The sequence below is a fragment of the Delphinapterus leucas genome, chromosome 9 (genome assembly GCF_059928025.1).
Source record: "Delphinapterus leucas isolate spDelLeu-1000000601 "Yukka" chromosome 9, BTC_Dleu_Yukka2, whole genome shotgun sequence".
Taxonomy (NCBI): domain Eukaryota; kingdom Metazoa; phylum Chordata; class Mammalia; order Artiodactyla; family Monodontidae; genus Delphinapterus; species Delphinapterus leucas.
The window spans coordinates 101,905,903-101,977,991 of NC_143137.1; positions in this window are offsets into that span (position 1 = coordinate 101,905,903).

Genomic DNA, 72,089 nt, shown 5'->3' on the forward strand with positions numbered 1-72,089 from the left:
TCAGTAATTAGCTGTGTTTTGTTTTTGTTTTTTATTTTCCCTCAATGTCTATTTTTTTTTTCCCTTTTATTTGTGAAAGTCTCTCCCTCTTCTTTCTCTTTACTGAAAAGGATTTTCTCTTTGTTTGTGATATTCTACAACTTCTCTCTGAGGATTTATTTTATTTTTTCTTGTTTGGAATTTAATGTATTTCTTCAATCTGAAGATCATGCATTTTATCAAGTTTGGAAAAATTCAACATTTTTATCCCATTGAATATGACCTCCCCCTTTATCTCCATCCTCTCCTTCTGCTCTCAATTCAATATATGTTAGGACCTCTCATCCTCTTCCCCATTCCTCTTGACTTTCTTTCATACTTTTCATATCTTTATCTCTTTGTGCAATATTCTGAGTAATGTTCTCATATTTATTGTTCAACTTACTGATTATCAGCATTATTGACAGAACCATGATGTAAAAGCCTTTTGATTCATTTTATTTCCTTTGATTTATGTCTTTCCTTATTGACTTCAGTGGCAGGAACTGGGGATAAACACAATTCCTTGTCTATCCCATATTCTTATTACTAGAATATGTAAAGTTTGCTCCTATTTATTTTATTTTATTTTTTTTAAATGTAACAAGCTCCTGTGAACCTAAAATCTAAGTAAAAACTAGGACCATTAAAATATAAAATTTTCCCATAAAATGGTATACTGCAAACCAGCAGCATAATCTCTTTCTTCCCACTCTTCTAAAGTTACTCTTACTCTGTACCCTGTTTTCCTTATTCCTATGAATTCCTTTGTTTTCACCTTCTTTAGGGTTCTTTTAATGAACAAAAGTTATTTCTTTTAATATTGATATAGTAATATGTATCAGTCTTTATTTTTGTTGCAAGTGAATTTTGCATCTTATTTATTAATTGTTTTTAATTTTTTCTGAACATACCTTCTTGTTTAGGTTTAGGAGACACTTAAATTAAAATTCCTTTCCCTCTCTCTTATAGTTAAATAGGTTATCCCCTTTGCAAAATCAGATATACATACAAACACACACCTCATTTGAACCTTTACTTTTGTGACACTCATTTTCTCAAATCCTCCCTTCCTTTGCCAATCACCATTTTGAGTTGTGAAGGCTGAACTGCATTTCTCTCCCAGTTAACTTTGACTCTGCCTAGAGGGAGAGGGTGAATATATCCTTTGTGGTCAAAATAAAACAAAACAAACAAACATATCTCAAGTTTCCTCATTTAACTTCAGGGTAAAGTCTGCAGGAGAAGTTGCAGTTTGCACCAGGATTAAATACATGCTGACTTCATGAATTATCTATATTTTTTTACAATCTGGAGTGATTCCTAGATAGTCATGCTAGAATATTTTTCTAAACCTTGAGTTTCTAAGGGATGGTTTCATATAACTAATATTGAATATCTTATATCAATAAGAGAAGGAGAAGTATAAGGAATCCTCAGTTAGATGTCTCAGTGTTTTTGCCAAGTGAGATTTATAACAAAACAATGAGTTGTGAGTATAATTTGGGATTTTTTTTTTACAATTTCATAAACACTGTAAGTATATTTCTCATCTTGAAGAAAAAAAATCTATAAATGAAATAAATGGTGTTCAAAGAAAATAAACCACTGCCCCCTGAATAATTTTTCTTATGGCAACATTTGTCAGATTTTTTTACTGTTGAATATAATTGGTTGAATTTCATATTCTGATTTTGGAAAACACTTAGGAAAAGTATTAAGTGATATTAAATGTACTTTAGGGAATGGCTACTGTGTAAATCAACAAGATTAAAAAATGTTAGACATTTCTATTCTTATCTGGAAGTAATGCTTTTAGCTGAGTTAAATTTAAATACACATACACAGGCATAAAATCATGAATGTATCAGTTTTATTTTTAGTCTGCATGATAGATATGCAGTGAGGTTGTGTTTGGATTAGAATCCCCGAATTTGCATTAAAAGACAACATGTCTTGCACCTGCATGCTTCCCTAGAGTAATTTAATGTTACAATTTCTGACAGGATAATTCCATCTTCACTGTGGCTGACTGTGCTGTAAGCTGATGGGAGAAAATAAATGTGATTCTTCAGTGGGTTAGGAAAAGTATATATAACTAAGATGAACTTAGCACATAAACCAGAAAACCTCAAACTGGAAAAGAATGACAAGATGAGATATGGTATCAGAATCATAGCTTTGTCTTTCCTTCACTTCCAAAGCCTGTGTTGTGTGTGTCCAGTGTGCCTGTATGTGTGCACAAATTGCTTAGCACACTTTGCAAAAAACATAAATGACTTTGCTGTGGGAAGAATATTCTGTAGCAGAAGGCCAACATTTTAGGGCAAAGAGAAAGTCTGACACAATCTCTTCTGAGAACATTTAGGAATAGTGAATTGAAATGAAGCATTTCTTACTTTGAACAAACTAAAAAGATAAAAGGTTAAACTTCAGCTGCTGAAGAAGAGGAAGCAGAATTTATAGGCAGGCACACTGACTCTCATTTCTGCTCACGTTCTTTCCACCCTTTGAAAATCCATTTTATTTTTCTCTTAGGTGTTTTACATAAATTTCAATGGAGTTCCTAGTCCATCCAGGAAAGCATAAGTCAGAAACTCTTCCCAAAGTTGAACTAACATGTTGTTTTACAAGAGATGGACTTGGGTGACCCAAATGAGCAGTAGAATGATGTCTGACTGTGGAATAACTTATTTTCTGCTGTCAGAGAGCAAAGTATGGTTTGTCTTATCTTTCTACTCTCTCTGACTTTGCCTTAACATATTCATCTCTGTGGCAATGATAATAACATAAGTGAGCAATTTGGGCAAATAATATTTAATTTTTCTTTAAGTGCCCCAATTCTTTTATAGTATACTAGAACTTTCAGTTCTGAAAAAAAGACAAGTTGACTAAATAAAATGAGCTAGCTGAGGAAAATACCATGCTCAAAGGCTCAAATGAGATCCTATCCAGTTTTCTCTATCATGAAGGTTTGCCAACTCAGGTAGGATAAACTGTGTCACATTCAATTTTATTTGAAGAGTCATGAGGATGCCTGTTTGAAATCAACTTAACAACCTATGGTCCACCCTAGAGGAAAAGAATTCTCTAAGACCAGACAGGCTTGAACATCTTCCAGCCTCTCTACAATCCAGAATCGTAGGACTCAACTCTCATCCTTTAAAGGACAGACCATCTGCTGAGGAACGGATACTTTACTTTATATATATATATAGATAGATAGATAGATAGATAGAGAGAGCGAGAGAGAGAGAGAGATACAGATTTCAGCATGTAACTCTCAGAATCACAGAATTATACCTGCTTTGATAGGATGTTTTAATTAACTCATTCAACTTAATCAAAGCTTGAATCCTTTTAGCATCTCTCATTCCTGAGGCACTATATCTCACTACAGGGTATTTCTAATTATTAGACTATTTATATTGTGAGACCCAAGTGCCATGGGAAGGGAGGTTCTAGAAAAAAAGTAAGTTTGATAGAGTAGGTGAATTAGACTTTGGAAGACTTGAGTTTATAATAAATTCTAACAATAAAGATAGCAAAAGAACTGAAATATTCCAGCAAGAACAAAGATGTGGTACACAGAATATAATGCCCATTCTCTGTGGTCCTGTTCATATTCCCAGGACCTGTGAATATTTTGTGTTACATGGCAAAGAAGAACTAAGGTGGATTATCAAGCTGACTTTAAGTGGAGATTCTCCTAAATTAGATTATCTGGGACAGGGGTGGGGGGAGCAGTACAAAGTATGGATCTTTAAAGTGGAAGAGGGGACTGAAGAGGACAGAGCGAAGATGTGACTAGGGAAGAAGTGCCAGAGTGATGCCATGTGGGAGGCTAGACCACCCATCGCTGCCTTTGCCAAAGACTGTGGACATCCTATAGCAGCTGGTCAAGGCAAGGAAGCAGAATGTTCCCTAGAACCTCCAGAAAGAAATGTAGCCCTGCAAGCACCTTTATTTTAACCCAGTGAAACCCACTTCAGACTTCTGTTCTCCAGAACTATAAGAGAATACATTCATGTTGCTTTAAGCCACTAAGTTTGTGATTTGCTATGTATGTCGACTGAAAAAAAAAAGGCACAACCTAAATGTTAAGAATTATGTTTTATTCGGTGAATTTTCTGAGGACTTGAGCCCAGAAGACAGCCTCTTCCCAGGGTTTGCTCCAAAGGGGGATCACTCCAAAGAGGTAAGGGAGGAGCCAGGAGATACAGGAGTTTTGCAACAAAACCCAGGTAGTCGAAACTTCAAGAGTACTGTTAAAAAAAGAAAACCAGTCATCTCAAGGTAATGAATTTAGCATTTTTCTATGTATGGGAAGATGCATGAATCTGGGCTCATTGAAATCATTTCTTTGATACACATCTTAACTACCTAAGGCTAGTATCCTGCTTTTCTCCATCCTGAATGCCCTCAGGGTGCATAGTTGGGGGTGGCTGCAGTGACTGAGGGCTTAATGGCTGCAAAATCCTTTGTTTACTGATATGGAGGGTGACATTTTTCATACACAGCTACAGCAGAAATACACTACTAGAAATACAAATACTAATACAAAAGGATTTTGCAGAAATCAACATACAAGGTGTAATATTTATGATTAATAGAGATAAAGAGAGAAAATTATTTTCTTCTGACAGTCACCCCTTTGGATGGCCCAGATTCATGAACTGAACCAATAGAGATTAAAAAAATAATCCTAGTACTCAGTTGGTCTGAAATGGAGCAATATCAACATGGCCCCTCAAATGTAAATATATTTTATAGTACTTATGATTAGTTTTGCTTACAGAAAATATTATTTCTTTTCCAAACATGGGGCAAAATAAGATTGACATAAATCACAGAGTTTTATTTATCTGAGTATGCCAAACAATTGTTTCCACATCATGGTCAAACAATTAGTGAAGGTTATAGTCAAACCACAAAAGCTAACTAATTTCATCAAAATAGATCACATTCTGAAAAAAAATTGAGGTTCTCTGTAATCAAGAAATAAAAAAAGGACATTATTGTTGACCCATGACATGGTGTGAAGTTCTCCAAAGGAAAGATCCTGTAACTGTCATGTGAAGACTACGTATGTTAATGACATTTGACCTTTGCCATGTCCAGTGACACACCCTTTGGCCTATGGTCAGAAACAGAGAATGGCAACTACCCCAGAGTGGATTTTCATCACTTTGTCATCAGGCAGCAATCATTTACTTCCTGGAATATATAATCTTATAGAACAGGCTAAATATACACATATACCTAAAGAACTGGGAAAAATGATATAACTTTAACGCTCCTTTGAGAGTAATAGGTCCTTAGTAAATTATTGGTGACTGGACAAAATACAGATGTTAATGAATTTAATGCTCTATTCTACATTCTGGCAATGTAAACATGTACTTTGACTTTCCTCCTATTAAGATGTACAATTAACATCTCATCCCTTTGCCACTGGGTGATCTTGTGACAGTTTTGAATAATTGAGAATGATGGAAATGATGCTATGTAACTTTAAGGATAGCTCGTAAAATACCATACAGCTTCCTCTTATTTCTCTGGAAGAGTCTATATAGAATGGAAGAAACCAAGCGACATTGACACTGCTGTGCTTTAGGGTCTATAAATAACCACTTCTCTATGCCTACTCCCAGTGGAGAGCCACGTCTGTGGGCAGCATTGTTTCACTGCCAGATAAATACACCATTTTGATCCAGCCCAGTTGAGCTCAGATGACTGCAGTTCCAGCCTATATCTGACTGAAATTACACAAAAGGTCCCAAACAAGTACTTCCTACCAGAGCCCTGCTCAATTTCATCACTAACAAAACTATGAACAAAGTGAAATGGTTATTTTAAGCCTGTTTTGTATAATTTGTGACACAGTAATAGGGCCTGAAGCGTGTACCTACTCAGGAATTCATTTATTTATATTTGTTATTATGGTTGAGAGAAAAAGAAGAGCTCCAGGTAAGCATACAACTTACATTTTACTGCTTACTAACAGTATAGCTTTGGAGAAAATCCCTTCATCTAGGTCTTCATTTCAATATCTTCCAAAGGGAGTTCATAATAATAGGCAACTCTCCAGATTGTTATAAGAATCAAATAGAATAAAACAAAATAAAACTCTTGGCAGTGCAAACGTGCAACATGGCAGGCTTACACAGAAAGTTAATCAAGGCTCCTGAGCCTCAGCTGTTCTGTGCAACGTGTAGACCAGATGCACAGCGAAGTCAGTGCTCACCATTCAGATGGGTGTCCTTTACCTCTAACATCCCTTCTCGTTCTGAGGGCCTGTGATTCTACATTTTATCGGGGGTAAATGTCTTTGCTCTGCCCTTAGAAACCCTGGAATAAGACATAAATGAAAACTTCAAGGTTATCTATTATCTTCTTGCTTTCATTTGTAGAGTTAATGAAGATGGTTTTGCATTGACAACAACTTTCTCCTTTGCCAGTCAAGACAATCTCTCAGTTAATGGATATGGTCAATATTCTTTATAAACACTTACTGGAAAATCCTGTGCAATCAACTGCAATTATCCATTCCAGACATGTTTTTCTAAAATTTTCATTCAGAAAAAGAAATAGTTATAAAATTAAAAAGAAAAAACCTAAATTACAACAATTTAAATCACACAATAAGAGAGAGAGAATGAATAATCAAAAGAAAAGATAAATCTAATTTATTTAAAGGAATCTTACCACAGTTTTAACCATATTATTCATCAACACTTAAGACAGCATCCATCTTACTTCACTCTAACATAGCTTTTTTTTTTTTTAAGTTAGTAGAAAATAGGTCAGCTGTCAGTTCTTCTGCAACTGCATTTATAACAACACACTGGAGCAGATAATCTCTTTGCTTCCCCTATGATAAGTTATAAGCTAAACCATGCATATAAAACACAGAAGTTACCCTCTAAATAGCTTATAGCATTAGCAAAACAGATTGTTTTTCCCAATGGCATGTTTCAACAAGAAAGGTATTTGCAAAATGTTAGTGTAAAGAACAGAAACTCACTTATATGTGAATTTGTGATGCCAAATGCAAGCTTTTAAAATGTCTCGTATATAACTGTTTATTATCAAGATGAACGCACTAGGAAGGTAACAGTGCACAATCTCTTAGAACCAGATGGTTTAAATTCCTCTTGGGAAATGTAAGGGAGAGAAAGACACAGTGAGCAGAGATTGGTAAAACTTTAACAACCTTGTAAAGAAACATAAACCTCTTCACAGATAAAGGCAATGAAGAAAAAGTCAACTTGCTGTCATTTTATGCTACAAAGCATGAACTTCTTTAATCATCCAAAGTACCCGTAACATGACCCGGTGTTTTGGAAGGTTAAGCATCAATTTGGGCAACAATTCACTCATCTAATTTAAAATCGGTGGTGTGTTGATGAAAATTAAATAAATAGCTGAATTGATATAGGTCTATTTAGAAATTTATCTAAATTAAGATGGCACTTGACATACTTCAAGGTAGTCAAGCGATCACATCAGACCAAAATCCCCAGAGAAATAATATTCATCTTCCAAAATTCAATTCAAATGCCAGCTCCTTTTGGAAGCTTTCCTTACATCTGCAAATGAAACCCCCTGGGCAGTCTTATCATGTCAGTTAAATGCATGATACTTTTTATTTAATGATTATAATTTGTTTTTTCTACTTTAAAAACAGTTTATCATATCTCACTGGTCCATCAGAATTCTGTTTCTCAGACTTCTTTAAAACATGACTTTTCATGGGACTTCCCATGAAAGTGGTTCAGTGGGCACAGTTGTTAAGAATCCGCCTGCCAGTGCAGGGGACACGGGTTTGATCCCTGGTCTGGGAGGATCCCACATACCGCAGAGCAACTAAGCCCGTGCACCATAACTATTGAGCCTGCGCTCTAGAGCTTGCGAGTCACAAATACTGAGACCAGGTGCTGCACCTACTGAAGCCCACGTGCCTAGAGCCTATGCTCTGCAACAAGAGAAACCACTGCAATGGGAAGCTTGCACACCTCAAACAAGAGTAGCCCCCACTTAATGCAACTAGAGAAAGCCCGCATGGAGCAGAGAAGGCCCAATACAGCCAAAAATATAAATAAATAAATAAATAAGGAAATAGGTTTTAAAAAAATAACTTTTCAGTCTCTTTGTTTAAAGCATGACCTCTATAATACAGTTTATTTCATTGTCTTCGAATATCCCCCAGCTAATATTATGTTGAACATATTTTGCCTATAGCTCATAACATAAAAAAAAATTAATTAAAATGATTTGAGGAAGCACATTAATTCTTTTCCATCCAGATATTGTGACATTGCAAACAGATGGAGAAGTGGAGATTCCCTGGATGACTCAGATGAGTATATCAACACACAAAGCCTGGTTGCTACCAGTGAAGAGCAAGATAGCTAGAGAGCCAGATAGACACAGAGGTAGACAGATAGATGGATAGATAATTGATTTAAAATCTTAGTTTATAATTAAAGCAATGTCATAGATCAGTCCACACATATTCTGAAAAAACAAGTTTAATTATTAACACAGGCCCACAGGCCATGATTCAACTATGTTTTAAAAAGATAATTGTTATTTATTTCTAATTACGACGCTCACTTCACTAATAAGAAAAAAATATATATGAGGACATTTTAAAAAACATGGAAAAAGATTAAAGAAGTAAAACAAATCACATTACTTATGACAACAAACAGAAGTGGATTAATCTAAGAGCAGGTCATCAATTACTTACTCCTACAGTACATGCACATAGAAAAAATAAAACAGCAAAGTAAGGTAAAAACAAACAAACAAAAAATGAAATGTTGACAAAAGATATAGTAAGCAAGTACAAAGAATAAGGAATCGTAGATGAACATATTTTAAATATAATTATATAAATATATATATATTATATATTTTAAATATAATTATATATATATAATTATATATATATTTAAATATAATTATAATTTTAAATATAACTATATATTTTAAATATAATATATAATTATATATATAATTAATATATAAATATATATTAAATATAATTATATATATAATAATATATATAAATATAATTAAATATATAATTAAATATAATTATATATTAAATTAAATATAATTTAAATATAATTATATAACATATTTTAAATATAATCTATAATTATATAGATGTTTTAACAAGATAAAGTAATAAATGCTGTGAAATATGAACAGAATAATCTAATTAAATATTTGGGAAGGGATTTTCCTGGTTGTCCGGTGGTTAAGACTTCGTCTTCCAGGGCAGGGGTATGGGTTCAATCCCTGGTCGGGCAGCTAAGGTCACACGTCTGGTGGCCAAATAACCAAAACATAAAAAACAGCAACAATATTGTAACAAATTCAATAAAGACTTAAAAAGAAAAGAAGTTTATCTTAAAAAAAAAAGAAAGCTTAGAAAACCATGTGCTGACTTTCCCCCATGAGTGTCCTCTGTTTGTCTGCATTTTTCCCATATATTTATTTATTTATTTAAAATATTTTTTTGATGTGTATCTTTTTAAAGTCTTTATTGAATTTTGTTACAATATTGCTTCTGTTGTTTATGTTTTGTTTTTTTGGCTGCAAAGCATGTGCGGCCTTAACTCCCTGACCAGGGATCGAACTGGCACCTCCTGCACTGGAAGGTGAAGTTTTAACCACTGGACCACCAGGGAAGTCCCTCTAAGCTTGCTTGCTTGTACAAATTCCAGGTCTTTATTTAATCCCTGCGTGACTCAGGCAAATTATTCAAATTTTCATTGCCTGTTTTTCTCTTCCATCAAATGGAGTTAAAAATATCTCCTGCTTTAGATGATTATTTTGAAGAATAAATAAGTTAAATAAAATATTAAACACAATTCTTATTTAATATTAATTACTTAATAAATGTTTGTTAGTCATACATATGAATATATACGTGTGTGTGTGTGTGTGTGTGTGCGTGCGCATACGCATGTATACTCCCCAAGGATATACCCAAGCCATTTATTTCTTGATGCAGTGCTTATCTCTTAATATTGAGGTTTGACCTTTTGTATTTCTCATGTGTATCTTAATATTTCAATATTTTGTGAAAGTTTTTTTAAAATTATTGTGAACATTTTGAGAAAATGTTTTGAATCCAAAGATTTATCTGTCGTTTCTGATTGTTTTTCTCATGGAGTTACTGTAAGGATTAGAGGAAAAAGCTTCAGAAATGACACATCCTAGGAAGATTATTTACAAAGTTAATTCATTTTTCTCTATTGTTAGAAAGATCAGGTGCACTTGTATAGAACTTTGTACCTTATTTAATTTCCATACTTTAAATTCCAGTACATTTTCTTGCAGGACAGAAACCATTTTGGGGTTAGCCTTTAGGATTTTATAATGGATGTGTCTGGGACTTCATTGTTCCTTGTTACATTTCAGAGTTATTCATCCTTTGCACATACCTTGAAGTTCAAAACTGTGTAAAGTAAGTACATAATTTTTTCCATTAACTTGTTCCTTAGAGCTCTTGAAGCTCTATATATGCACAGATTGCCTGTCTCTACTTTCTGTATTCCACCAAATGTGATTAGAAGTACATGAAGGGCCCAATTGTATTTCCAGGCCAGCCAAACCACCAGGATAAATGAAGTGCATTCTTTGGAAGAAATAGAGGCCAAATGTACTTTTTATTGTAAAATATAGTACAACATTCCAGATGAAACCTGTAGTGAAAATGCCCCAGTTTACCTCATATGCTGCAATCTTATCTATAAATTGAAGTATTTTTAATATTTCAAAAGAAAATTGCTTCAATAATTAATGATAATTTTAGCCCTTAATTTTGCCTGCAAAATAATTATTGTAAAATTGTAGCTAGATTAAAAACTAGAAATATTTTGATACATATAGGAGAAACATGAAATTTTGTACCAATATTTATAAACTTTTAAATAAGTAAGAATAGTAGAGATTATAGTATAATGTTAAATAGCAAAATGATAGAATTATTCACAATTATACTACATTTGTGTTAAATGTAAATAAAATTAAGACTTGAATTAAAGACAGATTGTTAAACTGGATTTTAAAAAAATCATAATAGGGCTTCCCTGGTGGCGCAGTGGTTGGGGGTTCGCCTGCCGATGCAGGGGACACGGGTTCGTGTCCCGGTCTGGGAGGATCCCTCATGCCGTGGAGCGGCTGGGCCCATGAGCCATGGCCGCTGGGCCTGTGCATCCAGAGCCTGTGCTCCACAACGGGAGAGGCCACAACAGTGAGAGGCCCACATACAGAAAAGAAAAAAAAAAATCATAATAACAATTATACAAACACTACTCCAAAGAAAAACAGCCAGATATGTTGAAATTAAAAGAATGGGTGGGTAATACCATGAAGACACCATCCAATAACAGACTTTAAAGCAAAAAGCATTAGTAGAGTAGAAGAGTAATACTTAATGATTAATTCATCAACTTGAGAGAAAGATAAGACAATTCTAAACTTGTGTGCACCAAATAAAATAAAATAGCATAAAATTAAAAATTTAACAATAATAATATAAAAATAAAACATATAACTTAAAATTAACATTTCTGTGATCAAGAGATTACAAAACTAAAGAAGAAATAAACATATTCACACCCATGATAATTAAGTTAGCAGAAAAAGTAAGGAAGTATATTTGAATAACATTCTTTAAGAATTTGACTTAACCAATAAATATATTAGAATTGTACATCCAAAAAGTAGAATAAATATTCTTCTTGAACTCATATGGGTTGTTTAACAAAATATCACATTCTGGTCAAGAAAGCAAGCCTTAGCTAATTTAAAAGTATTAAAATCAGTCTTTATATATTTCTGACCTCTGTGGAATTAAATTAGAAATTAATATAAAAAAGGAAGTAGGGCTTCCCTGGTGGCGCAGTGATTGAGAGTCCGCCTGCCGATGCAGGGGACACGGGTTCGTGCCCCGGTCTGGGAAGATCCCACATGCCGCGGAGCAGCTGGGCCCGTGAGCCGTGGCCACTGAGCCTGCGCGTCCGGAGCCTGTGCTCTGCAACGGGAGAGGCCACAACGGAGAGAGGCTCGCGTACCGCAAAAAAAAAAAAAAAACCAAACAAAAAAAAAAAAAAAAAAAAGGAAGTAAAATTTTCCAAATGTATGAACAATAATCCATACATTTCTCAATAATTTTTGTCTCAGTTAGATTTTTATATTTATTTATTTCATTTATTTATTTTTGGCTGCTTTGGGTCTTCGTTGTTGCACACAGTCTTTCTCTAGTTGCAGTGAGTGGGGGATAATTTTCATTGCAGTGGCTTCTCTTGTTGTGGAGCATGGGCTCTAGGTACATAGGCTTCAGTAGCTATGGCTCATGGGTTCTAGGGCGCAGGTTCAGTAGTTGTGGCACATGGGCTTCGTTGCTCCATGGCATGTGGGATCTTCCCGGACCAGGGCTCGAACCTGTGTCCCCTTCATTGGCAGGTGGGTTCTCAACGACTGCACCACCAGGGAAGCCTGCATCTGTTAGGAAGTCAAAATTGATATCAGATAATATTTTAGATAAATGAAAATGAGACATATCAATATTTGTGAAATATATTTAAGGCAGTGCTTAAAAGGGAAATTATTGTTTTAAGGACATGTATTAAAAAAGAAAAATAACTGAAAATCAATAGTTTAGATTTCACCTCAAAAAGTTAACAAAGGAACAGTAAGAACATGGAAACTCCAAGAACATAGAAAAAAATGAGAACACAATATCAAAATAGTTTCTAGAAATACAGAAAAAGTAGAAAAGAGACATACGGCAAAAAATAATCTAAAAATAAAATAGTTTGATTCTTTGACAAGGTGAATCAAATTGAGAAGCCCCTAGCAATACTGAATGAAATAAGAAAACCCTAATTACCATCACTGTAAATACTAAACATACAAAAAAGATGATAATATGATACTATGGAGAACTTTATGCCAATATTAGATGAAATTGATAAATTCCTTGAAAAACGAAATTTTCCCAAATTGACATGTGATGAATTAGAAAAGTTGAATAATCTTTACAAATATTGAGTCATTAATGAAAAGTATGCTCACCAGTAAAGTTTAGGTCTGATGGCTTCTTTGGTGAATTCTTCCAAGCTTTTAAGAAAGACAGTCTTTCACAATTTTTTCCAGAGAATAAAAATAAATAGTAAATACTCCCACACTTATTTATGAGGCTAGATTAATTTTAAAAGCTGAAAAGGACATCAAAAGAAAGGGACAGGGCTTCCCTAGTGGCGCAGTGGTTGAGAGTCCGCCTGCTGATGCAGGGGACATGGGTTCGTGCACTGGTCCGGGAAGATCCCACATGCTGCAAAGCAGCTAGGCCCGTGAGCTATGGCCGCTGAGCCTGCGCATCCAGAGCCTGTGCTCCGCAATGGGAGAGGCCACAACAGTGAGAGGCCCGCGTACCGCAAAAAAAAAAAAAAAGAAAGAAAGAAAAGGAGAGTATAGGCCAATATCTCTTATAAACTTGATCAAAAAAGTCTGTAAAGATAGCCCATTGAATCAAGGAATATTTGTAAAGTAAAATATTATCCTGTAAGGATGTACCCAGGAATGCAATTTAGTGTAATATACAGAAAACATAATTAAAGCAATTTGCCTTTATAAACAGAGGACAAAAAACTTATGTTCAACTCAAGAAAAATATCATTTGATAAAATTAACAATTAAAAACAAACTCTCAACTAACTATGAATAGATAAACCTTCCATACATTTTTTAGCTATTTATACAAAACCATCTAACATTACTAGTATAACAAATAGCAAAATAGTAAATATCTTCCTCTTGAATTAGGGAAAAGGCAAGATGTCCACTATCATCACTTAAAGTTAATATTGTTTTAATTACTCTAGCTAATTCAAAAAGGCAGGAAAAGGTTAAAAATTGGAGAAGTATAAGCAAGGCAGATATTTTTCACAGATGATAATTGTGCATATAGGAAGTGAAAAAAATGTACATATCTACAAACTAGTGTACATAGTAACCAATTTCACAATTTGCTTGACTTAGAGTCAACACATTAATCCTATGCTAAAAATAATATATTTATCAGGAAGGTGGTCAAGATTGTGGAGCTGGAAGACTCTAAGCTTACCTCCTCCCACAGACCCAACAAAATTATAACTACTTACAAGGCAACTATCTCTGAGGACACCCCGCAGAAAAGATTCTCCACAGCTAAAGACATAAAGAAGAAAACAGAGGAAGAGAGGTGAAGTTGGGGAGAAAGTGTATAGTTAGGAACCACACTCCCTAATCAGCCACCTACAAAAGGGGGAATATCACAGTTGTAGATATTCTCCCCAAGGACCAAGGGGTCAGAACTCCCCAGCCCAGGGATCTTCCAATGGAAAGAAGAGCCCCCAAAATGTCTGGTTTTCAGAATGAACAGGGCTTATGTTCCAGAGAGCTGGAAGGCTATAGGAAATAGTCTCTGCTCTTAAAGGGCAATTACAAAATCTCACATTCTGAGTTCCAGTACATAGTTGTGTGAGAGGAGCCTGGGTAGGATCCAACTGCTGTTCTTGGAGAGTCTCTTGGAGAGGTAGGAGGCAACTGTTATTCACTCAGGGATGGAGAGGCAGGCATTAAACATTTTGTGGAATTTGTCTTACCAACTTAACACTAGTGCTGGCAAGTGCCATGTTGGAATGCTCCCTCCAGCCTATTAGTGCCAGAGACCCAGTCCCGCCCACAAGCAGGCCTACACTGTCTCTGCATCTCTCCAGCCCATGCAGCCAATTGTGTACGTAGCCTACTCTGCCCACCACTGGACCCGTAACCACAGCACAATGTACAGCCTCACAGCCAGTTGGGCAGGAGCCAGCCCCTCCTATCAGCATGCCCACAGTAGTCACAACAGCAGGGCACAAGCAGCCACATGAAGGTCTCCACCAGTGCATATAGTTCTGGTGATCAGAGAGGAGCATGCTGCTTGGTGCCACAGGATGTCTTCACTCTAAGGCTGCTTCTCCAAGATCTGGAAACATAACCAAACTACCTAACACATATAAATAAACATGGAATTGGGTAAAATGAAGGGGCAAAGAAATATGTTCCAAATGAGGGACCAAGGTATAACTTTAGAAAATGAACTGAATGTAGATTAGCAATCCAGCTGATAAAGAGGTCAAAGTAATGATCACAAAGATGTTAAACAAAGTCAGGAGAAGAATGGATAAATGCTGTAAGAAATTAAACAAATCATTAGAAGATATAAAGAAGAACCAAACAGAGCTGAAGAATACTGTAAACCAAAGAAAAAATACACTAGAAGGAATCAACAATTGATTAGATGATATAGAGGAATGGATCAGTGATCTGGAAGACAAAATAGTGAAAATCAACAAGCAGAAAAGAAAAAAATAATTAAAATGAGGATCATTTAAGAGACCTCTGGGACAATAACAGGCACATTAACATTTCCAGTATAGGGGTCCTAGAAGGAGAAGAGAGAGAGAAAGGAGCAGATAACTTATTGGAATAAATAAGAAAACTTTCCTAACCTGTGGAAGGAAACTGACATCCAAGTCCAGGAATCAGAGAGCACCAAACAAGATAGACCCAAAGTCTACACCAAGACATATTACAATTAAAATGGCAACAATTAAAGATAAAGAGAGAATCTTAAAGGCAGCAAGATAAAAACACTACTTATGTACAATAGAACTTCTATAAGAAAATGAGCTGACTTTTCAGCAGAAACTTTGCAGGACAGAGGGAGAAGGGAGTGTCGTGATATATTCAAAGGGAAAAGGAGAAAAAAAAAAAAAAGCCCTACAACCAAGAATACCCTACTCAGTAAGGCTATCATTCAGGTTTGAAAGAAAGATAAAGTGCTTTACAGACAATCAAGAGCTTAAAAAGTCAACACCATTAAACTGGCTTTACAAGAAATGTTCAAATGACTTCTTTTTGACTTCAAAGGACCACAACTAGAAATAAAAGAAAAGAAAAAGAAACAGAAAATTTCACTGATAAAGGCATACAGTAAAGGTAATAGATCAATCACTTATAAAGCTAGCAGAACGGTTAAAGACAAAATTAGTAAAATCATCTATATCTGCAGTAAGTTGTTGAGTTAAGGGATACACAAAAGAGAAGGATGTAAAGTATGACTTCAACAACATGAAATGTAAGGAGGGGAGTAAAAAAATAAGGTGATTAGAATGTGTTCAAACTTAAGAGATTGTTGACTTAAAATAATTACAAATATATAGACTGATAGATATATCCCTCATGGTATTCACAAACCAAAAACCTATAATAGATATACGCACACAAAAAAGAGAAAGAAATGCAAACGTAACACTAAAAATAATTATTGAATCACAAAGGAAGAGAGCAAAAGGAGAGCAAAAAAGAACTACACATACAACCAGAAAACAATAAACAAAATGGCAACACATACATAACTATCAATAATTACTTTAAATGTAACTTGACTAAATGTTCCAATTAAAAGATATACAGTGGATGTGGATGAGTGGATTAAAAAAAAATACATATGCTGCCTACAAGATACTAACTTCAGATCTAAAGACACCCATAGATTGAAAGTGAGAAGTGAGAGGATGGAACAAGATATTTCATGCAAATAAAAATAAAAAGAAACCTGGTATAGCAATAGTTATATAAGACAAAAGAGACATTAAAACAAAGACTGTAATAAGAGACAAAGAAGGACATTATATAACAATAAACAGATCAATCCAAGAAGAAGATATAGCAATTGTAAATATTATATGCATTCAACATAGCAACACCTAAATAAATAAAGCAAATGTTATGAAACATTAAGGGAGAAATTGACAGTAACACAATCATAGATAGTAAGGGACTTAGCACCCCACTTGTATCAATGGACAGATCATCCAGACAGAAAATCAGTAAGGAAAAACGCGTTTCATGACACATCAGCCCAGATAGACCCAATAGATATATATACAAACATCACATCCTGCCCTGCCTCTAGGTTGTTCAGAACCTTTTTTTTTTTTTTTTTTTAGATTCCATATATACATGTTAGCATACAGTATTTGTTTTTTCTCATTCTGACTTACTTCACTCTGTATGACAGACTCTAGGTCCATCCACCTCACTACAAATAAGGACTTGAGGACATGGGCAGGGGGAAGGGTAAGCAGGGACAAAGTGAGAGAGCGGCATTAACATATATACACTACCAAAAGTAAAATAGATAGCTAGTGGGAAGCAGCTGCATAACACAGGGAGATCAGCTCGGTGCTTTGTGACCACCTAGAACTGTGGGATATGGAGGGTGGGAGGGAGACGCAAGAGAGAGGGGATATGGGGATATATGTATATGTATAGCTGATTCACTTTGTTATACAGAAGAAATTAACACAGCATTGTAAAGCAATTATACTCCAATAAAGATATTTAAAAAAAGAAAATGTCATATTTATGCTTTAATGTGGAAAAAAAATCACATCCAAAAATAGTGGAATATACTTTCTTTTCAAGTGCACATGAAACATTTGCCAGGATTGATCTTATGCTAGGCAACAAAGCACGTGTCAATAAATTTAAGAATACTGGAATCATATCAAGTGTCTTTTCTGACCACAATTGTACGGTCACTAGAAATAAACTACAAGAAAAAAAATGCAAAAATCACACATGCAAGTAGAGTCTAAACAACATACTATAAACAATCAATGTGTAACTGAAGAATTCAGAGAAAATCAACAAATACCTGAAGACAAATGACAATGGAAATACAATAATCAAAAATTGGTGGGACACAGCAAAATCAGTTCTAAAGGGGAAGTTTACAACAATGCAAGCCTATCCCAGGAAACAAGAACAATTTAAAATAAACCATGTAACTTTACACCTAAGGAACTAGAATATGAAGAACAGACAAAACCCACCATAAGAAGAAAAGAAATAATAAAAATCAGAGTGGACATAAATAAAATAGAAACTGAAAAATAATAGAGAAGATCAATACAACTAATGGCCAGTCCTTTGAAAAGATGAACAAAAGTGATAAAACTTTAGGCAGACTCATCACAGAAAAAAAGGGGTGGGTCTCAAATAAGTAAAACAGAAATTAAAGATGAGAACTTACAACAGACAACACAGAAATATTGATACAAAGCATCAAAAAAGATTACTACAAATAATTATGTGCTGGGAATTCCCTGGTGGCGCAGTGGTTGAGAGTCTGCCTGCCAATGCAGGGGACACAGGTTTGAGCCCTGGTCTGGGAAGATCCCACGTGCCACGGAGCAACTTGGCCCGTGAGACACAACTACTGAGCCTGCGCATCTGAAGGCTATGCTCCGCAACAAGAGAGGCGACGATAGTGAGAGGCCCGCGCACTACGATGAAGAGTGGCCCCCACTCGCCGCAACTAGAGAAAGTCCTCACATAGAAACGAAGACCAAACACAGCCAAAAATAAATATAAATAAATAAATAAATTTAAAAATAAAAAAATAATAATAATTATGTACCAATAAAATGGAAAACCTAGAAAAAATTAACAAATTCCTAGAAATGTACAGTCTCTCAGAGCTGAATGAGGAAGAAATACAAAATATGAACAGATTGATTACCAGTAATGAAATTGAATCATTAATCAAAAAACTCCCAACAAATAAAAGGCAAGGATAGATGGCTTTACAGGTCAATTCTACAAAACATTTAAAAAAGAGTTAACACCTATTCTTCTCAAACTATTCCAAAATGTGAAGAAAAATGAACACTTATGAACTTATTTTATGAGGCCAACATCACCCTGATACTAAAACCTGACAAAGACATCACAAAAAAATAAAATTATAGGCCAATATCAGTGGTTAATGTAGATGCAAAAATTCTCAACACAATATTAGGAAACCAAATTCAACAATACATTAAAGGATTATACACCTGATCAAGTGGATTTATCCTAAAGATGCAAGGATCGTTCAATATCCACAAATCAATAAACGTAATTATCATATTAGCAAACTGAAGAATAAGAATTATATGATCACCTCAGTAGATGCAGAAAAAACTGTTGGAAAAAGTCAAAACTTATTCACGATAAAGACTCTCCACAAAGTGGGTATAGATTAAACATACCTCAACATAATAAAAGCCATATATGACAAACATACATCAAAAATTTTACTCAATGGTGGAAAGCAGAAAGCATTTCCTCTAAGATCAGGTGTGAGACAAGGGTGCCTACTCTTACCACTTTTAGTCAACATAGTATTTGAAGTCCGACCCACAGCAATCAGACAAGAAAAAGAAATGAGAAATCCAAATTGAAAAGGAAGAAATAAAACTGTCACTGTTTGCAAATGACAGATACTGCATATAGAAAATCCTAAAGATTATACCAAAAAACAATTAGAATATATAAATTAACTACCAGAAAGAAATTAAGAACACAATCCAATTCACAGTTGCATCAAAAAATATCAAGAAATAAATCTAACCAAAGTGATAAAATATTTGCCCTCTGACAACTATAAGACATGCTGAAATAAATTGACAATGACACAAACAAAAGGAAAAAAACTACCATGCTCATGGATAGGAATAATTTATATTGTTAAAATGACCATACAACCAAAGGCAATCTACTATCAAAATACTGATGGAAATTTTCACAGAATTAGAACAAATAATTCTAAAATTTGTATGAAACAAGAAAAAACCTCAAATACCCAAAACAATCTTATGAAAGAAGAACAAAGCTGGAGCTATCACACTCTCTGATTTCAAACTATACTACAAAGCTACATTAATGAAATTGGTATTGTACTGGCACAAAATCAGACACACATATGAATGGAACAGAATAATGAGCCCATAAATGAACCCAGCTTATATGGTCAATTAATCTATAACAGAGAGGGAAGAATATACAAAGAGGATAAGATAGTCTCCATAATAAATGGTGTTGAAAAATTGGACAGCTACAGGTAAAATAATCAAAATGGACTACTTTCTTACACCATATACAAAAATAAACTCAAAATGCACTACAGAGTTAAATGTAAGACCTGAAACCTAAAAACTCCTGGCAGAAAATATGGGCAGTATGTTCTTTGACATTGGACTTAGTGATATATATTTTTGGATATGTCTCTTTAGGCAAGAGAAACAAAAGCAAAAATAAACAAATTATACTACATCAAACTAAAAAGATTTTACACACTGAAGAAAACTATAAATGAAACAAAAAAGCCACCTACTTAATGAAAGAAGGTATTTGCAAATGATATATCTGATAAAGGGCTAATGTCAAAAATATATAAGAAACTCATACAACTAAATAGCAAAAAACAAATCACATCTTTTTTTTTTTTTTTTTTTTTTTTTGAGGTACGCGGGCCTCTCAGTGTTGTGGCCTCACCCGTTGCGGAGCACAGGCTCCGGACGTGCAGGCTCAGCGGCCATGGCTCACGGGTCCAGCCGCTCCACGGCATGTGGGATCTTCCCGGACCGGGGCACAAACCCGTGTCCCCTGCATCAGCAGGCGGGCTCTCAACCACTGCACCACCAGGGAAGCCCCACATCATTATAAAATGGACAAAAACCCTAAATAGACATTTTTTAAAGTCATTCAAATGTAAACAGACATATGGAAAGATGTTAACATTATTAGTCCTCAGGAAAATGTAAATCAAAACCACAGTGAAATATCACCTCACACCTTTCAGAATGGCTATTATAAAAAAGACAAGAAGTAACAAATGTCAAGGATGTGGAGAAAAATGAACCCTCATACACTGTTGGTGAGATTTTAAATTGGTCCAGCCACTTTCGAGAGCTGTATGGTGGTTCCTCAAAAATTGAAAAAGAACTGCTTTATGATCCAGGGATTTCCCTTCTGGGTATTCACCCAAAGAAAAAAAAACACTAATTTGAAAAAATATATATGCACATCAAGGTTCATTGCAGAATTATTTACAACAACCAAGTAATGGAAGCAACCTAATTGTCATTCAGTAGACAAATGGATAAAGAAGATGTGGTCCAAATCTGGACAAAAATCCTTAGTTGAATGCCCTTTTCCTTTAGAACACATATCTCTATCCATAAGTATGTGCAGTTACTATCTAGCTGTTTAAAGTTTGTGTCCCCCACTAGATTATAAACTCTGGGGGAGTAGGGACCAAATCTGTTCACTCATCATCCTCTCTGGTGCCTAGTCCAGGTAATAAATGGGTAGGTGGGTGAATGTGTGGGAGAATCTAACTTGTCAATATTCTGCCTTATTATTAGCACGAATGGGCATTTCAGCCTATTAACATCCTTTGGTCATTTTTTTGTAGATGAATACCACCACCTTTTCAACCTGGCTCTTGTGGAATAAAGTTTGTAAACGAAATGCAGGACTTCAATACTTATGTTACTTGAATGACAACTTTATTCCACATTCTAGTTTGGTGACATATTTAAAGCTTGATTTCACTGGCCTTTATATGTCCTTTCCTCCTGGCTTTGCCATTTACTAATTTGTTAAGAAAACCTTGGGTCTTCATTCAGTCAACCAACACGGCCTGAGTGGCTACTATGAGCCAAGCCCAAAGGTCAGCTGAAGATAAACAGATGAATAAAGCATGACCCATGCCCTTAAAACACTCACAACCTAGTAAGAGAGGCAGAGACAAATAGATGACTGTGTAACCAAGTGTTAAGTGCTATCATTAAAGAAAGCTGGGTTCTGTGGGAATAGCAGGGCTTAACAGGTGAGGATGGAATAGGAGTCCCAGACAAATGGAAAAGCATTACAAAGGCATGGAGGTGTCTCAAGAAGTGATAAGTATTTTAAGGGGTTGAAATATAGGTGAAAGTGAAGAGAGCCAAGCCTGGAAGGCTGTTAAAAAAATAAATAAATAAATAAAAATAAGATGTGGTATATACTTACAATGGAATATTACTCAGCTATAAAATATTAAGTATTTCCATTTGTGACAACATGGATAGATCTAGAGGGCATTATGATGAGTGGACAGAGAAAGACAAATATTGCATGATCTCACTTATACATGAAATCTAAACAAACAAAAAAGTAAAAATAAAACTGAATGAAAATAGACTCATAGATTCAGAGAACAAATGGGTGGTTGGTAGAAGGGAGGAAGGTGGTGGTGTGGGCAAAATGGGTCAGGTTATTAAGAGGTACAAACCTACAGTTATAAAATAAATAAGCCGCAGAGGTTAAATAATATGGTCAATGATATAACTACTTTGTATGGGACCGATGGTTACTAGACTTATCGTGGTGATCATTGCATAATGTATGCAAAGGTCAAATCACTATGTAGTACACCTGAAACTAGCATAATATTGTCTGTAACTATACTCCATAAATAATAATGAATTTTAAAATACAATTTGCAATATTATAAAAAAGTGAAACTAGGAATAAATCTAATTTATAATACACCTACAATGAGTTTTTTACTTAAAGAAATTTAAAAATGACCTACATCAATGGAGAAGTATACTATATTAAGATTAAAAACTCAGTATTAAAATTCAAAATCTCCTCAAACTGACCTACTGATTCAATGCTGTTCCTAGATGATCCCAGTAAGTGCATGTTTATGTGTGTTTACGAAAATTGATGAGCTGATTCTTAAATGCATATAAAAATTAAAATGATCTATAATTGGGCAAGAAATATCAAAGAACAACAATCTCTCATATATCAACACTTACTATAAAGCGTAAGAATAAGGTAGTGTGATATTGGTACAAAAAAATAGACAAAGAGGGGCTTCCCTGGTGGCGCAGTGGTTGAGAATCCGCCTGCTGATGCAGGGCCACAGGTTCGTGCCCCGGTCCAGGAAGATCCCACATGCCACGGAACGGCGGAGTGGCTGGGCCCGTGAGCCATGGCCGCTGAGCCTGCGCGTCCGGAGCCTGTGCTCCACAACGGGTGAGGCCACAACAGTGAGAGGCCCGCATAATGCAAAAAAAAAAAAGACAAAGAGACCAATGAAAGAGAATAAAGAATCCTGAAATGGACTCACAATTGTTTATTTGATTTAAGAAAAAGACTTCACTGTGTTTCAGTAGGGGAAAGGATTAGTCTTTTTGACAAATGATGCTGGTTGGTTATCCGTACGGAAGAAAAACAGTGAACCTTAAATTTAAGCATTTAAAAATTTCAGAGACATCACCAACCCCAAACAACTAAGTTTCTAAAATAAAACATATGAAAATTTCCTCATGAAGTTGAGAAAGACTATGATTTTTATAGAGGATAAATTTGTTTAAATTATAAATTGCACTAGAATAAATTATTTTTTTCAACAAAATACCATTAAGAAAGAAAAAATACAAGCCATAGACTGAAAGAAGATTTCACGATTCATATCTGACAAAAGAACTCACATAGACTATATAAAGTGCCTTATAAATACATTTTTAAAGTACAGATAACCAATGTAAAGAAAAAAAAGGAAAACCTTTTGAATAGCTACTTCACAAGAAGGATATCAAAATGTTGAAGGAATAAATGAAAATATGCTCACCATCATTAGTTTTAAGAGAAATGCAAATTAAACACCATTAAATACCATGCTCCAGCAACCTGAATAACTAAAATTAAAAACACTGACTATTCCAGGCGTTGGTGTGAATGTAGAGTTATTGGAAACTTTATACACTGCTGTTGGAAGGTTGAATTGGAAAATATTTTGCAGTACCCACTACCGCTGAGTATATGTGCACTATATGATCTTGAAAATCATTTTTTTGGATATTTAGTTATAAGAAATCAGGGTTTATGTCCACCAAAAACATGTAGAAAGATGTTCATAGCAGCCTTAGTTGTTACGGCCCAGATTGGATACTGGAAACTGGTATAAAAATGGTGTATTTATTGAATGAAATTCAATGCAAAAATGAAAAATAATATATACTGGTATATGTAAAAACTCTCTCTTTAAGCTCTATATTAATCTAGCATCTATCTATCACCTATCTCTCTATCCATTTATATAGGCATATCTATCTATCTATCTATCTATCTATTTATCTATCTATCTATCTGAAGTGGTATTATTCTTAAGCTTTTAACTGGAAGACCAAAGAAAGAGAAGAGAAATTTCCCCTTAGATAATCATAAGAAAATTTAAAAGAGGAAAAAACATTCTGGTCTAGAACTCTCAAACCATTCCAAACTGTTTCTAGTGGAAATTGGAATCCTATACCTAATTATGAACAGTTACTTTGAGAAAAATCAATAGATTTTGACAGATACTTGATACTAAGACAAAAATCCTCTTGGGGAATTATTGTTTAATTTTCTCCACCTAATCTCACTTTATTGATATTAACTGACTTAAACTCTTGCCAGAAAATAAAAATTAATCTTTAAATTTAAATGATCTCTTTTAATAAGTATTAATACATTAATAGTTTTAAGGATGAGGTTTTGTATAAATAAAAACATTTTAGAATATTTCACCCAGTTAAAATATTCCAAGGCGGCTAGTATTAAAGTATATATTAAAGAAGTGAAGGTTAAATTTTTAATTAAAATATTTGTGACAAACACAACTTATCCATCTTATTTGTGGAGCACTGTCATAAAATGAAGATATTTCCTCAATGTGCTTTATTTTTGATGAAGAGAATGTGTAATTCAAGTGTAAAATCACTGTAGCTTTCCTCACTAATTGTCATGATTAGTCACAAATAATGGTGACACCTTAGCCAGAGGTTGAGTAGATAAAGATTCTGCAACCCTCCCCACTGACAGTGTTATTTGGGGGTTTCACCACAGCTCCATTTATTTGTGATAAATCGGAGAATTCTAGGATGCTTTGCTGAAGGAATCTTAATCTTATCATCTAACCTTTCATGTACAAATGAGGAAATGAACCCATAAATATTAAACATATTCAAAATGTACCCTGTTTTTCAATACATTACACTAGCAAAGACCTAAAATTATGGGTCCTTTGGAATAGTGGTGGTAGAGACACAAGACCCACTTCTTTTTAAGCACATCTCAGAGCTGTTTTTTTTTGTCTTCTGAGTTGAGCAAAGCTGTTTCCAAAAAAAAAAAAAAAACAAAGAAAGCAATTTCAGTTCAGAAAAAGATCTGGAAAAGGTAGTATTTTTTTTAGCTTTAAAGTTATTATTATCTATGATGATAATCAAGGTGGCTTTATTCCTTCAGGTCACAGTTTTGAACAATGTTGTAGAACCGGGGCAATTTCTATGTTAAGGGCAATTTCTCTATCCTCTGAAGACATATCACATGTGGCACTGCAGTGCTTAGGACAAGTCACAGAAGGAGGAGAAGGGCCTTAAAAGAACAAAAACTGTGGGGACAGCTTTTGAGCAGTAAGGATGCCCAGGATGGGGCTTGTACCTAGTGATAGACATATTCCTTGTAGAGACAGACTCAGAGGCAATGAGCAAGGCCATTTCCACCCACGTTATCAGGTGAATGATAAAAGTTAGAGGTTGGCATAGTGTTATGGAGACACACTTTGTTGAACTTATAATTACAGTTATTAATATCATTTATTGAGGAATTTCTTTATGTAACACATCAGAAATAAGTACATGTATATTCATCATCCCTTAAACTCTGAGATATAGCATCCTTTTGCAGAGGTTGCAAGAAAGCAGAAAAGGAAATTATCATTGTGTTTATTTTGGAGATTTCATTGGAATCAATTTAAAATTCCCTAACCTGATTTGTAAACTCAAAATACTTGGATTTTCTTGCAGTTTTGTAATTTTCATTAAGAAATATAAATGATATCTGCATCCTATCACATTCTCTTTCTGAAGACAGATAGATTCACAAAAGAAGCCAATTAGACTTCACAGAGTTGCCTGGTATATTTTTTTAGTGTGAGAAAGGGACATCATTTTACGAAATTATTTTTCTATATATCTTGCAGTTAACTAAACCTTAAATAAACTATCTCCTTACACACTAAATACAACCTCATGAGAAAGCTATTACCATCCTTAGTTTACAAATGAGGAATAGATATTTGCAGTCTAAGTACTTGACTAAGGACCAGCAGCTAGAGGGAATTGAACCAGAAACCCTACCCACAAACCTCAAGGTGTCCCTCACTATTTGGCATTATGATGCCACACTGGACTTGAAAGCAAAACAAACACACATTTTACCTACTATCCCTTGCATCATGCATCAAACTGAGATGAGTCTGCAATGTTGAGGGTCCACCACATCTAATATTTCATTGTCCCTACTAATGACCTCTTTGGCCTCTGTGACTCTCCATTTGCTGTGCCTTCAGGGCTGACGAAGCCCTTCTGATGGACCTTCTTTTATATTTATTAAGACCACCTGTCAGTGTTCATTCCCACTTTGCTGAGCTGAGAGCTCTTCTGTCCCTTCTTATGAATATCTTTCTGCTTTAATCCACAGAATTTATTTGTTGTTTTAAATCTCAAATGTCAAGCTTTTTTCTCACTTCTTGCTGGCCCCTTGGTGCTGTCACCATTACCTGTTCCAGGACTTACCTCTGTATCTAACGTGGGAGCAGAGGTGCAAACCCTAGGGCAGGTGATCCAAAGCTTGGCACCATTTTATTATCTGGAGCTCTCTCCCATTAACTGTCTAATAAATAAAGTGATTAAGCTTTATTTTCGGATTCATCTTGAACATTACGATTTCAAGAATATGGTCTCCATCACACAGAAGCTAATATTTGAATGGTCCTGCATATGTTAAGAAGCACATATATGAACTCATTTATTCTCCTAACAATTCTTGAGAGATGTGTTGTCTTAGTTTGCAGATGGTCACTGGAAGCTCATATAGGACCTTAGAGGTGATGGGTTGGTTTCTTCAAGAGCTGGAGAACCTAAGGGTAAATGTGAGTCTCTCGAGCTTCCCTCTTCTCCACAACGGGAATAATAATTTCATACGGAGTTGTTGACAGAATTTAGGAAAATATTATGTCCACAAAGTGCCTAACATGTTACATTAAAACAGAACTTGGCACATAGTATATGCTGCATGTACTGTAACCTTGTTATCATTAAGTCTATTATCCTAATTATGGCAGAGGAAGACAAAAAATCAGGTGTTACAGATCCTAACCCAAAATGTATTGTGCTCCTGCAGTTCTTTATAAAATGAAAGATTCTGGTATTTTAGACATTGACAATTTTGAGGTACTATTAAATGGTACTTTGAAAGTTGTATATTTTTAGGTTTCTCTAAAATTAACAAGTCCTGTAATGCATCATTCAATCTGAATTATCCCACAATGAGAACATCCCAAGTCCCTGTGAATGTTTTCATTAACTTTGTTAATGACCCTGTCCCTAAATTTCTACAGAGAATGCAGTCTTGATAAGCAGTGATTTCATTCTGGCCTAATAAAAATGATTCCAGAGGAGGCTGTTAGATTTTAAGGTCATGAAATGTCTCTGTATATAACCTACTTTTTGTTTTTTTAACAAGTATTTTTGAAAACATATTATTCTCAACAAAACAATCTATTATTAACTGTCTGGCGTTTGTTGAAATTACAATTCAGTCCAATGCAATGAGTCCTTTGTATAATGGGGTTTTAAGCTGGTTGTTGTATATTCATGTATAACTGCTATCTTTATGAATATCTAGTGAATACTATTTACGCCCAATAATGTTCTACACATGGAAGGGTATTTACTGTTGTTTCCTTTGGTGTTTCCCTAAGCATTATTTTGAAAATGCTAAGACTTTATTAGCTTGAAAAATGATCTTTGCTTAGAGGGATTTAGTGAAAGAAACTTTCTTATTTTCTGCAAATGCTTTGGATAATAAATTTGATATTCTTTAAGAAAAAAGAATTCAAAATATGGCATGCTAAATAGAAGTTGGAGAGCAATGGGAAGATATTTTTAGAGACTCATTTAAGTCCATAGCACTCAAAGTCAGACTTAATTAAATTGGATTTATCATTCAGAAAATGGAAGTAATTCTAGAATATTGCATTATTCAACACTTTGTACCCTATACTGTTATTGCTGAACATATCAACTTTAGATCGCCAGAAAATTCATGGTGTATATATGTGTGCTTTTTAAAAAAAATAGCCATTTATCAACTATTTTAACCAGCTAGGAAAATAATACATTTGGAAATATATATCCTCCAGCGCATAAGATTCTCATTTTCACCGTAGAGATCTTTTTTAAGAGGAACAATTGAAAGTTTAATGTAGTCATTATGACTAATCAAATAGATAGCTTTTTTCCTTTTGGAAAAAAAAAGTGTTCATTCATCTTTCTGAGATGGAAAACCATCTATTGCATTTCTAAAGAATGACCTTTTCCTAAATACAATGTGTTAAGGGATCCTCAAATTTGAATGAGAAATTCACCACCAACCATTAAGCCTGTGAAATGAAAAGCAGGAAAAGCCAGGATGAAATAGATGGGTGAGACCTCAGGAGAGTTTACCAGTCAAAAGGATGCTGTTGTTCCAGGACAGATCTGTGCACAGTTGACAACACAGGGACAAGGTGTTAGGTGGGGGACAGCTGCCTGGGGAAAATGGGATTATATTTCCTACCTCAGCTTTTCCCATTTTACAGTATCCCAACCTCAAGACTGAACAAGAGAATCTCATCTTCTCCACAAGAGCATAAGGCAGAGAGACGACCAAACCTGCAGTGACATCTCTCAACATCAAGCAAAAGAGCCGAGTAATAGCCTTAAAGAGAGACACATTTAGGTCTCTAGGACCCTGGGTACGAAAGTGGCGGGTGTACCCCATGGGACCCTGTAGGCAGCATCTCTGTGCCTGATAAAACAGGGAATTGGACTTCACACTCAAAGCCATACTTGCTTTGACTTTGAAAAATAGATAACATGACATTTCTTAAACTTGAATGTCATTGAGCAATGCAAATTGTCTATATATTCTAAGAAATTCTGCAAATGGAAAATGGAGCTCTTTGCAGATTCTCTTATTCCCTACATGCCTTCATATTCACTTCATGTTTTCATTGGGGCCATAATAGGGAAACATTCCCTGGAGAAAAGGAAAAGAGAAAACAAGCAACAAACAGGAACAATTTTAAGTTTCCAAAGTTGTATTTTCAAGGAATTTCATGGTAACCCATGTTATCGGAAAAGTTGTGCTGCTATTTAATTTCTATTTAATTTATTGGATTCAATATTATATTTATTGTTGTTTGATAGTTTCATGTTACCTTTGAAGTGTTTAGGCATTAAGACATGTTTTGAATTGTTCTGGTTTTAATTTTCCCATTTGTTGAGTCTCAGGATCCTTGGTATTTGCCTAAATGTATAATTCGGTGCTGATGTTGACTTTCACATTATCTGTAATTCTTCAGCACCAGTTCTCCTTGGAAACCCCACTGGGACGGCAGGTGTCAAGACCACACTGTGCTTCTTCATGTTTGCTCTGTCTGGATCCCAAAGAGAGCTGCAAAACAAACAACAAACAAACTTGAATAAGCCACACATTTCTGTCCACAGTTCCTCCCTGTTCTGATGTCAGTCTGGTTTATCAGCACCATCTACTCATCTGTTCCATGCCCACCTGTGGTGCTGGATTGTGAGTCTCTCCTGCCAGGCTCTCTGTGCTCAGCTGTGACTCTGGGCAGCAGCCTCTTTCTTGCCAGAAGCCTAAATCAGCGAGAGATTTTCCTGTTCCTTTTCATCCAGGATAGGAATGTTTATTCCCAGATATCCCCAGTGTCTGTCTTACTCATCACCCAAGTAAGGTGTCTGGCTTGAACTGCACAACTACTATTCATCCCCTCTGCCTATCATTTGGAAATACCCAATTCTCACTTTCAACATTAGTTATTATTCATCTGTTTAAATGTAAGCAACAGTACGCCACAAGAGAGGTAGGGAATATCCCTCTGTCTTTTAGGCATAAAAAATCAGAGGTTCTACTGAGGATCTTTACATCTGTCTAAAATGAAAATGCTTCAGAATTCTCTGCTTAGGAATTGTCTCTGCTTTTCAGGTTAGGGGCATGGTAGCCTCATAAATAAGTTAAGAAACTTTCTATCTTTTCTTGGCTGTTGTTCTGTGGCAAATTATAGCTAAGAAACTATCTATTCTTTGAACCTTTACTTGGAAAACTTTGTGAGCTTGACACACTTTTCCAGGGAGACTATCTTTGGCTAATAACCGCATTTGTCTATAATTATGGCTCTATTCAAATTGTCTGCTTTTTTGAGGGTCAAGTCATATAACAATACATTTTACTAGTATTTTCAAATTTGTCAGAATAATGTACATTATTCAGTACACTTTCATTACATTTTAAAAACTGTCTGTTGTAAGTATAGTTATTTTCCCATTTCTATTTTTTTAAATGAATAATTTCAGGCTTACTTTCCTTTCTGTGCCAACAATTAGTTTTTACTTCAAAGAGTATATAGTTTCTTTGACTGTACTTTTCTTTAAAGCTTGCTATGTAATTTTAACATAAATATTAAAAGTAAATACTAAATGATGTCATACAGAACTATGGAAGTAATAACATGAACATTTTCTGTATAATATATGTACAAGTCTGTATTTATTTTTTAATTTGTTAATTTGCTTTTTCTTGAAGTATGTTAAAGCTACTCCTTCTGATTGATGACTTATCAACTTCTCAATTTCTTTCTAGTGTTTTTCTATGTGAGATTTGAAACTCTGGCATTGAAAGTATTAAAATTCCTGACTATTATGTCATCTCAGAGGAATAAAAGTTTTTGTCAATATGAATATTTGTATTATTTTCTTTTAACCTGAATTATACTTTCTCTACATTAATTAAATATATTTACTCTTCTTGTTAACATTCGGCTTCTGTGTGTCTTTCTCATTTCTCTACTTTCAGCCATTATATGTGATTTATAGTACATCTCAAATATACAGAAAATAGTTAGATTTTATTTTTATCAAAATCGGTGATCTAGGGGCTTCTCTGGTGGCGCAGTGGTTGAGAGCCCGCCTGCCGATGCAGGGGACACGGGTTTGTGCCCCGGTCCGGGAGGATCCCACATGCCACTGAGCGGCTGGGCCCATGAGCCATGACTGCTGAGCCTGCGCATCTGGAGCCTGTGCTCCGCAACGGGAGAGGCCACAACAGTGAGAGGCCTGAAAAAAAAAAAAAATCGATGATCTATTTTAAGAGGGGAAATTAATTAAGTCATATACTAGAGCTAACTTATCTTTCCTGTTGTTTAATATTTTATATGTTTTATTTCTACATCTATTTCCTCCTTGGTTTCTGCTGTTTGGAGTTTGTTTACAATTATTAACCGCTTACCCAAATACCATTTCAGAAATCATGCATATTTTTCAATTTGACTGTTTACCCCTTAATATTAACACATATAATTAAAATATTAATTATTTCCAGATATAATCAGAGCTTACAATCTTCTTTAGAAATAAACAATCAGGTGAGCCTGTGCTCCCCATCACTTGCCCAGCTAAACCACATAGAATGGTCATTCCAAATTCCCAACCAACTTTTGTATGCTAACATGCCTCAGTTAATAGTTCTACACAGAGATAGAGAAATGGCTATATATTTCATATGCATTTTCACTCTGAAGTTTATGTCTTTGGGTGGATATACTATCTATGTCATGTGTACTTTTTCTATGCTGCATCTTTCCTCTAGTCAACTAATCAGCAACAGTAATAGGAATAATAATAATCAGAAATACTAACTGGTTTTGCTCCTGTATCTAGTTTTCTATTTGGCTACTCAGTTCATCCATTGAGATATACAGATAGATGATAGATAGATGATAGATAATAGATAAATAGATGGATAGATACATAGATATACAGACAGATAGATAAAATTTGTACTGTGCAATTTTTACTTTTAATTTTTGTTCAGATAATTTCTTTAAATATATAATGTGAATATTTTAAGATATAAAATTTAATCATACCAGAGTTTTCTTCCAATTCCTTCATCAAATCTATTTCTTCAGGTGTTAGTTCTTCTTTGTGTTGAGTTTGCTCAATTTTATATTTAAGAATAACCATTTGACTCCCTGTTGTGTTCACTTATTCTTTTCCCAGTATTTGTCATAAGGATATAAATGTTTTGTTGATTTCTTCTTTGCTGGTATGGCAGGCTTTCTGCTCCTCTTGGGGAGTGAATACCAAAGTACCTTTATAGTCCTGTGCATTTGTAGCCTGTGTACCCATTGTGTCAGCATGGAGACAAATACAGAATCAGTGGGTGAAGAGGCTAACAGACTTCTGTATTGTAAATTGATTTTCCTAACTCCAAAAATGTCACAAATATCTCTTCAAAATCTTTTAACTCTCTGAGCTTGCTACTCCTTGACATCACTCCAATAATTGAAAGATTTTTTTCTACATGTGTTTTTCTATACAAATACTTTCTTGTTGTTGCTGTTTTCTCTTTAGGCTTAACACTCTCTAATTTCTACCTTAAGGAATTTCCAGACCACAACACGATTTTTAAAATACATGGAAAACAATCAAGAATATTTAAACATGTTACTGATTTACGGAATTAAAACCAAATGTGAAATTGGAAAAATCAGAATGTAATATTGAGAAAAGAGATAAAATCCCCTTCATAACTGGCTTAAGGTTATTTGTTAGCATGTTGCTCTCTGTAAATACTATCAGCAGATATGCTTATTTTGAGAATAACATTAAATAATTTAAAAAGTAATCTCAAATGTCAACATCTTTGAAAAAGATCCATTGAATGGACTCAATATGATGTTACGTAACCTGTTGAGAAGTATAAATTATGAATTAATAGAGAATTTAAAACTATTTTGAAATAACCATCCTTGAGGACTTTCGAAAAAAGAAACAATAAAACATGGCAGAGTCCTTTTCTAAAATGACAAGGATGTGTTAACACTGTTACTTAAAGTCAGAAAATTGTGGTTGTCCAACATGTTTTTCCACATTTTGGAAAAATTGATAGCTCACTCCAAAAATAGAACATTTTTTAGCTTAATAGCATCTAAGTCTGGCCATTTGGTTGGACCTCAGTTGTGAGGGAGGTGCACCTGCAGTACCTGTCTTTGCAATGATCCCAGGGTAGATTTGACTGATAGTTCTAACAGGCCAAAGTTTCTTTCCTCATTCAGAGCACCGATTGTCTCTCTTCTGAAAAGGTGAGCTTTTTAAAAGAAGGCAGATTTGAGATACACATGAGACCGTGAGAGTGTGAGTGAGACATTGTATTCCATCGTCAGAATCACTTGATTGGGGCGTTGGCTGACTCTTCAGTAATTTAGTCAGTTGGTCATTCAGGCCATCAGTAAGCATGTGTTGAGCACTTACAGTGATACACAGACATCCTTTATGGAGCTCTGGATATGTTTTTTAAAAAGTGAATAAGCCAAAGATTTCTGACAGAGCAGACAATGGACACATAATTAAATGCATGTGAAAAATGTAACTGGAGCCATGGAACAGTCACCTTTCACAAGATAATGGATGGAGGCAAACAGCAATCTCAGTTGCAGATCTGTGATGTGGACACTTAACAAAGGATCCCAAGCCCAGGTCAGAGAGCAATTTTTTATAAAAAATTTTGAAATTCAGAGTATTTTCTATGTGAATTGATGAATCACCAGTTCTGTCTTATTGAATCTCCAACCCACAAGCACAACCATAATGAAACAATGCATTCCCATGATTAGCAGAGGGCACTGCCATCAAGATTGAGATGAATAAACTACAATGCCAATCTCATGGTTCTTTCTATCCTGGACACCAGTCCTGCAAGTTCAGAAAATGAAAAGACCTCATCTAAGAAAAGAATCTATCTAAATTTTGACTTTCATATGCTTTACTTAGTCCAATTTGCTTCCATATATTTTTCAATAGACAGCAAACATAAGGGACTTCGAAGATTATATAAATATAAATATATATAAAATGCACAACAAATGTAAATAAGATTAAAAATTTCTCCTCAAACTATTTAAATACATCTGAGTCAGTCACACAAAAACAACAAAATAATGCTAAACTATGGCTCTAATGAAACAGAGTAAATAGGTGCCTATAATAAAATTTAATAGGAATTTATAAATTTGACATATAGGTAATATGGTTCTATGTGTCCATTTCTACAATATCTATCCTACAGTGCTCCTCTCCACCAAGTAATATGCAAGATTAATCAATCAGCCTTAAATTCTCCCTGCCCTAGCACATCAAATTTAGACAGAATGCTCTAAGTTAACTTATATACATCTCTGCCTTCTCCCTGATAAATGAAAAATGCCTAACATGAATTTACCTTTTCTTGTCATTAAAATAATATTATTTTGGAATTATGGTCAATTCTTTTCTATTCTAAACACAAAGAGATGCTGAATAAATTATAACCAAATGTAATAGTAGAATGGATAATTAAATATTAATTAATATTAACATTACTGCTTAATATTCTTAAAATGGAATATTCTTAAAATGGAAAACCAGACAACAATGTGGATAAACAAATAACTATTACATACAGAAACTTGAATGAATCTTACAAACATAATGTTGAGCGTAAAAGAAGCCAGACAAAAAAGAAAAAAAAAACTTGCATTCTGTATGTTTTCCTTCATATTAAAATGACAAATAGGCACAATTAATATATACTTATAGAAATTAGGAAAGTGGTCACTCTTGTAGGTACTGACTGGAAGGGTGAACAAAGAGACATTTTGTGAACTGGTAACCTTTGGTGTCTTCATTTGGTAGATGAACACATATGTGCATATTATGTGAAAATCACTGGGCTGTAAGCTTGTATGTTGCATTTTAATTAAATGATTCATTAAAAAATTATGCTACAAGAAAAAAAAGACTGATGAGTGACATAAAAACGACCCCAAGAGTAATTGCAGATTCGTCAACCACAATAGCTTCCTGTGGCAATGAAAAGAAAATCTTCAGGATTAATGAGGAAAAACCACCCCCAAAATAAAACCCCAATGTAGAATTCCAGAACGAGCTAAAGTACCATCCAAAGTACTATTTTGAAAGAATTATGCAAATTATAAGAAATTTTATATTCCTATAAATATACTGAAAGAAATAGTAAAGAATACAATTCCCAAAAAAGAGGGAACAGAAAAAAGGAAATAAAGAAAGAATAGTGAGCAAATCAGTCATTACTGATTGGTAAATCTAAGAATGTATTGGCTATATCCAGGAATTGTAAAAAAATTGGAAGTTTAAAAACATATAGTACATAAGGTTTAGTTGAAAGTAGCATGGAGGGTGAGAAGGAAAACTTCTGGTAAAACTTTCTAAGAAGCTCCTGTTATTTTGAGAAAATAGTAATATCAATTAACTTAAGACTGTTAAATTAAATGAATGATATCATTTATCAAACATAAGGAGAAGAACTAATTAATAGAAGAGGACATATGTTAAACTGAGAAAAAGAAAATCAAAATAAAGAAAATGGAATGCTATGGACTGAGTTATATCTCCTCAAAACTCACATGTTGAAGACTTAACCCCTAATATTGTGGTATTTGGATGTGGGGCTTTGGGGAGGTAACTGGAGTTAGAACAAGTCATTAAGGTGGAGCTCTCATGATGAGATTTGTGACTTTATATAAACAGGAAGAGAGAGAGAAAGACATCTCTCTCCTTCCTCTATGTGAGACACATCAAGAAAGTGACCTACAAATCAGGAAGAGGTCCTCACTGGAACCAAACCAATCAGTACCTTAACCTTGGACTTCCAGCCTCCAGAACTTGAGAAACAAATGTCTGTTGTTTCTGCCCCCTAGTCTATGATCCTTTATTATAGCAGAGTAACAGATATTATTCTAACAGGAAGCAAGTTATGAAGCAAAGATTTATAAAGAAAGACCAAAGTCAGTAAGAAGCACAAATTAAAATTATAGAATTGTCTTAGTCACAAAAATTGCTAATTTTGAAAATATGTATTTGAGAATAGAGATGATCAGATAGGGCAAGTAAAACCTGAAACAAATCTAGGATTATAAGTGCTAGAAAAATATAGGGTACAAAATAAATATAAACCAAAGAAAAATGTTATAGCAACGCTATATCTGAGAACATGTATGCTGCAAATATACCGTGTCTGGGAAAACAACTTAAAAACTGAGAAAACAGTATTTAAGTATCTGTAGCTCTATTAAACATATTACTTAATAAATAAAAATACAATCTATTAAAACATATAAATCTATTAAACCTAGTGCGCCTAAATCATAGTCTAAAAATATAGAAATTTGAAATGAAACAATTACATAGAGAGTTGAGAAATTTCCAAAAATGAAAGAAGATTTTCATATTACACTGGTATAAACTAATAAATCAAATAACTAAAAAAGTGAGTTCTGCAATGCACATACCATAAATCTATGTTAGAGTTTAAAATTATAAATAATACTAAAGGAGTGTTACTATGTAGGAGGAACACTTCAACATGCTTCAAATATATAATTTTATTTACTATTAACAGCAAATCCAAGAGGAAAACACCGTTTTTGTCAACATTTTATATGTAAGAAATGTGAATCATGAAGAGCTCAAAGGGTTAACGAGGTTGAACATTGGTAGAGGGTTTAACATTAAAAACCTTATTAAAACAATGAACAGAACTGAGCATCAAGAGCAAGTCTAGGTAACAGCATACCAGCAGCAAGAGTCACCCAGTACCAGAACTTGATTTCTAAGTATCATTCTCCAATAAGAGGGACCAGTGTGTCTTGGATGAATGGCTGGTCCTAGGGGTTGGGCAGGGAAAGTATATATAAATAGGGGAAAATAAACAAATCTTCCTTACAGAGGCATTCCACAAAATATATGTAAATACCCTCCCCCATTGCAGGATGTAGGCTTAATCCTCTTTCCCTGCCTCTGCACTTGTGCTGGATTTAGTGACTTGCCTCCAAAATTAGAGTTATGGAAAAGGAAAAATAGTAGCATCACAATGGAGAAATCTGGTAGACCCCACCTTAGCCAAGAGATCAATTTAACATCATCTGTAATTAGTCCTGTTGCTATTGTATGTTTGTATGTCTTTTGATATCAGACACCTCACTATGTAGGATTCTTTCACATAACAAAAAAATAGTCCAATCATGATAAAAACGTTAGACAAACTCAAACTGAGGAACAATCTACAAAATACAACAGTAACGTTTTTCAGAAGTGTCAAGGTGACAAAGAGCAATGTGATAGAAAGAGTCACAGAAGAGAAAAAAGAGACATAATGGCAAAATGCAATGTGGCATCCTGGATGGGATCTTTGGACAGAAAAGGACATTAGTGGGAAAAAGGTCATATATGAACAGAGTCTGGATTTCAGTTCATTGTGATGTTCCCACACTGTTTTCTTGGTTTTGAAATGTGTGCCATGGTTCTATGAGACTTAAACCTCAGGGGAAGTCAAGTGAAGGGATTTCATGGACTCTCTGTGCTGTCTGTAATACTTCCTCATTATTCCAAAATACAGAAGCTTATTTTAAAAACTGAACATTATGCTCTTAGATACAGAATTTTTTTTTAATTCAGTATATTAACAACCCAGTTAAGATAACATCCCTTGTCAAAAAAGGAGTAGAAAAAAATTCCAGAATAGATATTTTCTAAACACATACATTTAACACAAGGAAAAAGTACAGCAAAATTAAAGCTATATTATATAAAAGTAAACCACTGTCAAAACTTAGAAAATAAGAGAAAGCCTAGAATAAGATATTTGAAATAAAATATCTGACAGATAATGTTATGTAGAACCAGTTTTCAACATAGATGAAGGACATTCTGCTAAGTGAAATAAACCAGACAAAGAAAGACAAATACTGCATGGTATTACTTACATGTGGAATCTAAAATAATGTCAAACTCATGGAGGCCGAGAGTAGAAAAGTAGCTGCCAGAGACTGAAGGTGGGGGAAATCGGTGGATGCTGGTAAAAGTGTACAAACCTTCAGTATAAGATGAACAAAGTCTGAGGATCTGATGTAAAACATGGTGACTATAGTTGATAACACTGCATTGCATAGTAGAAATTTGCTAAGAGAGTAAAATGTAAATGTTCTCACCAACAAAGGAAAGATAAAAGATGAGTGTGAGAAATGATGGATGTGTTAATTAAATAGATGGGAGGAATCCTTTACAGTATGTATGTATCAAATCATCACGAGGTAAACTTTAAATATCTTACCATTTTATTTGACAATTATACCTCAACAAAGCTGAAAAAATAATAAAAAATATTCTAAAAGTGTATATTACATACTGGATTTTGACTAGTTGGTAAAAAAATCTATCTCAATAATTTTATATCAACTACATGTTGAAATAATAATATTTTGGATCATTGAGTTAAAATATATTATCAAAATTCTTACAAAGGTATAAATAAACAACCAGATTAATAGGAAGATAGATAAAATATATCAAAATGATAGTAATAGAAAAGTAAAAAAAAATGGGACTAAACCTGCCAAGAGATAATCTCGCTAGTAATTATTGAACTGTGAATTAAATAGATTTTTAACCTTAGTATAAGGGCAAAAAAATTGAAGACAAACACTTGAGACATGGATGTGAAGGAATGGAAAAGTTTGTGCAAGTTTGGTGAGAGTTTATATTGGATGGAATCCCTTTTGTCTGCAAGTCAACAGTCTACATCTGCCTACTGAACACAGTAGACCACACATCCTACGTGTGGCTGACGGCCTCAGCTGAGCATCTGTGCTGGAGGATCACTTAACTCAGTGTAAGTGGAGACAGAAGCAAATATGTTTCATTCGCTGTTCTGACAAATTAGAAACAACCTAAATCCTTATGAAAAGGAAGTAAAAAAATATTGCTCTTGCTATATTCTTATGATGGAGTTCTAGACAGCAGCTCAAATGATTGAACACCATTGCTTTGATCATTTGGATATGCTGTACAAACATGATGTTAAGACAAAAAAGAAAGTTTACAGAACAGTGTGTACTATATGAGATAATGTTGTAACTATTAAAAACACATGCAACAATAATGTGTGTTTTGTTGATACACCAAGTGACAAAAGTAAATGTATCTTCAAAAAATCTGAAGCAAATGTATAAAATAATAATTGCAAAAAATTATGTGATGAATGCAGATGTTTTATGTTAATCTTTCAAGTGGTCTGAATTCCATAAACATTTAAAGCTTCAATACATCAAAAGTACTTTTGTACCCTCTGATTTTTCTTTACACACTTTCCTTCTTTCTTTTTAATTACAATTACACTAAGCAACTCAAATATATTACATACAGAAAGATATTGGGAATAGAAAATATTGTCTTGAGTGTATATTAGAAAGATGACTAACTTTGTACATTTTAATTCTTTCACATTCAACACAATAAAAATTTCTACAAACAAATTTTACATACCAAACATACATTTTTACTGTTTGTCATATATATATATATATATTTATTTATTCAAAGGAGATATTTCTAAACATTAAGCAATGCATTATTTACTAAAGAAAATCCTTACAAATACATTGTTCTCTTACAGATCACTTAAAATTGTTATAAAATAAAATATACCCAATTATAAATTCTTTTATTTTACTGTATAAAATCACACCCTGGTTTACAGAAGTATTTGCTGTGCTATGACTTCTTTTGAGAGCCTGCTTTGGTTCTTCTGACTCTAAAACTTCTTACTGACTCAAACTCCTGAGCTGATGTATCCTTTTTCCCAATCACTTCTTTTCTGTCCTTGGTCTCCTACCAGCAGGTGATGCATTATGTTAGTTGCCAAGGTCAAGTTCTTGCCCATAGAAAAAAAAAAAATCATAACACTTGCAGCAATCATACCAAGTCCAATATCACCAATGACATTACTGCTTAAGCCACACCAGCTCAGCTTTCTGTGAGGACTCAAAGTGACAATGATGCCCAGAGCATCAACAAATGAGGTAATAAAAAAGCAGGCAGCTTATGGTAAAAGTGGTCACGGAAACAAGTGCTTTCTGGAATTAAAAGAAATATGCACTGTATGAAGTTTAGATTTCCTACAACATAGGATATATTATCTTTGTCATTGTTTCTTAAAAATGAAATGCTTACATTATTTACATAGCAAAAAGGCTTTTTTCCACCAACACTGACATCTTTTTAGTTAGCTTGATGATGGTGGTAACTGGTAGAATGTGGAGTGTGACTTGAACTAGGGTCACAGCTCTCCCGTCACTTGTGTGACCTTGGACAAACACTTGCATCTCAGACCCAGCATCTATCTCATCAACTTAAAATTGTGGATGGTGGATACATGATTGCTATTGTTCTTTTGAGATCTAATTGCTTATGATTCTCCCACACTCTAATTTTTAATTTAATGAATGTAAATGAGAAGCTAAAAGTAATGAACTACTGATAAACATCTTTTCATATTTCTACAATGGTGATCTTCAAACTTGTTCATTAGAACAGTATGTAATACATTTTACATTTTACGCTACTGCCCAGTATAAACACACACTCTACCATCTATATGTATGGATGTATATGTGTATGTATGTTTCTATCTATCTATCTATCTATCTATCTATCTATCTATCTATCTATCCATCACCTATCTATTCATCATCTATGAATAGATCATGAAACGAAGATTTCACAAACCAACTATCTTACTTTTTGTGACAAACTCTGATATGTTCGATTACAGTTTAATTAAAGAAAATCTTAGTTGAAACTGGCTAAACAGATTTCATTACCCTTTAATTTGTGGGAAATTCGGTTTGAAGAACATTCTCCTAAATATTCAAGCCCATTTTCTCTTTCAGTTGGGATCGAACAGAGGAAGCTGATTCTAAAGTATTTAGAATATATATTGATTATTTTTCCTTTAGGAAAAGTGATATTAGGGCTCTCCTAAAGTTTAGTGATTATGTTTAACTCAAAATAATCCAATAATACTTTATATTCTCAAATGACACTCTTTCAGAAGAATGTTTCTATTCATTAAATTTATTTAAGGGGCTTCCCTGGTGGCGCAGTGGTTGAGAGTCCACCTGCCGATGCAGGGGACATGGGTTCGTGCCCCGGTCCAGGAAGATCCCACATGCCACGGAGAGGCTGGGCCCGTGAGCCATGGCCGCTGAGCCTGCGCGTCTGGAGCCTGTGCTCTGCAACGGGAGAGACCACAACAGTGAGAGGCCCGCGTAACGAAAAAAAAAAAATTATTTAACTAGGTTATATAATGTTATTGGACCATTCTCCTATGAAAAAGACTTAGCAAAAATAAGCCAGTGAATAAACTCCACCCCTACTCACCATCAGATACTTCAGTTTAGGGAAAGAGACCATTAAGAAGCTGGTCTGTTTGTTGCACAGAAAGTGGAGAACACTTGTGGATATCCTGGGTATGGGACATAGATGGATAGCAGTCCTTGGCAGTGTGATTCCCCACACAATGATGCCCTGAGAGCCACCTCCAACCCAACTGTGCTCCTGGAAAAGCTTCAATTCTGGACCCTCAGGAGTCTTAAGCATTGAAAAGTGGCAGCTTTAAGGCATGGAAGAATTACAGGACTAGGTGAGCATGACCATTTCTATCCCTTGTATTTTGTACCTGTGTCCAATGTGGATGTTATTAAAGAGTACTCAATTCAGTTAAGAATTGAAATAGACTATATAATTTTTTTAAGTTAGCCAGTAAAGGTAATTCAGTATGACTTACCTTAAAATGCCTAATTCACATACCAGCATCTCTAGGAAATATCCCAAACCCTATACATAAAAGGATTCAGTCCTTTCTACTGAATAGTCATTTAATCTTGTGCTACTTCTGTACCTTACACATGCTTCTCATGCCATATGCCCCACACTGTACTGTAATTTAGAGAAGAATAAAGGTGTAGTGATGGGGATGACCTACTCAAGTCAGACTCCCTTGTATTATTAATAATAATATAATATAGCATAATATAAACAATATGCATAATAATAGTATGCAGTTCAAGTATGGTTTTGAGACTGAGTGTCATGTAACAATCAGAGAAAGGGTCTTAGAATAGATTCATAGGACAGAATGATAGGATCATTATTTTATGTAATTCCGTCCTGTGAAGGACTAAGATCTTGGGACTTCTGCCTACTTTCCTTACTTGGGGAGTTTTTGAGGGATCATACATTTTTCAATCAGACTGAAGAGCTGATTGGAGCTTTTTTCAGGCTCAGAGCTTTGTGCCTCAATTACAAACTCCAGGCACACACTTCTTCTCCTTTTCATGGACATCTGGGCCCCACTGGCCTGCAAGGGCAATCCTGAGGAGCCGCCCCTCCCTTCTGCCTGTCACTCCCTGGGGTGTGAGAGGCTTTTCTCCACTCTGTTTTCCTGGGCCTGACCTGGAGGAAGGCTGACGTGCCACTTTCCAGTCTCTCTTCCATGCAGCTGCCACTTCATACTGTGGGTGCACTCACTGCTCTTCCTCTCTTTGAAGGCACATCTGTTCATGTGGGTCTCAAGCTTTTAATTCAGAAACATAATAGTCGTCTCTCCTTTGACCTTAAGCTCAGAGAAGTTTGCCATTTGGGTGGTGAACTGCAAAGTCATGGTACATCTTCACAGACTAGCCAAATAGCAAGTTTTCATTAGGTTACTGAATATTTAAGCATGATCATCACTCACTTTTTTTGGAGGAGAAATGGGGCAAATGAAATGCCAGACCTCATATATTTATGTGTCTCATTGCCCCTGAGACTAGACTTGAGTCATTGCTCCAGAGTAACTTTAAACCCCCTACTGCTGTATGTTGACAGCCTATCACAGAATCCCACTAATATAGGCTGCACTGCCTTGAGTAGGACACACAGAGAAATGTTGCTTGAAACTTCATCCATGATGCAATGTTATATTAACCCTGGTTTTCAACCGCTGCTCATCTTTAATGACTACGTTATACTCTAAAGATACAAGTCACCTGAAAAGGAGCAAAGAATCCTGTCCTGCAGAGGTGGGTGAGGGCTGATTCTCCATTATCTCTGTCCTTGAAAAAACTGTTAAGATTATCATAAAAAGTACATTGTAGAGATTCAGATATTCTGTGAATACAGGAGGTAGAGGAGGTAGATGATCAAAAGCACTGGTGAGGAAAGAATCATTTGGCTGACGTGGTGAAACATCTAATTCTTTACTGACCAACAACCGTCCTCAAAAGACACAGCATCTCTTCACCTAAATGAATGTGTCCATTACCGAGTAGTCAGAAGTGGTCCTTGGTTAAAATTTATCTTCAATATTAAGGGTGAGTAAAGCCAAAATAAAAATTAAGAGAAAAAAATTGAAGCTCATATTGTGTTTTGTGCCATCTCCATAAGAACTGTTTCTTCTGATAACTTTTACTGAGGAAATAATTTACTCACTAGAATTCAGTGTCAATTAAGGATCTGATAGAAAACAGCATCACTTACTATAATTTTCAATAATTATTAGGGACTTAGAGTATTTGAAGGATTTTATCTATCTATCTGTATTCATAAACCTGAATTTATTTTAAAAATTTCCCAGAAATACTCTAGTAGGAGTATTTAAGCTCACACATTTTTTAAAGGTATGTATGTGTCCTACTTGTATGTGTGAATGTTTACCTGGTGCTACTGAAAATGTGTTCCTTGGGATTGTAGTGCATCCAAATATATTACTATATATTTTGTTTAATATTTTGCTAGACATGTGAATTTGTTAAATACTATGTTTAAAAAATATTGAACTATTATGTGTCCTTCAGAATGGCTCATCTCTTCACAATAAGGATGTTACTGAGGGCAATAAGGCATAGGATGATTCAAAAATTATTTGGCTAGAGAACATTTTACAACAGTAACAACTACTAGCATCTGGAATGGGTTGAATGGTGGCCCCCAGCCAAGTACACCCATGTTATAACCGCTGGAACAAGTGATGTTACCTTGTTTGGAATAAGGGTCTTTGTAGATGTGATTAATTTAAGGATCTTAAGAAGAGGAGATCATCTCAGATTATTCATGGGTCCTAAATCCCATGACAAGTATCCTGATAAGATAGACCCACAGAGAAGACACACCCAGAGAAGGCTGTGTGAAGATGGAGCAGAGGGAGGGATGCAGCCACAAGCCAAGGGATGCTGAGAGACACCAAAAGCTGGAAGAGGCAGAGAACAGATCCTCCTCCAGAGCCCCAAGAGGGAGTGGGCTCCATCCACACTTTGACTTTGAACAACTGACCCCTAAAACTGGAGGGAATACTTTGTTTTGTTTTGTTTTAAGCCATCTGGTTTGGTATAATTTGTTACAGCAGCTCTAGGAACTAATATAGCATTTATGGTAAATATTACGATAGACATATTTAAACACAAATATTTATTTTAAAATTGGATCAGTATTCAATTTCTCTTTAAAAAGTTGTACATATTCTTTGATAAAGACAATATATCAAATCTTGAAAATATTAGCCTGTTCCAGATTTTCTTCAGTATTTCCTATGTTGATTTTTATCTATATGACCTATTATATGACACATAGTTAAATATATATATATAAAAATTTATATCCATAATTCTGCTAACTAATGTTTGTCTGAAGAGTGTGTCATCCTATAATTATTATTTATTTACTTTATTTTCTAGAATAATAAGGCAGATACAAAGGAGCTTAATGTTCAGATAATGAAATGTATTTTAGAATGTACTAGTAAATTAGGTAGAATTGTGATGATTTTTAGCAGAAGGATAATAATTTAAAGATCATTTCTAAATTAAAAAAAATAATCTTTCTTAAGTCACAGGGATAAATTTTATTCTATTGGCTACTTGGAAAAGGAATCCCTTTTCTTAAAACGTAAATTGCTATAAAGCTCTTGATGTTCCTGCAACATGTGTGCACATATGGATGGACATTGCCACACTTGCTTCATAGGATGACACTAGGATAAAAAAAATGTTAATACGAAAAGCGGTGATAGCTATCATTGAGTGCCTACCATGTGATATATTTCATGTTGCATGTTTTACACATATAAAACCTAGTCCTTACAAACCAGCTGCAAGACGTTACCATTTCCAATTTCAGACTCCCAGAAATATTATTCTCCTAACTTTAAACATCTAGTATGTACCTAAGCAGAAATTTAAAACTTTGACACCAAGATTTTATACAATGTATCCCCAAATCTGCATTTCTATTTCCTTTCTTCTTTGGGAAAGACTTAGATTCTCACACTGAAATTACAGATAAGTTTTGGTGATGCATTCAAAAGAACAGAAGAAACCAATAAGGCACATTCATCTTTTTCACTCACAGAAAAATGGATATTTATAAATTCAAACTTAAGAATGTACAGTGTGTCTTTTCTATGACTGGAATTCTCTCAAGGTAATGCTCTCAGAAAGAATCCTTGCAGGTAGCTGCTCCCAGATGCTATGACTGTATTTATTCATTGTTGCTTTCACTTGGTGATAGGGCTTTCTCCAGACTTGGGATGCAATGCACAATGTGCACAGTTGACAAAAAAGGAGTGCTTTCTTTTTTTTTTTTAAAGCATCATACAGATAAATAACTTTCTGTTTAATATACTATTTAAATATAGGTCAACATGAACATATTTTTAAGTACCTTTCTCATTTACAAGGAATTCTTAAGAAAATAAATCATTTCCTATGTACACATGGAGAAGATGTTGTCTGCTTTTCCCTTCAGAGTGCCCCAGGCTCATTCATGGCTTCTTGCGTATTTGAAATCAGCCTGTTTTAAGAGCAAGTCCCAAGTCCCAGGCAAACACTTTTTCAGTAAAATGGAAGAAATAGTCTCATTTTCTTCTCATTTAGGCAGATCTTTCTTATAAAACTCTGGTCAAACTATGTAATGAGTAAATGTTGGGTTCTGAGTTTTGTTTCCAGTTGGCAAAAGGGAGAAAATAACCCTCAGGTCATGGGATTGTCGTGAGATGTAAATAAATAACGTGTAATAAATTTACTAATACTGTAATGATGGCTAACAAGGATGCAATTACTGCTATCACCTTCCAGAATCAGCTCCGCCTATGCATAACCAGCACACCGCCATCACTAACTACTTCTCCATTTTGCAAGAATGACCAGGGCTTTCTTCATTCTCGGCTCTTATTCATATCAACCTCACCCATCTTTCTTGGAATATTCTTATGACTTGAATTTGTGACACCACACTGCTGTTTTTCCTTTTCTTTTCTACTCACTACTTTTAAGTCTGTTTTACAGGCTTATTCTCCTTCAAGCAGCCATTTGGTGATGAAGTGCTCCAACTCTACTTCCTGAATTTCTCTCCTAGGTTATTTATTTTTATTTATTTTTATTTTTTTATTTTTTTTGTGGTACGCGGGCCTCTCACTGTTGTGGCGTCTCCCGTTGCGGAGCACAGGCTCCGGACGTGCAGGCTCAGCGGCCATGGCTCACGGGCCCAGCCGCTCCGCGGCATGTGGGATCTTCCCGGACCGGGGCACGACCTCGCGCCCCCTGCATCGGCAGGCGAACTCTCAACCACTGCGCCACCAGGGAAGCCCTCTCCTAGGTTATCGACGTACCATACCTACATATCAATGGCTGTCTCTTCGGTATTGTCCATCAAGCTGAACTGACCTGATCTCTTATCAGAAAAGATGAAGCAATGCCATTTGACATGTATTCTTGGAGTTTCCACAGTCACCTAGACTTAACAATTGAGGAATCAAGTTCATGATAACCCACCACCTCTACACTCAACACAACTCCAATGGTTCTACGTCAGTAAATAGAACCAGTGTCCATAATATTTGAAGGTTTTGAAAACACATCGTTAGCACCTTTTCCATCACCGGTCTCATTTAAAACTGATTAAGGTGTAATGTCACTTCCATTCCCTCTCAACCTATGCTAATCTCTCCACTCCATTCCATTTTCATCACTGTCATTTTAGTACCAACCATGATTTTTTTTTTTGTCATTATACTGCCCCCTGCAAAATCTTCTTAAAAGGAGTCTGTGCATCCACTCCTCCTTCCTGTCATCAGTCTTTCTCTACAGTGCACTTAGAGTGATCTTTTAAAAATACAAAATTGATTGCACATTTTTTGTTTTATTTAAATTCTTCAATATTCTTCCAAAGTCTTAATATTGCCTCTGGGTCCAGTGTGGTCCAGGACCACACTGCCCTGAATCCAGGTCTACACAAATTTCTCTGCTCTTTCACAAATATTTGGATTGCTTTTACTTTCACTAATGTAATGCTTCCTCATCAATCACATATCAATTCTGTCTCACTTTTTAAAAGAGACCTCTCTGGGATTGCAGTCTATGTCAGTTTTCCTTAATCTCATAGAATCTGTATTTCATTTGTGTGTCTCTTAAAATTGTTGGTCAATATATGCATGCTTATTTTAGTAGTGCTGTAGCCTACTTTCTAAGTAAGTTCCATGAATACAGATGAAATATTTCTTTTAGGTTAGTATATTTTTCCAGTGTCTGGAGCAATATAAATACATCTTCAATAAGTATTTGTTGAATGAATTGATGAATTTCTTCTGAAAATGATACTCTGTCCAAGTGAAATATTACTCAGACCACATCCTTCAATGCCCACCCCTAAAGCCAGTCTGTTCACAATGCCTCTTGAAGAGGTCCCTTCTTTCTTCATTTCTGGCTAAATCAATTGCTCCTTCCTACACAATTCCTATTAGTGTTTATTGGTACCATTTCAAAGTTTTTTTATGGAAAACAACTCAGCTATTTTTAGGTTTTTAAAGAAATTAGTGGAGAAGAGAGAGGTAGGCATTGCTTTCTAGGAGCTAAAGTTGAGGAAATGCCTTAATTGCTGATGTAATGATGCTTGTAATATTGTATTCTTATCCTTCCCCCACTCTCTAAATACTCCACGTTTAGAGAGACAAGAGTCCAGTGGAAGAGAGGAACAACTGATGAAAGATATCTTGATAAAGCAGAAGGTATTAGCCACAAAAAGTAAGAAAACAATATCTTCCTTGAGGCAGAAGCAGATTTGAGTCCAAGGACATTTTCTGGGCACAAGCTAAGTGCTAATGAAACAGAAGGAAATGGGAGAGTTTCTTCAACCTCTTACTTCAAGATATTTTTCTCTTTATCATTCAGATCTCAGCTTCCATACTCCTTGATTCTGGCACTTCTCAGGAATATGATTCTTTTCCATGTTTTTAAATGTGCTTTTTTATGACCGCTGGAACAAGAGGCTTTGAGAAAACATGACAAATACCTCCCTTGGTTTTAGTCGGCATATATTTATATGCACGTTTGGTATTCCTGCTCACCTTCCAGCATGATTTTCAGAGCCTCATAATTCCTCTCTTTGATTCAGAGATGGGAAATGTGGAAATGAGAGATTCTCAACCAATAATAACCTCAACAAGTACTGCTGGCAGCCCTCAACAGCCTGTTATGCAGAGTAGGGCTTCTACTCTAACCAGTTAGTATCCAATCTATTTCAAAAGAACAGAGAAAGAAGCAGACTGTCATATAAGAGTAGCTACTCAATATCAACAACAACAGCGACAATCCTTTGACATAAACTACAAAAGATAAGGTAAAGGAACCTTATAAGGAAAAAGGCTTTGATATTCCTTGGCTTAAGAAGAAATCCACAGAGACACCATGAAACGTTTACATTCAGGATGAGAAGAGCAAAATACTAACCCTTTAGAAGAGTAAGCATGTTAGCCGCAAAACATACATCCACATTTCTTTATAAATTTGTGGTATAAAAAGAAATATATCTGGTCTCTGTCCATGGTTCCTGGCACAGAGTTCCTCAAACCCTTGATATTTCCTGAGTGACTGTCTTTCTTTATTCATAAGGAGCCCATTTTGAGCACATCTAGTTTATGCTAATGAGGTGACTGAGGGTCGCCCTCCCTAGGTAGCTTCAGGTTGGAGATGGTCACCAGAAAGCCTCAGTGATTAGAGGTAGGAACTTTCAGCCATACTCATTAACCTCTGGGAAGGTGAGAGGGGTGGAAGGTGAGAGGGGTGAAAGGTGGAGTGGCTAGCGATTAAGCTCTATAAAGATCTTACACAAGATTTAATGAGCTTTCAGGTTGCTGAACACATTCACATGCCATGAGGATGATGCACCCCAGTTCTGCAGGGACAGAGCTCCTCTTCTCAGGACTCCCCAGGACCTTTGACCTATGCACCTTATCATTAGGATGTTCAACTTACCTTTTATAATACCCTTTATATTAAACTTTTAAATTGTAAGTAAATACTTTTTCTGAGTTCTGTGTGTGACTTTAGCAAATTAATTGAACCTAAGGAGGGGGTCATGGGAACCTCTAATTTGTAGCCAGTCACACACAGTTAACAAGCTGGACTTTTGATTGTTGTCTGAAGTTAAGGTAGTCTTGTGGGCCTGAGTCTTTAACCTGTGAGATCTGATTTTGTCTCTAGGTAGACAGTATTAGAATTGAGCCAATCCTGATGGTATGAACACACACACACACACACACACACACATTGGAAAGTGCTATTCCAAATCTATTTGCATTTCTCATAAAGTGTCATATCCCAAATATCAACAAGCATCTGTATAAAACAGTTTCAACTTAGTATTAAATAAGTACCTCTGAGACTTTGTTATTCTTATTTTGTTGAAAGATAGAAATCACACTTTCATGCAAATATAGGATTGAATTATGAAGAGTTATATGTTAGAATACAGAGATAAATTTATCGGTCTTCTGCTTCCCTTCATAATGGAATACAGAACTTTCTCTCCAGCAATAAACTACTATGTAACTTGACAAAATATATAAGGCAAATGTTTTAAAGTACTAGATTAAAGGCATTGCAGGACTGTAGCCCCCAAGGAGAGGTGAACTTCCATGGAGGATTCCATAACTACTAACTTTCTGCCAAAAGAAAATTTACTGACTGTTGTAAAGAGTGGAGCACAGAGATCCTGATAAAACGGAAAAGCAGTGATCAGAGTCTATTGCAGCTGAAGCAGCAGGAATCGAGCACATCAGACAAGAGAGCTGTACAGAGATCCCCAAAGCCCATGTGTAAATTCTCTACAAGCTCCTAAGAGGCCTGCACATATGTACATGCCATGCAAGCCACCCAAAGGACTACAGACAACAGCTGCTACAGAGAGCAGAACAGACAGTACACTTACAGTCATGCTGAGATCACTGGGGATAACCAACACCCAGGGAAGCCATGGGGCACAAGGAAGGCAGCATAGACCATAACTGAGAGCAAAATATATACCGAACCCACCCTATGAAACCTAAAATCAAAGATTGATGAGATCTCATAGAAGGCAAAATTTGTAGTTTGAGTCACTTAAAGTTAAAAGGGCTTAGAAAACATTTACAATTTCTACAGGTCTTCACTAACCAAGCTTAAAATCAGGTTTATATAAATTCAAAGCGATCAATCATAATTGATCTGACTGCTGAAACAAGAATCAACAATTTTTTGAGAAAGATCACAAGATACAGATTCTCCACATGGATTGTGTTACCCAAAACGTCCATAAATAATGAGTATTTTTTAACTCATCAGATTTCAAAGAAAAAGAGAAATGTAATTCATGGTAAAGGAAAGAAGGAAGGAAGGAAGGAAGGAAGCAGGAAGGGAATATTTGATATAAAGAAACCCTAAAGGTCTGGAAGTTGAACTTTATAGACAAATACAAAAAAAGCTGTTATAAATCTGTTTCAAAGAATAATAAGAAAATACAGTTTTAATAAATAAATGTATAGGGGGTCTCATCAGAGATATACAAACTATAAAAAAGAAACAAACTGCCACTTTTAGGACTGAAAATTTCAATAACTGAAATGGAAAAGTTCCTGGATTGTTCCAGCAGGAGGTTGAAGATAGAATAAAGGAAACCATTTCCATAAGAAGGAAGTGGGGTCACAGGTTGGGTTCCCTGGAAAGCAGACCAGAAGTCCTCTTGGGATTAATATCCATCCATAGAAGGGAAGAGAAAGAGCAAGATTGGACAAGGTAAGAAGTGGAATTGATATCCAGTCCCAACAAAGTCCTCTGTCAGTCTCTGGGGGAGACCTGGAGCTGGGGATGGCATTTCAGAGCCCCTACACGGGAGGTGAGAGGGCAGAGCCTCTATATCTCTTTGCTAATCAGTCCCTGAGTTGTGGCTGCCTTTGGAAGCAGGAATGAACTTGAGTGAGGCAGTCTTCTTCACCAGAATCAATTGTCATGAGGGCTTACAGCTGAGGTAGCTCTCCCAGCAGCCGACTATATAAGTCCTGAGGGGGACCTGGGAAGAAAGTCATAGCAACTACCGCTGTCTCTGCACGCCCTACCTACATCTTCGTGTAAGATCTGGGAGCAGCTGCTCCAGGATTCTTGTGAGTCTTTCTTTCTGTGGGTCACATGTTATAGGAAGATTCTTGAAGGGGAAGAGCTACAGCACTGCCTCGCATCTGGTGTCAAGACTGAATGGACCCTCGAGTGTTTTCCTCCTCCGCTACCATTCCAGATGTCCTTCACCTCAGCTAGAGTCTCTGCTTGTCTTAGTGTCTTACCTGCCGATGTGATCTATACTTCTATCCAGTAAGCATCTGAGTCCCTGGCTACCACGTTGACTTTAAAATCAGGTGAAGAATTGCCAGGAGAGACCAAAGTAAACCACCTGAGTGCTAGATGCACTCCTACCTGCTCACATACCAGCCTGTCTCCTCATGATGATCAAGGTTGATTACACCTGCCACCATGGTGACAATTTTTGCTCACTGGTCCCCTGGCATGGAAAGCCTGCAGTGTCCAGATTGTAGCTACTGTTCAAGGGGACTCTTGCTGTGCTCCTCCTGGATGTGCCCCCCATGGTAACAAAGAGCTTTAAACAGACAAAACTCAGAGTTGAGAATAAGGGATGTAAAATTCCCAAATGGATGACTGCAAGGGATGCTAAGTAGAGAGATTCCTACTGTGACCTCTTGCCTCTTGGACCCATGCAACCCATTTATCTGGGAGGCAGCACCATATAATTGCCATTGATTTAGAAGGTTTACTGTGTTATGAATGATGACACCCCATTCTCATAAAGTATCTCCTCTGTGTTGGGGCATCAGTTGTTCCTTTAAGCAGACCATTCCATCATTTTATAAAGGTGACCATTGCTGTTATGATATGAACAGTGGATCCTATGGTCATGAGTCCACTTCCATATTGTAATGTCCTTACTTTACACCATGTTATATGGGATCCTGTGGCAGTGGTTTGAGCCCTCTGTAATCCCCAGGTGAGTGGTTCTGGCTGAAGTCTTGTGGGTAGGAAAGGAAAATCCATACCTGGACTATGTGACTCTTCCTGTCAAAATGAATGGTGGCCTTCCACCTTCCTGGAAAGGCCCCAGTATAGCCATCTTGCTACCAAGTGGCTGGTTGAGCTCCTCAAGAAATAGTGCCATCTTGTTAAGTAATGTTGGTCTTTGCTGTTGTGTCAGGTTGAGAAGGAGACTGACTCCAGCCCTACACCTTGGTTCCTGTACACATGCCTGTTGTGCCAGGACTGAGGTGGTTAATAACAGAGGCTCCCTGTCAACCCTGACAAGTCATTTCATTTGCCTGCTTATATACCGCCTCTCCTGCGATGGATGCCCAATTCTGTTACAGCATCTCCATTGTAGGTGATGGAGACCCTCCATTGAACTTTTCTTCATGCTTGTTCCCTATCTCGAGCATATTTCTTCTTGCTTTGCTATGCTGTGCATTACTCAGGCTCTCCTGTGGAAAAGGGGAAAGCTTTCTGACCCATCCTATATTCTCTCTAACGTTTTTATTGCTCTGAGCACTTAAATTCCTTTTCCCACTAACTGTAAGGAATCCTGGCATCTCTACTTCCCTTAGTGTGAGCCATCACTCTTTCCACCCCTCTAGGAGTCTTCAGAGCAGCATGTTTACATCGTGTTATTGTTGGAGTGCTAACTCACATATATCCTGAGAGTGGTCCCGTATTGATGAACTGTTTCCTAGAAATTTGCGGTTTGCCCCTCCCGATCCAGTGTCTTCAGAACACAGCCGCATATATATTCTCCTAGATGCTGCCGGTGTTTGCAAATTAGCTTCTTCAGAGTCTAGAACTCTTCCTCCCTCAGCAAGCCCAGCAGGTTACCAGCTTTATGGTCCTAGATGCCAGGAGAAAGGGTGGGGGCAGAACCTACGGTGTGTGCATGTTCTCTAAGACAGAGGATGCTCACTAAGAAACTGGCAGTCCTGGCCTTATTAGGAAGTACTCCTATAACAGGGAGTAACAGGTCCTTGTGCAAGATCAGAGGGTTCGTAAATCTCTGGAGGATTCAAGAAATGTGGAGTCATCAACCCAGATGTCCCCATTCTATGTGTAGGCATCTGTTCTTTCCCAGTCAGCATCCTGCACTTGGCATGGCAGAACTGCCTTGGTTGGGAGTTCTCCTTCTATGAATCTCAGCTACTTTTGCCACTAATTCTTAGGTCTAGTTCTCAGCTCTCTCTTTCCTCCAGCTTCTGGAGATGAGAGTCACTTTATATGCAGTCAGTAATGCCCTCCAGCTTCCACATTTAGTGTTTAATTGTCAGTAAGTTATTCTCAAGCTTAGCAATAGTCACATAATTCTATTATCCTTACAGTTGCTATTTACTCCCTATTTCTCAAATGCCATATTGTACCAGCTAATGAAGTCCTTGTCCACAGTATAACATCAGAGTTCCTAATGAGTGAAAGTTTTAGCAATTATACTAAGATTTTCTGCCAGGAACTCTCTGTGCTCTACCTGCCACCAGTAGGGTCTCATTGCCAGCTGGGTGGCATCTGGTCCAGCTTCAAAATTCTATTTTAGTCTCTCCTTCATTGGACCATTCCTGGCATCAACCATCATGATTTATGGTTGATGGGACACTCTGAGACTGAAATTAGCATGAGTATGCTCGTTAGGTAGTGTGATTGGGATCAACACCTTGGAAGGTGAAAGGTGTTGACGGAGAAAGAAGTTGAGTTGAGGGTCAGCCTTTGACCTGACTGGAGTTACACGCGTGGGGATCTCTATAACCGAGATGTCACTGGGAAGTGTCTAGAGCTGGGGTGGAACATCTCGGCCTTTATCTCTCATGTTGATACAACATTGAATGCAGGCTGCCAGTGAAAGTGTGAACTTGGAATTCTGAATCCCAAAGAAATTTGTATGTGAGCACCAGCATCTGGCATCACACCCAGAAGCTGAGAAAATAAGTCCCTAATTCCCAAAGGGAGATCTCGGTGGAACGTAACAGCTTACATCATAACAGTCTCTCACTATTTCAACAGCATCTAATACTAAAAATAAAGAAGCATCTTTTGTATGGTAGACGTGGACCTTAGCTATGAATACCATTATAACATTTTAATTTTGTATTTTCCAAAACATCAAGCAACTAATGTACCAAAAATTCACCATAAGCTTGTCTTTTTTTCTTAAGATAACGTCACTGATTTGGGAAGAGTTTATATAGCAATATGGAGGCACAGTGTGGTGATTATCCTGTAGCATTCCCCAAGATTCCTCTTTAATGGAGAAGAATGCTAGCAATTCCATCGTGACAATTTACATGCCATGGTGTGAGACAAGTAGTCTGCAAAGAATGGGTTGCACCAATCAGCAGTAAAGATGACATCAGTCAGCAGTAAAGACGACACTTGCAAAAGCAATGGTGTAAGTCAATGGGAAAAGAGAATTCTATTAACCTAAACTGCATTCAGCCGTTCAAATTTAACACTGAAAAAAGGGGAACCCACTTTATAGTTCCTAAAAAAAAATCATGAGCATTAAAATAAACAAATTGTCTAAAGCAGTGCTTGTTAGATATTTAGCAAAACAAAAGCTAGAATGCAGCATTTGATTTGGCATTCCAGGTTGCACTGTTTTTCTTCTTTGCTTTCAGGCTGGTTACACGGTAAGTATATGCAATGAAGATATTCAGCAAAAAAATTCCAAACTATCACCAACACTGCCGTCATCCCTTGAGTGGTGATGGAAGGTATAGTTAGCACTCCAGCTCACAGCAGTGACATTAACCCTTACATACAGTCGTCCCAATCCAAAGCCAGCAAAAGGAAACTTGCTCTTAGGAACTACAGTGACAAGCAATATCTGACTTATTTTGAAAATGACCTTCTATGATTACAAACTTTGGAGAAGAAAAGTTAACCTTGTATATATTCTCATAACTGAAGAATGCCTCAAACACCAGAACTTCATTATCTGCCTTTGATTTCAAACCTTCTATCCAAAGCCTGGAAGTTGATAATACACTTCCTTTTTCAAACATTTGTTGAGGGCTGTCATTGCAACTTTAATATCCAACATTTTGTTTCAAGATTTTGTCTTTAAATATCTTTCAAGCAAACTTCAGAGATTTTCAGTTCCAAGGAACATGCAAGAAAAGGGACCCATACTTTGGGCTCTGTTATTTACTGAAAGTACAAGTGTTCAGAGTGGCTACCAATCCTGTAAGAAACAATGGGCAAGACAATGCTGTCTTGTATTTTATGTGCATCAACTAGAATTCCCTTCCCTTCAATGGTTCTGACCCTAGAACTTCCACCTGGTCTCCGCCTGATACCAAACAGCACTTAGGGCATGTGTGCTGTGTGCACCCGCTGTCATACACACAAAAGTAGTCCTACGTTAAGACTAAGAGCACGGGATTTTTTTTTTTGCAGTGTGTGGGCCTCTCACTGTTGTGGCCTCTCCCATTGCGGAGCACAGGCTCCAGACGCACAGGCTCAGTGGCCATGGCTCACAAGCCCAGCCCCTCCGCGGCATGTGGGATCTTCCCAGACCGGGCACGAACCCGTGTCTCCTGCATCGGCAGGCAGACTCCCAACCACTGCGCCACCAGGGAAGCCCTAAGAGGACGGGATTTTAAGAACCTAAATTCAGGTTTCAAACATCAATTCGTCACTTTTCCCTTCTTGTATATTTCTTCATCCCTAACAGGGAGACAAGAACAGTTCCTTCTGGCAGGATTTTTATATGGATCAAATGGTTCATTATTTATTAAGTGCTAACAACAGCAAGGGTTAGCAACTACTATCACTGAGTGTAATTTCCAGCGTCTTAAGTTTAGAGAAACATATTAAATCTTAATTTATTAATTCTCACACGCATGCATAGGATTCTAAATAACATCTTGGTGAATTAAGGGACAAGTTAAGCACTTTAAGATTTGAATAATGTTCTCTGCTACGTAAAGTTGGACCCAGACCTGTTATTCCACTTTTATAAATGAGGAAACTGTAGACTTGCTCTCAGTTATTTTCCACTGGCTTAACCTAACTCTGGAAAACAATTAGAAAATAAATGAAATAATTAATTAGTAATAAAACCAAGGGACCCTGAGACAACAGTGTTTGATGGAAGATGTGCAAGTCTTTGGAAGCATATTACTGCCTCCTGTCCATTGGTAATATCCAGAATGTTCAGTTTGAGCCATTTTCAGGAGTGATAATGACTAATCCGAAACTACACACAGTTACGTACAGGAGAAAATTGAGAGATAAAAGCCCCATTTCATTCGTAGTCTGTCTGAGGAAGTGAAAGACCTGTCCTTCCTCTACAGTAAGCCTCTCAGCCCTTCAGCCCTGAGTTACTGCCGAGGTTAAAGTTATAGGGAGAAATACACTGGCCAAATCTAGGATCCTCTTAAGGCTTGTCAACAATGGGATTTGCTGCCTCAGAAGTTATTGCCCTGTCACTGCAGAAACACAGACAAGAGACTGTTTGAGAGAAGTTTGCATGTTTGAGAGCAGTTTTCTGTATTGGGTTCAACTTGATACCTGCCGCGGGTCCACGTGAATGATAAGGTTCTGTGATTTTAAATCTCCTCAAGGTCATGCAGTGATTAAAGACAGGCTATACTTGTGAAATACATAACTAGAAAAAACAGCTTTGTAATAAAGGAAACATGACTTTTGAAGCTTCCTCAGAGGGGAATTTTTCACAGTGCACCTCCTGATGTAAGACAAAAGCGAACAAATGTCAGTAGGGATGAAGGGAATCCAGTGGGTCCAAGGCAATGATGTGGGTACTGAAGACACGCAGGGTGAGAAGGCTGTGCTGGGGTACGCTGCATAATTAGGACTCCTCTCCTCATTCCTGGAAAGACATGCTGGCAGGGAAGGATGTGGCTGGAAGCAGGATGGGGCTGCTTGATAAATGCAAGGTTCTCTGCAGATAGAAAAGGCCAACAACCCCAATTCAGATCCATTACAGTCCGTTATACATACTATATATATATTCATATTATAAATATATATATTTTATACATATATATAATATATGTGTCAAGGAAACCATATAACAAAATGCTTGAAGGGAAAAAAGCTCCTGTGTGGTTTCTGAAGTTACTATTGAATAATATCAGTTAATATGAACTCAAGAAATCCCTGTGACTCCCATTAGCTAAAAATAGATGCAATGACAATATAGTTAGAGTAATAATAATAACTTAAATTTACTGAGCACTTACTTTCAGGGAAGCAGGTGTTAGGTAAGTGCTTTAAAGACATGAAATCGCCTCCCAATAACTCAGTGGACTGGGTGCTGTTATTATTCTCATTTGCAGATTAGGTGGGAATGCAGGTAAGGGACATTTACAAAGTTCGTGAGTGGAGGAGGGAAGAGTGAAGCCGTGTTGGTCTGATCTGAAATCCATGCTCTGGGCATGTTTCAGAACCACTTCTCAGCTAATAGTGTTCAATAAAACGTTAAGTCATATGGAAGCTGATTCATTTTTTAAAATGCAATTTTCTATGTTCTATACCAACTCTATACCAATATAATTCCCTTATATTCACTTTTATATAACTTCTGTCCATTTTTAAGCATCAAATCGATTCCCATCTGTTTCATGAATTTCCCAGTCACTCATTCCAAGAATGGATTTTTCTTCTTTCAACTTCAATGACAAACTGTGAGGTTAGATTTTCTTCTGTTAAATATGACCTGTTTCTCCAAAGACAATTTGTGCTTTTTGTGTGTGATAATACTGTCTTAAATAGTGGTACATTCGATTGTCTGCATCACTAAATATGATAAAACCCTCTATTTTGAAGAAAAAGAAATCCATAATGGTAATGCAGGGTTTTGGAAAACATTTGAGGACCACCAGACTAAAGAGACCCCCCAGAAAACCTGATTCCTAGTAGATAAGGCTGCATGCCATATCCTCTTCTGGAGATTCTCAGTTAACATCACATTACAGTACAGAAATGTTCTGTACATGGAACCAAGTTAAATGTATTTAAACCAAAATTTCCAGAACACATGTAACCAGGAAGTCATTTACAAAAATCTATCCATTATTACCATTCTTCAGTGAATCCTCTTTGGATCCTCACCAATAGTATATACGCTCTTAAGGCTAAAGCAAATGATCTCAGGAGGTGGAATATCAAGGTAGTCACTCTTCCCCTTTTAAATTTCACAAGACCCGTCACATATTTTGGCTGATAATAAAAAGGGACCCACTTTTGTTGAGCTTCTGAAGACCTTCACACAATTTTTGGAACCCAATGATTACTGATTTTTCTATTAATTTAAGAAAAGTAAATGGAATTATTTCTTTTAATCTTAGTATTTTTGCTATCTCTTCTCATTTTATCCTTTTACCCCTGTTAAAATGCAATTTCAAAAATGTATCTTCTTCTTTTTGCTCTAGTCTTACTGTGATTTGAAACTTAGGAAATTTCAACATTTATGTTTATTTTACAAGGCATTTCCAGTGTCATGATATATTATTTTTAGTTCTTGATTTCTTCTTATGTCCTTCAAAGATATATGTGTGTGTGTGTGTGTGTGTGTGTGTACACACTACTATTTAGAGTAAAGGACAGAGGATCCAAGTTGAAGGAACTCCCACTGGCAAATTTTGTGACAATTTGAGCATAAAAAATTACAGGGTTGAGGTATCCTCGGGCCATAAAAAGTAACATCCACTCAGTTCATCCCATGTGCAATTGTCCAAAAATGCATTATCTTTGCTCTTAAATAATGCACAAGGTTGTGTCAGAAAAAAATAGCAGGAGGACAGTGATGACTTATGGTGCTACTTTCCACTTGTTTGTTTTCCACCCACCGCGGGTCCCCAGAGGATGCACACACTCCGGCTGATTTGCCTTCTCCCACCAAAGGGCTGCCCATCTATCCAACTGTTATTCAGTGAAAACTAAATACAAGTATTTTTGGCCAAATTTTAGAGAACAGTGGTTATGGATAGGTATTGTTTTATTTACATCATCTCTTTTAAATAACTTTAATTTTCACAACATCATAAAATAAACTTCTGCCTACAAGCATGGCCACAGAGATGTGATGGTCTTGCAGCAGCGGTGGGCGGGTCTCAGTGTTGTAAGGTGCAGTCACCAGCCTTGTGAGTGTCAGGACACACACAGGCTCCAGCTCTAGTCGGTGCCAATTCCACGTGCCTAGGACCACAACAGCTTCAGGGGGGGCTGCACACTTCCTCTCCTCTATGTGATCTTCCCAGATATCATGTAGGCACTTAATTCTGTGTGTTAAACCCCTTCCCCTCAAAACGTATAGAGTGGGTTGTGCGTTCTGCACTAACACTTCACCTATATTGGCAGCTAACAGCTCTTTTTTTTGTCTTGCAGTAGTTTAAGGGGAGATGACAAAACCTTGGAACTATATTCAGAGATGACCTTGGAAATGTATTCAGTCTCTGGAAGTGTTCATGGTTTTTTTGTTTAAAAAAAAAACAAATACTTTCAGACAGAAAGTGAGTTTTCCAGGACTTTGCTTTCTTAAAGGTCCTGGTGTCTCATTTGTATTAGCATGCCTAATACAGACCGTGCCTATGACTGTTGCTGTGGGCCTCAGGAGATGTGCTGGCCTGATCCTCATACCCCAACCCAGCGCAAGCAGAGAGGGACATGTGACCATAACTGAACATTTCGGAGAATAAACATATAAAACAGCCACAGACATTTTCTGTTGGGACAACACTAAGAGCAGGTACATTGCCCTCCCTTGGAAATGAATGATCACAGAGAATACCTTCTGGGATTGCGAAAATTCATTTCAGAGTAAGGTAAAGAGAACATCCTCTTCACAACCAAGGGAAACACAACCGTCTGAAATTAATTTTGACACAAGCCAGGAGGAAAAAAAAATGTATGGTTTTTTCAACAGGGAAAAATATGCCTTCTTTGGAAAAGGAAGAGAATGTATTGAGGAGAAGAAAAATAAATCTGAGACAGGATCACATACTTCAGGATTCAGAGAAAGGAGGAAGAAAAGAGCATTTGCAAATAAACACATTTTCATGATCAGTAAAAAAGCCGATATTGCAAATAGAATCAATGACTTGAAGGACAACAGAAGCCTCTTTTGACTGTAAAATTAAAGGATAAAAAAGAGAAAATTTTGAGAGAGTAGAAATTAAAATGGAAGACAGAGATGATATATTTTAATTAAAAACACATGCCAAAGGAGTATACCCTGTAAATTTGAAACTGTAATTATCTAAGGTATAAAATAAAATTTTCACAGTAGAAAATTAAATCTGAATATCTTACTAGTTCTCAAAAACTGTAAGTGTAATAGAAAAACCTCTGAAAATGCTCAAAATGGGGGTGGGTTGGGGATGGGAATAAAATCATGAAAGAGTACACAAATGTGTCCAAAATTTTGAGAAAGTCTAAAAGTCTTTAAAAGAAAACTTAAATATCAAGAGAATACTTTTATAAACATAGAGCTTGAGAAGTTTGACAATTATTAAGAAATGAAAGTTATCAAAATAAGCTTCAAAAATTTTAAAGCTAAAACAAAGGAAATAGTAAATGATAATTTGGCTTACCAGATAATAAATCTACTATATATCTGCTATAATTTAAATATTAGAATGAATACATATGAATGGGGCAAAATGAGCTAAGCAACATTACGGATCAAAAGCACAATTTTTATATGACAAAATCACCTTGGTTTTAGGATAGAAATCATGCAGGAAACTAAAACTTAGTACCTTTCTTAATATTATGAAACAAATATTTTGAAATAGTTTGAAGATTCTGATGTATAAAACTATTCAAGAAATACAAGAAAATACTTTCACAATCTTTTAATTCCCTGTTGGAAAATTCTTCCTAATCAAGAAATGAAAGCTAAAACTCAGGAAAATAATTGATGGGCATGCTAAATTAAAATATTAAGGCATCATAACAAGTTTAAAATAGCTAAACACAAGGATTGTCTTATGTAGGCAATTAAACATATATAATCACTTAAATGCTATCTCTATTTACATACAATAAGCTTCTACTAAGAACTAATATGGAAACTACTTGACAACAGGAAAGTGTGGACACTGACCTATGAGACAAGTCCTGGCTTCAGCTCTAGCGTAAGCTTTGGTGGGGTGCTTCTGGGCTGTTTCAGTTCATAGAGATGGGGGTCCCATGGGAGGGACTGCCAAAGCAGCAGGTACACCTATAAGCTTGGGCAGAGACTTTTTACCAGAAGTACATTGTAAGAACAGGCCCAATTCAAGTGGGTAAAGGCTGAATGCCAAACCAGCACCAAAATAAATAGAAACAAGTGAATAAAGCTATAGGCCTATTAGCCTGAATAAACCAATGAAAATACTTAACTTTATCTTAATAAAATAATTGAAAATTAATCCAGAAATGAATTACTAAATGTTAGCCTATCAGTCTTACAAATGAAAGAATATGTAATGAGATGTACATGGCTGTCTTATACTGTAATGGAGAATCCATTGGTTCTTTTTAAGGTAATTTGAAAAGACTTAAACACACACACACACATACACACACACACACACACACACACACACATCATTCATGTTTAAGTATCTATTGATTCAGCAATCCAACCTCTAAAAATCTATTCACAAGTAGATAATATTATATTGCAAGGGTATCCGGTGTAGAATTATTGTAGAACAAACATTCAGAAGCCATCTAATTGTCTATCCACATAACAATAATTAAATTTGCAGTGCATCCACCCAAATTTATATAATATATAATTGACATAATCCAACATAGTAGAATATGTATGGACTACAAAGATGTTCATGTAACACCCAAGTTAACAAAAACATATATGTATATTACACAAATGCATAAATATGACTTTATAAGCAAAGGGAAATAAAAGGCAATTGTGTAAAATTGATGTAAAAGAGGTGAAATATGTTTAAACTCAAGAAGCTAGAAATAAACACATTGAACCTAATAAAAATAAAGTATATTAATAACAAAGTTAAAAAAAGACATAACCAAAATAGAAAACAAAACTTCTGTTGATAATATTAACTTACAAAACTAAATAAAAGGCAAGTGCCTGGGAAGTGTGACCAAAAGGGAATAAAAAAATAAAGAGAGAGGGACAGAGCTATAGAAAATTTTCTGAGCAAGATACAAAATGCAATGATCATAGATAAAGTTCAAATTTATACAATTATCTTTTAATGTTTATGAAAAATTGCTCACAAAATGAAATGATAAGAGGGCTTCCCTGGTGGTGCAGTGGTTGAGAGTCTGCCTGCTGCTGCAGGGGACACGGGTTCGTGCCCCTGTCCGGGAAGATCCTACATGCCGCGGAACGGCTAGGACCCTGAGCCATGGCCGCTGAGCCTGCGCGTCCGGAGCCTGTGCTCCACAAAGGGAGAGGCCACAACAGTGGGAGGCCCATGTACCACAAAAAAAAAAAAAAAAAAAAGAAATTATAAGAGCATATCAGCGATAAATTATTTACAACATATTTAAGATTGGTAATTTCTATTATTGGCAATGTAGGGAAGAAAGATATTTCATTCATGGCTAGTGAGACTGAATATTAGTTGAAATTTTCTGGAGAAATTTGACTTTGTCTGAGTTTAAAATATGCACATTGTTTGATTCTATAATTCTTTCCCTATGAATCTATACTATAGAAATACTCACATATATGTACTTGTTGAATAACACTCTATATAGCATCTTTTGTAATAGAGAATGACTAACTACGGATTACCTGGCAGTGATTAGAAAGATGAATCAAATCCATAACCATGTGACAGGAAGACAAAACTGCTCTCTTCCTTCTACAATAAGTCAACCTTACTTAGCCTCTCTCTAACTTTCCATAACGGAAGACAAGATGCTAAATATTGATTGGGTTCTTCATTTTATATTGCTGCTCTAACAAATTACCACAAATTTTACAACTCAAAACAACAAATATTATTTCACAGTCCTATAGATCAAAAGTCCTAGTTCCCTGGACTGGTTTTGTACTTCAGGTTTCAACTGAATTTGCCATTGAAATCAAGTTGTTGGTCATCGATCATGGAGAGCCTCTGGGAAGAGCCTGCTTCCGGGTTCTTACGGATTGTTTGCAGCGTTTTGATCCTTGCAGTTGAAGAATTGAGGTAGCCATTTCCTTGCTGGCCACTAGCTCATGGCCACCCTCCATCCATGGAGGCCTCCCCAGGGTCCTGCACCCTCCACACTGCAGAGCTAGCAAGGGCACATCAAATCCTTCTCTCTGATGGGGAATCTCTCTGATGCCCTCCCTGTTGCATTTCTCTGCCTTCCTATCCTGCCTATAAGGGTTCATCTGATTTCATCGGGCCCACAGAGATAATCCCCATTTTAAGGGCACCTGACAAGTAACCTCAAATATATCCGCAATGCCCCTCTACAGCAGTAGCTAGATAAATGTTGGATTCAATAACCAGGGGACAGAAGTTTTGGAAGAAGGGAAAATCTTCAGGAGTCTTTATCTCCCAACTGGTAAACAGGCCAGGAACTTTCTGGCCCCCTGGAATAAGTAGTTATTATTCCCTACATTTGTCCTTTTTTCATTGTGTGCATAATGTAACTTCGCTTTTATCACTCCCTTTCTTCTAAGCACCTTCATAAGTGGGCTCAGGATTTTCCCTTGGAAGACCTACCAGCCAACAGGATTGATCTAATACTTCCATCCTAACTCAGAGTTGCCTGAAGTGTGTGCATTGCTACACCTACAGGAAACAAGGGTCACCGTTTTTACCTAAGGACTGGTCAGAAACACCACTAGTTCGCATTTAAATGAAGATATTAATGCTACTTTTGTAATACATTTGTGAAGAATTTAGCTGATGCCTGATGTAAAATGAATGCTCCATGAATATTATTTTTGTAGTAATTGTTATTGTAACAATAATAATTATTTGGGGAAGACTCAAAATGTTAGAGCAGCTAGTAGAAGTTTTGGAGTGCAACTGTATTTAGAAAAATATTTATTTTGAGATCAAGAATGGATTTTCTAAGATCTCAAATGTGGCAATTTTGTCTATGGTCTTGATGGCTTTTCAAGCTGGAGGATGTTTCCTCAGAGACTGTAAATGGCTGGGTGATTCCATTCTCCTCTCTCTATCCTTAAGGATCTATAAGGTGAGTAGATACTTGTCAGGATCATAAGGCTTTTTCTGAACTATGAGTGTCAAACTTTTAGCACTCTGTCATTATTGTTGGGTTTTATTATATGACACTGAGTTAGCCACCCTGATTCTGATTTCTGTTTTTTTTTTTTAATTTACATTTTCTCATTCTGTTTTAAATTGGGGTTGAAATAGTAGTGGTACATGAAATGTTGAAAAAAGAAAGTAGGTGGCAACAATGATTTTCATATGGTCATTTCATACTGATTATTACCAAGTTAATAGTTGGTAATGAAACAGCTGAGGAAGGTCATGGTTTTGACAAGCAACAAACAGCAGAGAATGACTCTCAGCACTTACTGGAAAAAGCCAGTGTCAGTGCAGAATTAAAAGAACCATATTTTGAGGCCAACATACTTCTTATTGGGCTTCAAATATAGCAACAGAGCAATTCTGGGCAAAGAATGCCTTGGTTTATGCAAAATTTGAATGGAAAAATTAATTTTAGGATTGAAGATTTATATTAATAGATTCAATGTTGCTGGATTGTAGAAATTTGATGAGGCCTAGTGACATCTTGTCCCCAAGACCCAGGTAGATTTCATCATTTCTCTCCTGCTTTCCCAGGCCACCCCTACCCAGTTTCTGCTGTATCTCCCACAAACAGCAATGGGCATGGGACTGAGGCAGTGTTATGGAAATCTGCTCCATTGGCTCTCGGAGACTTTGGGAAAGGTAAGCTAATGGGATCCTTGTATGACAGAAGCACCCACACCTGTGTTACCCTTTTCATGGTAGAGTTGTTGCAGGAACTGGTTGTCCAGCCAGGGCCCAAATTTCCTAGTCCACCTTCCATTGATGTGGCACTCTGAGTAATTGTCAAAATGAAACATGAGTGATATTATGTGAGTTTGCTCCTGGGATGATCCTTCATGGTTTCCCACCCATTGCCTGCAAGTTTGGGACTGCAAGCCTTCTGGGGGTTGGGGGAAATCTTGAAACCCATCTGGGAAAAAGCTGCCTACTGATCAGGAATATTATTAACTCGTGATCCCATGAGAGAAGTTTTATTGTGTTAAGTCAATGACAATTTTGGTTTAACCTCACAAATATCCAGGAGTTAAAACTACGTGGATAATTAAACTACGGAGGTGGAAATGGAGCTATGAACACTCCTATTGAAGAAAGTATAGTTTTTCTATGTTAGGAATTATACAGTGTATAATTTCATATGTCTTAAAGTTCCAGCCCAATTGTCTTAATTAGAACACCACTGAGTCAAGATAGGAAACAACTAGCACGATAATAAATACACACACTGAAACTTTCTGAGTAACAGCTAATTATTTTAAAAATTACAAGTTTGTTTTTGAGCTATGTATCAGCAGAAAAAAATATTTAAGCAGAAGACTGATTTTTAAAAAAAAAATAAAAGCGGTTTTCAGCAGACTTGTAAAACGACTATGCAAATAAACATAAACTAATGTGCTATAAATAACACACCTTCTCTAGGCTTACTCAGCCAAAATAAATAAATAGAATATAACTATTGATATAATTACTTAATTTTAACTTTCACGCCACAAAAACTTCAGTGCTCTGCAAAATGCCGGGTGTCACCAAAGGTAAACTTCTGCTAAGACACAGACTGACCTCTCAGGTTTTCTTAGTCCACTTCACCTCATCCAGGACTTGGTGCTTGCAGGTTGCAAAGCTCACACAGAGATATTGGCATATTTTGCTGATAACTCTGCCAAGGTTTTCATTGACTACTGCCCTGAAAGGGTTAAGTGCTGAAGTTTCAATGTGTTTTTATCTTCTCTGTGGTCCTCCCATGAATGGTGCCCAGCTGTACAAAAACATAAAGAATGTCTTCCTTCCCAGCTCTCAAAAGTCAGCCAGCAATAATTGCCCATGGACATTCTTCTCTTGGTGTTTGTCTGCTTTTTGTACATACAAGAGTCCATAAAGAGAGGCCAGCTATGCAGCATTTGAAACAGCCCATGCTATTTACTCTCAACATCGAGCTATCCTCTTACAACTTAATGAAATCATCTCCATATTATCTTCCAATAAAATAAACAAACACAAAATCACACTAGCCTCATCTAGTAGATCACACCAGACCCATCAATATATTTGACAAGATTTAAGGGTGAAATCCAAGATTTTGTTGTATCAGTAGCACTTCAAGATGAAATAGCATTGTACTTGTATTTACAGATTTTTAATTCCTCAAATATTTTCACATATGCTTAATTTAGTGTGGACCATAATGTTGGTATTATAGGAATGGCTAGAAGATCAGATTAAGAAGCATGCCCTTTGTAGCATATTAATTCTGTGTCTGGTAGAAATATCAGCAATTTGCTAAATTTGCACAATAAGTGATTGGATGAATGAATGAGGTTAGTGGGATAGGTTTGGAAGAGGCATCTCAGTGAAAAGAGCGTTAGATTTAAATTCAGTAGGAATCAGTCAAAAGTTTTAATGATATCGTTGCATAGTACCAAAATTTCTGGAGCCTTGGAAGGGAGCAAAGCCATAGCAAGTTTTCCAGAACAATGTGAGAAGGTGATTAAGGAAGATGGCTACCTGCAGGACTAGGTTTTTAAGATCAATGAATCTTGTTTATTTTGGAAGCAAAATTAAACTTCTAAAATTCTAGTTTACTCTATACGTATGGGTGCATTTATATACATAATGCCTTTAATTGTTTCCACCAAACCTCCAATACCTTGTTCCTACCAAACACAGATTATTTTTTTCTTTACCATACTACTTTTTAGAAATATAATTACCCACATCTGGGGAGGCATTCCTGTAGTTCTGACAACAGAAAAATGATAAAATTGGCTACTGTGCAGTTTAAACAGTAGGTAAAAGTATTTTTTTTTTACCAAAATGATTTAATCAGTAAAGAAGATAGAAGACCTACCAAGAGGTGGCTGAAAGTGAGGTGAACAAATTATCTAAAACAACCACCACAAAGTTTAAACATAGTGGAAGTTTTGGATTTATAGAGTGTTGCTTAATTTCTAGTTTTGTATAGTTGAGTCCCAGAGACATGTAAAGGAGGAGTTCTTTTTTTTTTTAAACTTTACTGGAGTATAGTTGATTTACAATGTTGTGTTAGTTTCTGCTGTACAGCAAAGTGAATCAGTTGTACATAAACATATATCAACTCTTTTTTTAGCTTGTTTCCCCACATAGGTCATTACAGAGTATTGAGTAGAGTTCCCTGTGCCATACAGTAGGTACTTATTCTGTGTGGTAATATTTTGTTGTTGCTGTCTTAGACTTCAGTCTCAATTACACAAGAAGATATAAAGCATGTTAAGAATGAGCACACAAATACTCCCCTAAAGAATTTTCAGAAGAAAAACAGTATTGCTAACTCTAGCAAATGTGATGACTTCTGATTCAAGGAAAAAAGTGCAAAAAAAAGTTTATAACTCAATTTTATAGTCCCAGATTAGAGCAGCTGCTCTTGTTTTAAATGAGGAATAAGTCCATATGTTTTACCTCAGTTAGTTCTCTTAGTGCTACTATGAAAAACACAGGTAATTCCTAATTAGTCAATATTTATAGTATGAGGCAATTGTTGCCTGAATCATAGACATTGTTTTATAAATATCAACTACATATATTTCAGGACAGGCTAATTAGCTGGCTAGCATTAGGCTACTCCATCTACCTGGCAGTAGGCACCATAGCTATCTGCATATAGCTTAGGAGACATGACATGCTTCAGTAGATATGCATCAAAAGTCCTGGTTTATTTAATTGAGAATACCATCACTTCTTTAAAGACCTCTGGTGTAGTGGTACTACTTGTAAGAGTTTTAAAATCTTGTAAGAGAATCCAAAGTTTGTATTATAAGTGTTGCTTTTATATTTCCAAAATTTCAAGTCAATTTATTGACACAAGAATAAGAATAGTCCACTTTCTTTTGGACTCCTTGTTAAAATAAACCTTAGTCAACAAACACATATATTACATATTTGAAAAAGCTTCTAGGATGTGTGCTTATTTGATAGAAAAATAAAGGAAATATTACCTAACTTGGTTTAAATTACATTAAAATAGTTAAGTTAAATAACCATTCATTGGTTGGTTATTTTATTACTTTATTTTTATTATTTATTGGCTTACCTAATATTTATTAAGTGGAATTCAGCTATTGGCAGAGACAGATCAGATATTTCAAAACAATCTTCTCTTTGAGAAAGAAAAGCTGTGTTTTTCTACATCAAAAATGAAACAAAATGAAAAGGAAAACCTTCTGTCTGAAGGCAATGAGGACTTCTTAAGGTAATGTGAATTTTCAGAAGTATGATCTAGGAGAGGAGGGGAGATAAGACAGGAGAGGCTAGAATTTGACCTTGCTTCTTTCCTTGAGGGGAAAGTAGCAGCTGAGAGGCTAACAAGCCAAGAAGAGTTTCTAAATCTCGGGGGCCTTGTGAGAGGAAAAGAAAAAATTGAATTCAGGACCTACCAAGCAGGAGGGGCCATGACATATATTAAGGGACGAACAGTGTCCTTCAAGTAAGAGTGACCAGTAAGTGACAAGTGCTGACAAGCTCTGAGATGCAGCTTCAGAACATTATAATCTTCATAGACCGAGGGCTGACCCTGCCCTAACTGCCTAGAAGCATACATAAACACCCATAAAGTATCCCAGACCTCAGTATATGTCTAAAATTTCTACACTCTGCATCTGGAACTCAATTTACAGAAAGCATATGAGAAGACAAGATTTAGGTGAACACCAAGAGAAAACTGACACAGGAGTAGAACAAGGGATAGAGTAAATGAAATGCTCAGATCTGGGTATTAAAAATATGATGAGGAACATATTCATGAATTCAGAACACAATAGGATGAGTAGAAACAAACAATTAATAAAATGAAAATTATATAATTAAAACATGATAGTAGCCAAAATAGGTAATTATAACTTCCAGTTTCTGGTCCAATATGTAAAGTGTATGGAAGCCATGACTCCTGTCCTCACGATGATGACAAAAACAAAAAACCCTGATAACCAACAACTTTTCTTAAACCCATTAGATAATTGAAGTCAGATAGCGAACTTCTGCTCCAAAAACTGAAGAGAAAGAGAGATACTAAGGATCTCAGCTTTCTGGGAGCAGAAACCCAAGAGGAGAGTCCTATAACTAGAGCCAATACTAGAAGCCACAATACTTAACTGGATATGATGAAATCCTGGAAGCTCGGTGTGGATAAGGTTGAGATTTAAAAGCTCCAGGGAGGAGAGTGGGCTATCTCAAGTGAGGAGCCCACAGTTTTATGAGTTTTACTTCCAGGAGAATAAAATATCTCCTTGTGAAGAATGGAGAAAAATCCCTTTATGATGCCTGCAGGGATGTGTGGGGGGAATTGAAAATATTATAACATGTTTACTGTACGTGAAATGAGATAGTGTTATTTGAAAGGGGGCCTAGAGTATTTCAAAATGTATATTGTAAGTACTATGGCAATTATTACTTTTTAAAAATTGAAGTATAAATTATATGCCAGCAGACACAAACAAGCAATCATATAAAATGTTCAACTGAAACCAAAGAAAAAATAAAAGAAGAAGAACACTATTTTGGTGGGAGTGTAAATTGGTACAGCCACTATGGAGAACAGTATAGAGGTTCCTTAAAAGCTTAAAAATAGAGTCACCATATGATCCAGCAATCCCAGTCCTGGACATATATCCAGAAAATGCAAAAACTCTAATTTGAAAAAGATACACACACCCCAGTGTAAATAGAAGCACTATTTATTGATACAATAGCCAAGATATGGAAGCTACCTAAACATCCATCGACAGATGAATAGATAAAGATGTGGTACATATACACAATAGAATATTACTCAGCTTTGAAAAATAATGAAATAATGCCATTTCCAGCAACATGGATGGACCTAGAGATTATCGTATTAAGTGAAGTAAGACAGAGAAAAAATATCATATGATATTGCTTATATGTGGAATATAAAAAAAAATCAACTTAACTTATTTACAAAGCAGAAATAGACTCACAGACATATAAAACAAACTAATGTTTATCAAAGCAGAAAGGGGGGGAGGGATAAATTAGATGTTTGGCATTAAACTATACACACTACTATATATAAAATAAAAAACAAGGACCTACTCTGTAGCACAGAAAACTATACTCAATATCCTGTAATCACCTATAATGGAAGAGAATGTAAAAAGTTATATATCTATATCTATATCTATATCTATATATAGATAGATAGATATATAACTGAATCACTTTACTGTACACCTGAAACTAACACAACATGGTAAATCAACTATATTTCAATAAAATTTAAAGAAAAAAAGGATAAAAGAAAGAAAGAAAAGAAAGAAAGAAATAAATAGAAAAAGAAATGGCAAATTAAATAAATAATAAACAGTTACAATACTGGCAGGTTTTTAGTCTAACTATATCAACAGTCACTTTCAATGGGAATGGTCTAACTATAACACTTTAAAATGGATATTTTCAGATTGGTTTAAAAAATCAAGACCTAACTTATGCTGTCTATAAGAACTATATATTAAGTATAAAGACTTAGGTTAAAAAGATGTAGAGAATGGACATGTGGACATGGCGGGAGGGGGAAGAGGGGAGGTGGGAGGAACTGGGAGATTAGGATTGACATATATATACTACCATGTAAAAAACATATAGCTAGTGGGAAACTGCTGTATAGCACATGGAGCTCAGCTCAGTACTTTGTGGTGACCTAGATGGGTAGGATGGGGGTGGTGGTGGGAGGGAGGTCCAAGAGGGAGGGGATATATGTATACATATAGCTGATTCACTTCATTGTACAGCAGAAACTAAAACAACACTATAAAGTAACTATACCCCAATTAAAAAATAAAAAATAAAATGTAAAGGGATGGAGAAAGGTATACCATATTGACACTAATCAAAAGAAAACTGGAGTAGTGGTATTCATTCAGACATTCATTAGTGACTTCGGAAAAAGGAATATTACTGGGGTTAAAATGTGACACTACATGATGATCAATTATACAGTTAGTTCTGCAATGAGACATAACACTCCTAAACATGTGTGCTCCTAACAACAGAGTATGAAAATATATGTGGGTAAAATTGATAAAACTGGAAGAAAAAATAAATTCACTATTGAAGTTGGATACTTCAATGATCTTCTGTCAGTGACTGATAATTCAAGAAGGAAGAAAATTAGTAAGGGCATAGATGTGTTGAACTGTATTATCATTGAACTTGATTAATTGACATTTACAGTATTCAATATCCAAGAAAAGGGCTTCCCTGGTGGCGCAGTGGTTGAGAGTTTGCCTGCCGATGCAGGGGACACGTGTTCGTGTCCTGGTCCTGGAAGATCCCACATGCCGCGGAGCGGCTGGGCTCGTGAGCCATGGCTGCTGAGCCTGCGCGTCTGGAGCCTGTGCTCCACAACGGGAGAGGCCACAACAGTGAAAGGCCAGGGTACGGCAAAAAAAAAAAAATCCAAGAAAAGAGGAATACACATTTTTCTTAAATGCACATGGGCATTCACCAAGACAAATCATATTCTGGGC